General features: G+C 46.5%; 1 protein-coding gene across 7 annotated transcripts; it reads left to right on the top strand.

The window, feature by feature from the left end:
- Window positions 1–18,078: 18,078 nt before the first annotated feature.
- Window positions 18,079–41,254, top strand: VEGFA (vascular endothelial growth factor A). 7 transcript variants are annotated; one of them, XM_088052429.1, is made up of 10 exons: window positions 18,079–19,113; window positions 24,858–24,909; window positions 29,954–30,150; window positions 31,864–31,940; window positions 32,357–32,389; window positions 34,332–34,413; window positions 34,504–34,601; window positions 34,897–35,211; window positions 36,351–36,482; window positions 38,728–41,254. In XM_088052429.1, the coding sequence occupies exons 1-10, from the start codon at window positions 19,048–19,050 to the stop codon at window positions 38,747–38,749; spliced, it is 1,074 nt and encodes a 357-aa protein (XP_087908555.1). In that variant the 5' UTR covers window positions 18,079–19,047; the 3' UTR covers window positions 38,750–41,254. The 7 variants fall into 7 exon arrangements, with proteins under 7 accessions (XP_087908555.1, XP_087908554.1, XP_014114850.1 ...); XM_088052428.1 differs by lacking the exon at window positions 36,351–36,482 and having other exon boundaries at window positions 18,282–19,113; XM_014259375.2 differs by lacking the exons at window positions 34,332–34,413; window positions 34,504–34,601 and adding an exon at window positions 32,550–32,696 and having other exon boundaries at window positions 18,282–19,113; window positions 35,140–35,211.
- Window positions 41,255–70,924: the final 29,670 nt, after the last annotated feature.

Below are 70,924 nucleotides of genomic sequence, written 5' to 3'. Positions count from 1 at the left end.
ACATTCTTAAAATACGATGTGATCTTAAAATACAAATTATATGATATATAATTCAGAAATTTAGCAGAAGAATGGCATTTCAAAGCAATCAGAGATTTTGAGCAATTGTTTTTCCTTGGTTTTGATTATTTTTTCTTTTCTTTTTTCTTCATATCCTTTCTGCTCTGGTTTGTGATTCCTAGTGGAGGTCAGACATTGGAGGCATCCAATTCTGATTGATTTCCGTGGAAATAGCGATGAGGCAAAAATGACAGCAGTGACATCATGGGAGAAACAGATGGTGAGAGTTGATGAACTTCTAAGAAACAAAGACACTATCTGCCAATGAGTGTTCCTAGAGAACAAGAAAAACAAAACTGAGAAAAACAATCCTAGTTCATAACACAAAGAGAGAGTGCAGGGAAATTACTGCTTAGCAGTAGACTATCTGAAAGGCAGGAGAACTAGAACTGCGGATAGCTTTTTGAACTCCAGTAGGCCTTTGACACAAATTAAATTAAATCAGTGTCAAATACTTGAAGCACAGATCATTCAGGGTGTAAAATCTCCCTGACGCTTACGCATTATTAGGAAGGTTGGTTGGAGCATGAAACCCACTAAAACCTTACTCTTTGCTCAGGCATTTTTGGAAAATTTGCTTTTGGGCAACAAGACTCCCCACAACAAACCAGGCTTTGCAGTTATGAAGCGATATTTGTGTCTTTGATAGTCTTGTTGGGATGCTGAATAGCGTGAATGTAGCTAAAATTAGAAAGGAATATGGATAAAGCGACAGTCGTCCCTGCTAATAAAGAAAGGAAAAAGCAGTGCTTGTCTGTTTTCTCATATGAAGAACATGAAGTTTTGATTGGTTTGAAATTTGATGAAGGTTAATTTGGAGAGTAGGGTGTCAAGGCTTTTGAGCTTCATGCTACTACCTATCATAATGTTTGCACTACAATCACTCTGGTATCTAAATATGAGAGTATTTTGTGATTACAAGGTTGATTAAAAGCCTCCTATCTGGAGTTTCTGGTGTGCATCATCAGTTCAGGTAGTAATTGCAATGTCTACTCTTGGGGGAGTCTGAGTGTGGCCTCCTCTCATGAGATAGATAAAGTGAGGTCTCACTGGTGATAAGGTGCATGCTGTACTAATGAAGGCAACTGAGTTGATACACCTTTTGATATAAATTTAGAGACAATGAAGTATTTTGCCTCACATTATTTTGGGGACATATGAGCTGGCATCATGGAAGACTGCATCTGCTCAGTGACGCCAGACAAGCAGCTCTTCCCTTGCATGAAGTTTGTTGTAAAGTCATTCTTCCTCTTGCTGAGACAAGGCAATTTGGTTCCACTGATGGCAGCAGAAATACTCAAACTGAAGTTCCTGATTTTGAGGCTGAAGCTTAAGCCTGGCTGTCTCTTCAGGAATGTGAGCAGATAGCTCAAAAAGGACTAAAGAGTCATGATTCCTTCACAGAAATACTCTTCCTTCTTTGCTGCTGCTATTTGATCACATAATGGAAAACACATAGATATTTCTTCACACACTACAAAGGCCCAAAGCCCAGTGACTACTGGCACTTTGAGGATCATACACTTTCATCTCCCTTAACTTTTGATGTTAATGTTTGAGCTTCTGCTCCAGGCAATCTTTATAGCCAATGGAGAGAGATAGGCACTTCCAGGACTTGGTTCATCTGAGCGCTTTTCAACATCTACCTTAAAATGAGATTACCCATGTCCCAGAATGCCTGTTTCTCTCTGCTGACTGTTAAAGTATGTCTAGACGTCTAGCTCTGATGTAAATGCCAACATCTGGACAGGTTTATCCCACAAGCAAAACGTCCCCTGGTAAAATCCAGAGCAATTACTATGTTTTCTTGAAAGGACAAACACACAAATGAGGGGAGAGTGCAGAAAGGAGTGAATCTGAAGAGAAATGCAGGAAGAAAATGACAAAGTGATCAAATTTCCACACCACTTCAAGACCACTAAGGATCAGAATGGATGTGGATAAGGATCCCCTTATCTATGGATTTGATGGGAAGAATTTATAGATTTCAGAGGGAGGAGCCAGGAGGAACTGAGTATTTTGATACGGTTTGTAGGAATGAGCTAATAAGTACTGTCCCACTTTGTAAATGGAGTTACATAGTCCTATTAGCCTAAACTCTGTATGAAAAGGGTCTAAATATTTTGGGTGAAAAAACAAAGAGAGGAAAGAAAAGAAAAAAGTCTGAAAAGGAAAAAAATTAAAATAAAATATAATGCTTCGATGTTTAAGAGGAACACAGAGCCACTATGGCTTAGATCATTCAGGGACAACTGTATTGTTTTTTCACAATAGGAGCAAAAAAGCAATCTTAGGTGGAGTGTCACCAAAGAAGACAGCTTTTTTTATCAGATCCCCCAGAACAAAGGACCCTACAGATAGCTGTTTTCTCACATACTTGAGAATACTTGACAATTTTTAAATTTATTTCTTTTCTACCCCTACTCTTCCATAAAACCAATAGATACTGAATTATATCTCTTTAAAATTGGTCCCTTAGCTACTGCAGCTTTAAAGTTGCTGAACTTGACCAAGACACCACAACACATTAATTTGTGTTCACTCATATTCATAGGTGCATTTTTCTTTTTCTTCTCTTAAAATTTCCTTCTTGGAAATTTAAGATGCATCTGTTCCTGTTGCTGCTTGTAAAGGCAATTACTATTTTGTGTGAGCAACGCCCTTTGTGTGACCACAGTATATATTTATTACTGAGTTTTCTGCTGTAATAGAGTCAGTTAAAATTCATTTAGTGCAAGGAGTAAAATACCAGTGTGACGGGTGGAAAATAAACCAGCAACAAATGTCCTACATAGGTGTATTCATACATGACTTGTTATAAAATACAGCATAAAATATTAGAGGAAGAATGTTGCTATAATTAAAAACAAAGGACTGGAAGCAAGAATATCTGGTTTCTGCTTTTGGCTGTGTCACAGACGCTCTGTGTGGCTATGGAAGGATCACTTCTTTCTCCTGTGGGTTTCCCCATCTGGAAAATGGTCTGATGATACCTTCCAAAAAGGTGCTTGAGAAGCATGACTCATTAATATTTGTAAATATCCAGGGATCAAAGGGTCTGTAGATATACAATGTAACATATTATTATGGCAGTGTTCTTAGCCAATTTCCCTTCTCTGTAAGGATGAGCTCTTTGAATTTATTGCTTTTGACCCAGGAAAATGGCCCCACGGGACTCTGTGTTTTTATTGACTCCAGATGAAGTTTTCTCGTGTTTACAAATTAAGTGATAACTTACTGACCTCCAATGCCCACCATGCAAGCCCTCCCTTGGATCTGGTTCCCAGTTCTCCCTGGTGCATGGCAATAAGCAAAATGCCACATTTCCAGTGAGCAGAACCGGTTTTGTCTCTCATAGATAGATGGCTCCTGTGGGGATTGCACAGAGGGAAATGCTCTGGGTGGGAGTTTTGAGAGTAAGAAGCATAAAGCCAGCACAGGCAGCTCAGCTGTGACATAAGGAGTGGTCACAGCTACAGATATTTTGCAGACCATGACACAGTGCTGTTCTAGTAACAATTGGTCCTGTTTTCCCTGCTCTGGGATGCAGAGAGTTTACAGGTCTTCTTAGTAGGAAAATCACTTCTGCAGCTGCTCTGTTGAACCAGAAGAGCCAGCAAGCAGCACTTGCAAATTATTTTCTCTAACTGAAGAGAATATATTACCAAATTAAAAAGGTCTTGGAAATGCTTGAATATAGTTATAAACTTCCAGCTATTGGAGTTTGAGAGAGAGTCTGAAAGTGCTGGAATCCACTGGTAGATAACATTTCCAGAGGGTGATTCTGAATATTTGCAGTCAAAGTGTTTCATCAGCCCTTAAAAAACAGAATTTACTTCAAAATTCATTTATTGTTATTTTGTTCTTCAGGAACATCTGAAAAACCTTTCACTCTGGTAAGATGAATGGGTAGCTTTAACTTCCTGAATACTTACGTCTTTTGGAGGTAGATAGAAACTGTGTTTTGCTTAAAATAAAATGTGTGAGCATTTCAGCTATAGCTGCATTTCTCCAAATGCCCTGTGTGACCCACTAGAGAAGAAAAAAGTCTGATGGCCTAAAGCCAACATTGGTTAAATTAGGGACAGAAGTTTTATCCAGAGGAAAACTGCTTTAGTTTTGGATATATTTTTTTAAACATTATTATTCAAAAATGTTAGCTTCATGAGAACAAGAGGTTGCAGGAAAAGCAAGGGCTGGCCACTTTGAGCAGGAAATTATTAACGATTCTTATCTTCTGGAATTTGAGAAGATTTGGTTGGTGATCTTTATAGAACAATATTTATCTTTCCCTGGTGGACTTTCTCTTTGTCTCTACCAGCTATCACAATTATAACCTGGCGTTCTGCATGAGTGATCTTGCAACTGTGAGCCAAGGCACCCAGGAGTAAGGACAATAGAATTACAGTTATAGTCGGGAAATTGTGAAGACTTTTTGTTTAAAGGCTGGATGGCAATTACAGGAGATTGGGGTTTGTGATTACTAATGGACCTTCAGTCCCCTTTTCCAAGTGAGTCTTTGCCTGTACAGAGCTGCAAATAATTGCATGGAGTAAGGTTTTTTGGGTTTTTTTTTAATATGTTATAACATGAACTAAGATTTTAGCATGTTTTTGTTTTTTTTTTTCTTTCCCCTGTTCACTGTTTATGAGGGAGAGGAGAAATACTAATATTCTTTGGAGATCATCTGATGTTCAAAACTTTCTCATTCAGATTCATGTCTTTCTCAAGTTCTCAACTGCCTTGGGCAAAATTTCTCATTTTCTTTCCTTCCTACACCACCTTATCTGTCCTTCCTCAGTCATAAATACTGTAGAATCTGTATGTTTGTATGATTATTTTTTTCTTACTCTATCTTGAGTTATTCCTGCTGCATATGCAATAATAAACAAAAACACAAACTGCTGGTGTTTATTGCTCTTCATATATAGATGTTCCTAGTCCCAGTTTTTGGGAAAAGTTGCTCTTTACTTCCCTGCTTGAAAACTGGTAGTGTTTTATGGGTTAACAGTATGAGAAATGTCCTACCACAGAGGAAATCAGTGCTGGATTCCTTACCAGATAGGCCAGAGATATACTAAAAGTTTAACCTGTTGGTGGTGGGGCTGTTCTGTTCCTTTACAAGGGACAAGGTCTGTGCTCCCTTATTGCTTTATTCAGAGTGTTTTTGTGGTGATGTGCAGCCCACAGGCCTGCTGTGTTGGTAGGCATATCACGGTCCTTTTGTGCAAAAACCTGAGATGCATTTTTCCTCATGAACCAAATTCTGAAAGAGAGACTAGGTTGGGGTAGAGGGGGAACTTCAGCAAGAGTTACAGTCCTATTTTGGCAAAAGGAGATTGCCTGAGAGATGGGGTTATCCCATGGGTTTCTTGAGCCTCAGCTTTCTCCAGCTGGAGTAATAATCCTGTTTTTCATCTTTGGAGTTCAGCAGCCTTGCCACAAAGTTCTCCACACATAAAGAAAATGCTCAGAGTAGCTTCAGTGTGCTCAGAGTCAGGCTTTCTAATGGCCTGACTGGATCTGGGGACCACAAGAAATATGAGGTGCCATATGTGGCATGCCACATGAAGGCCAGTTGCATTTCACTCTGGAATTTTTCTATCTTCTCACAACTGGAATACATTCCCTGGAAAGCCCAACTAACATGCCCCTCCATTAGCTGCATGTTACTTATTACCAGCTATCTCAGAAATGGAAATCTTGACTAATTTTTCTTCTTAATCCCTATCTTCAGCAGAAAAGTCCTGTCTTCAGAGGATGGCTGTCAGGAGGGGACATGCTATTTCTTTGAGTCCTCTATCTGGCTTCTTAGGAATAACAACAACAACAACATGAATAAGTTAGTTTTTAGCGATCTCTTTCTGCTGGTGTTATGGCCATCCTGTTAGAGGGCACAGGTAATGGGATTTCACTTCCACTTCTAGCTATGAGTCATACAAGGCGTTAATGATATTCCTGTTCACACACCTGCCCAATGACCCTCCTTTGGTGCTGTTGAATCTTTCCTACGGTGGCATTTGCAGGCAGAGACTTCCTTGGCTCAGGTGCCTGTGTTTTCGCGGGCATTTTAAATTTGTAGCATCAGCTGAAAATAGGCACTCCTCATTGTTCCCCTCATCCAGGCTGAAACTCATGGCCCATCGAAACACAGGGATATTTAATCCCACATACCTCCAAGGCAATGGAATAGATGTCACTGTGACCTTTTACCATCAGAGCCAGGTAGAAAGCGGATGGAGTCGGAGATGGGACAGGCTGCTGAGAGAGCCCAGCCCGCTGTGACCAGCAGGGGGGAGTGTGGTCAGCACGAAAAGCCAGGCGCTTCGCTCCTCGGGGAAAAACTGGCCGGGCCACTAAAAACGCTGCAAGGCGTGAACGCCGGTGCAGGACACGGGAGTCTGCCCTGGGTCCCTTCCCCGCTCTCCCATAACCCTGGAATATGACGTGGGCAAGTTGACAGTCACAGGAGTTGCTTTACCTGCTCAAAAGTCGCCTTTAGCCGCCCCCAAATTGCCCGTGACTCAAGTCTGAGGCAGTTACACAGCTGCTCGCTGTAGCTGAAGAGAGGGACAAGGGCATCTTCCCAGGCGTCTGGAGGGTCTTTCTTCCAGACACATCTCTTGGGATTGAACAGTAGGAGTAGGGTTGGAGCAATGTGGAGACTTGGGGTCACCAGGACAGGAATGGAGTGGTGAGGAGCCAGGAGTGGCCTGTGAGAGTTTGAACCTTGTGGAAAGTAAAAGGGAAGGCAATGAAGCAGACTGCTGCTTCTGGCTACAGCAGTGAAGGAGGGAAAGAGGCTGTCAGGAAGGGAATTGCAACTGGATGCAGAGAAACAGCACTGACTGACCAGCAGGTAAATGTGAATCCCTACTGCAATCAGAGCAAGCAACAAGCAAGCAACAGCCACAGAATACAACTTCTATAATAGATCAAGAAGCATAGGTCAGAAGGGACTGTGGTGACCATCTCATCTGATTTGTATAACACCTGACAAAGAAACTTCCTGAGTTTGTCCCTGTTTCACTCGAGGAGAAATATGCTTTTTTCTAGAAAGCTGTCTCGAAAGATTTCCAGTTTGCAGAAAATTCACCAGAGCTTCTTGTAATTTTCCTCAGTTGTATTTTTGTCTCATTTCTAATCTCCTAGATTCTCTTGCATAGTCTCCTCCCATTGGCTCTTTCAATATTTGTAACTGCTAAACCAAGGAGAACCTTGTTGTTTCTTTCCTGTCTCCAGTATAAGGCTCTTACATGCCGTTACCAAATCACACATGACCTCTTTCATCCAAAACCAGGCTACATCATGGCAACCCTTCTCCTAACATATTTTTCAGTGCTGCAGTCTTCCTTTGGCTCTTGTCAGCACTCTCCTGACTCATCCCTACCCATGCAGTGATCCCAGCAGCAGTTATCTTGGTGCTAAAGCCTGGCATAATGCAACCTCCTTTATTTCCCACTAAATAGTTCCTGTTTTGCAGCCCAGGATCTTGTTACTCTTGACACTGTATTTCACTCTGGCAGATACTTCCATGACCTCCAAGTCCTCTCCAGATTTCTGGCTTGCTTGGGTAGAAGTCCCTTTCTGGTAAGAGGACTCCTCCTTTCTGCTATAGCTGAGTCATACATTTCTGCATTAAAATACATTGTGTTTGCATGAGCCCATGCAGTTTGTATTGATCTGCATGAAAGACATCCTCTTCACCACTTAATAATTCCATCTTTACACTATCTTCAGACTTCAATAGGAATAATTTTGTACACCTTTTTGAGTTAGATTTGAATGAGCTGGGCCAAAAGCACCGACTATCAATGACTCTTCACTTACAATATCACTTCCCAAGACCTACTAGTTATCCAGTTTTTAATCCTTTTAATAATAAGATCCGTGCACATTTTCTATCATTCTATGGTGTGAACTAAAATGGCCTGAAGAAGTTAAGTAAATTACATCAACCCCTTTACCTCTGTCAACCTGTAATCTTGCTGATAAAATACCAAGTTGGTCCATTTTCTATATATCTAGACTCACTGATGCAAATTATACTATCCTCTGGAATTAGTTCTTTCTAATTGAAAAGCTCAGGAATGGAGGCTTCACCAGCTCACTGGGTATCTTGCTACAGTGCTTCCCAACATTCCTGTGTTACTCATGGTGATAATGGTACAGTGCCACCTTATTTCTTGGCATATGAAATCTGTTTTCCCAAACTTATCAAAGCCCCTCAGAATCCTTTCTTAACACACTTTTTAGCACTTTATGGATTGGAGTTTTTGTGTGTATTCGATCTAAATCACTGCCTTCAGGTTTCTTTTGCTTCTGTTACATTTGTAAAAAACTCCATTGTCTCTTTTGGGAAGAAAATATGTGTCATCACTGTCCAAACTCTACAACAGTCATATTTGTTGGCTACAGCTGTTCCCTGTATCACTATAAGATAATTATTTCACCAGTAGTACCACAAAGTAATTGTCTAGAACTAGCTTTTGATATCCTTTGGCTTTAATCTGCATAAAAAAGCTGTCTTACTGCCCTTAAATCTCCTGTTCACTGATGTCTTCATGTGCTTTTCCTCCTCATGTCAATTTTATACAGTCGCAATCAATTAAATGACATTAATTATTGCTACTGGTTTCTCTCTTCCTCCCACATACACAAATCCATACAGTGACCAACATCTAGATATTTAATTATTGCTTTATTTTCCCTCCAAACCATCTTTCTTTCTCAATTATGATATTTCAGCACCAATAAAAATATTCACTTTCCTAACTATTCCATATTTTCTTTTTGTATTTCTCTCCCATCTCATTTAGCTAAAAGCTGAACTGTTTTCCACTTTGAAAACTAGCCTTTTTAAACCTTCAGGTTTGTATAGGAGCAGTTTGGACTTTATTCTGTTTGTCTGAAACAAATCACATTGAGTCACACTTGTTTCACTTCTAATCAATAATTAATTTTCAGTGGTGTAGTTACTTGTCTTGCTCTAGTGTAGAATACTAATAGGGAATGAATTTCCTCCAGAGGAAAGTGTTTTGGAAGGTCCATCCTCACCCTTTCTGCCCCACTCTGTCTCCGTTCTGCCAGCAGAGATGTGTACAGCTCTTGTGGGGTCACCTTCTATGTTAGCCTAGGCATGACCAGTGGTGGTCAGAGTAAAATATACACCAGTCTTCTGTGACGCTGCTGACTGTTTTGGTCTTGATCCTGCAGTGCTTTGGAATTGGACATGCTTTGGTGCCTTCAGGACAGAAGCAGCCAACAATGAACTACCCTGGGTAGTTTTTGCCAGCAGGTCTACAGTGACAGAGCACAAACATCTTTTGAAAGAAGGCACAAAGGCTCTGTGCTGGCTGGCTTGGCTTGGGTGTCTCCATCTAACTGTTGTCCATCAGTGTGCAGGGACATCCATGTGGCCCATATCCTGATTCTTGTCTGGTTTCTGCTACCTAGCCATGTCTGGGGAGGAGATTACTCCTGTATTGGGAGCCTGCCTTAGTGATAATCCCATCAGAGGCCTTCAATCTCCCACAAGTCCAGATACAGAGGTGGGACACCAGGAGAGCAGTACCAGCGTGATCCTCTCGATCCTCCTCTTGCCAGAATGAGTCCTGGACAAGGGAGAACAGGTAGCTGACCCAATAGTTGCTCCCTGAAGCACATATGCACATTATTGGAGAAAAATGCAGCCAGCTCAGGCAACCTCAGCAGCTGCTTAATGAATTTTGAGCTGTACTAATTTGCCAAACTTTTGACTGGATGAAATTGGCACTGGCTGATGCAGTTTTTTCATTTACACTGCTCAGTCTGGAACAAAATGAAAGGCAAGCGCTTTTGACTGAAACCTGGCATGAGCCCCCAGTCACCAGCATCAGCTCTCTGTCACACAGGATGCTGTCCAGCACTGAGGCCAGTCTGCACATGGCTTGCACCTGGGTCAAGAATGCATGTTATTAAAGAAGCCAACTCCCTTGGCAACCACTTCAGTCTTCAAGGTGGTATCCCTTGGGCTGCTCAGTGCCTCTTATTTCATCAAAGGCATGTTACATAGTGAACTGAAAGGTTGTCCTTTTCCTGTGGAATTCTTCAGGCACCATCCCTTGGGTGAAGAGCTACAGACCTTCTACCAGCACCTCCTCTAGCAGGCTCTGCATCATCTTCCCATCATGCACTCTGCCCAGCCCAGTCTTGTGTGCTCAGACCTCTCTTCAGCCCCAGAAAGGGCAGGAACAAGGGTACATGCACAGTGGGTATGCTCAACAGTGAAAAAACTGAAGTACAGAACAAATAAGTTATTTCTCTTCTAGAATTCACCTCTTCCCTCAAAGGACTTTAAAGCCACCTTCCTTTCAAGCAGGAAAGGCCAGCTAAATCACAGGCCCAAATGGTGCTTCAGCAGAGATTTGCAGCTGGAGCCATTCACCGTTGCAGGGTCCTTCTGCTGAGAGCCATGAAAGATCAAACTCCCCAAATTAAATGCAGTGAAATGTGTAAGTGCTCCAAGAGGAGAGTGAGCAGACTGGTCAGAGACAGGACTGATAGTCTTCAGAAAAAGGACTGCTAGTCTCCAGAGCCAGGCTAGCTAGCTAGGCATGGCACTTCATGAAACACACTCTTGCATTGAGTTTCCTGCATGGCTTCGTTTGCTTAATGATTTGTTTTCACAGATAGCACTGGTTTGTGCAATCATTTTCTTTGAAAACTGAATTCAGCTCATGTTATTTCATTTAACTGGGCTGTTGTTGAGTAAAGCAAAAGTTGTTTTGCTGACAGCCCTGGTCCCCAGCCAGTGACTGTACCTGGGATGTTGCCTCAGAGAACAGTTGTGCCAGTGTCAGGTGTGTCCTGTCCACTGTGCATGGCTCTGGGAGACGTAAAAATGAACCTCCTCAAAAGTAGTGGCACACAGCTCCAGCTGTGGCATAAAGACATTTTGGATGGGCAAGGACAGCTTTTTGCCATCCAAGCTTCAGGGTCATGAGCATTAAAATGTAAAGCGATTTAAATATTTATTGAGTTCAGGGTAGAGAGGGTGTTTTGGGGCTTTTGCAACTTTTGAGTGTGTAAATGAGAAGGGAAGATGGAAAGAAATGGGACTCTGCTGTTTCTAATGGGTGAGGGAAACTTTATTCTAACTGGCCAGCTTCTCTTGTATAGAAAAGCTGATTGGCTTGGGACATGGGCTCTCCACATATAAATGTATTCCTGTAAAAGCTGGTTTATGAGTCACTTTCAATGAAGACAAACTGTTGGGTACTTCATAGCCAATGGTTTTGGAGCAAGAGCTATGGATTTTCCTTTGCTAGGGAAGTGGCTTGCTCTTTTATGACTGCTGCTGCTTCACATTGAAATGACAAGAGAGCACTGCCCAGTGCAGGTTTGGAGCACTGTCCTGATGGTCCTGTGCTGTCCTGCAATACAAGTACAGATGAATGCTTGTCCAGCCACAACTCAACTCTTGTGAAATGTCTAGAAAGGGGAAGGGGTAAACCTGCACTGTGTTTTCACCTTCCAGGATAGAGACAATATTTTAGATTCACTCATGATCTACAAACTCACATCCCTTCCTCTGTCCATTGGCCTTTAAATGAATTAATATTGTATATTTTGGGAATACAGATAATACTGAAAAACAACTTCTCTATCAAACTATAGATGTCAAAAGCTATGCTCTTTGACCTATAGCTTAGTAACAGAAATACCACTTCTTTTCAGATGAGCAGAAAATAAGCTGGAAATTACAAAACTGATTATGTGTTTGAACTTAATTTTGTTGATGGATGGCATTTTTACTAGTAGCTGTCTCTATGGTTTTTGTTTTAAATCATTTTGGCTTTTAATATTGACATTTCTGTGAATTGGTGACATCAGAAAACCTATTACCCAATTCAGATTTTGCCAATCTTCTTCAAAAGTAGTTTTATTTATGAATATTGTATTTGTAAGGAGGGAGCCTTTCTGACATCTCAGGCATTCTAAGCCTTGGCTACATTTTGTCCTACTGGTGTAAGTGAAGTTTTCCCAGAACTGACACTACTGAACTGTTGTCTCAAGTTAAAGCTGTTTTGGACCAAAGTTCTTTTCTCCAAGATTTGGCCTCAGAACTCAGTTTTGAAATGCTAAGAGGAAAAAAGAATTTGGGAAATTATAGTAGAAATATAGTTAGAAAGGAGGAGGCTGATGAGTTTGCCCAAGGATGAGGAAGGTTCACTCTCAGCTTCTTTTCTCTAGAAATGCTGTACACCCTGCATTTCAGTTCTAGAGCTGAGAAGTGCTCCCCCAGGAGACTGAGAGCTGGAGAATTTAGGAGCCTTCTAACAGACTATTTGCCCTTATTTTGATCTTTAATTAGTTGGGGTATTGCCCAACCCTTTCTGAGGTGTGAAGGTGTGGTTCTGGGCAGACAGCCATCAAGGTGTGTGGGCATCTGTAGATTCTAAAGACAGAAGAAATTTAAGAAAACTCCCCTGCTTTGACCAACCCAACATGCATTCATGAAATTGCTCACTGAACTGTATTCAATATGCTGTACTTAAGATCCTCACAAAACTGAAATACAATCTTGTGTAAACTGCAATTGAAGAGTTATAAAATTTCACTTTATCCAAAACAATTTGTCAGGTCTATTATTTTAAAAAAAATTGCATGTTTTTAGAGTGTAGAGTCAGACACTAATATACCCCTGAGATGGAAGCCTTGCAATTGTGTATATGGTTTGTGGTTTATACATAGATAATCGGGCATAAGTATGAAAATATTTAACTGGCATCCAGCTGCAGATTTTATTGGAGCATCCTTTGGTTGGGGTTTATAGCCTGAACAATTGAGTGGGCAGGATTTCCTGAAGAGATCAGGTCCCAAGTCATTTGTGGAGGTGAAACTGGTATGATCATGAGTTACTTGTGTGAAAGGGGGTGGGAGGAGGAAATGGTGCAAGGAGGTCTACAGTTACCTGTGGGGAAGTGGTATTTGGGAATGGAGAGATTCTCTACCTGTGACCCTAATTACTGGGGAAGAGGCACAGGTATTATTTTGGTACATAAACATTTCGTGTCCCTCTGGTACCCTGCGATGGGGAACCACAAATAGCCAGTAGCTGCTCTCTGGCTTTTTGCTCTAGGGAAGTTATATACCTCCCACACCCACACACCCCCCATCTTTCATTGTAGAGGGGCTTTTGGGTCTCATCAAGCAGATGAGAGGAGGTTGGGTCAGCAGTTGTTGGCACCATGCCTGTGTGGCAGGCGTTCTGTGGCTTCTTTCTTCTAGGGGAGCACTGGTGAGTGGGCAGAGAAAAGACGTGACCTGTGGCAAGGTGTGCTTGTGATCCTGTCCCTGTGTCCCCAGAATTTATTCTGACTGTCAGATCTGTGGGCAGGAGGGAGTTCTTTCTGGATCAGATAGACACCACTGGTTGGTGTTTGCTACTTTTTCTTTGGCGCTAATTGTGGTGACAGTTCTGTGGGGCACTGGTGCAAACCACAGCCTGCCACTGCCACGACTTTGGAGAGAGCCCTCTTCCCTTTCTGTGGTGAGTTATGTTTGTGGTATTTGGCCTTTGCTACAGCTCTGAAGTGTGGTGAGAGGTGCTGGGGTGACTTTGAGGCCCATGGAATGCAGAATAGGTGCTTTGTGGGTTCCTTTGGACTGAAGTCCTGTTTGCTTGTCTTTGCAGAGGACTGTCAAACTTCTGTGTCTCTGTTATTGTATTCATTTAGGTCCCCCACTCAAGTTGTTCTGATTTGATTGTTGAATAGATTTATTTATTGTTCAAGTCAATATTGCTAAATGCCACTTGATTTTCAGGGGAGGGATAGGCATACTTCAGTTTAGTTTTATTTTTGTTTGGTAGTTACCAAAATGTCAAAATCCGAGATCAAGCCATATCTCCTTCAGCAAGCAACATGTGTTTAGCACCTGGGACAAACATCAAGTGATCAACCTCAGACAATAGAACAGTTTTCCTGAAATTAGCATTTGCTTCTTAGACCCATAGCCATGAATAACACCCACTCCTTATGCTCAGAATGTAAAATATGAGCTCCAGGACAAATGATAATAAATGAGCCCAAATGAATTCTCCCCTCCAGGAAATGATTTAATAAGTAAGGCTCCCCCATCAGATACTTCTTCAGGGAATGTGATGTAAGTGTAAGGTGAAGTACTATCACAAAAACCGTGTGTGTATATTCCTACCAGATCTATTAGCCAGGGAAATATAAGTCAGGGTCAAGATGACTGTACCCTTAAACTGACATTACATATCATTTTGGCAGGAGGAGCTGTTTTGAGTTTCTTGATCTCTCTGTAGATGTTAAAACAATCCTGCTGACTGTTGAGGACCAGTCCTGTTACCTCCACTCACTTGTCACTGCCTCTGCTTCTTGCTCCAAAAGGATGATACAAAGATCCAGTCAATCATAGGAAAACATACAAAGAGTAAGGAAAGGGATGCAATTCCTCATAACATGATGTGATTATTGACTATGGGAAAGTGTTCAGGGTACAAAAACAACCCAGAAGGACAGAATGAGTGATGGTGCTGTGCATTCATGAGCACTTTTCTCTTTCCAGAAGCAGACGATCTTTGGGAAACTCCTGAGTGACAGAGGTAAGTGAAACTGCCAGTGGGTGGTGCATGGGCATCTCTAATGCTTGCAGATCCGAGCTGAGCGCTGCCTTTACCCATCACATGTATTCTATTTACATCACAGCAGAGGGAGCGTCAGCAAAGCATCTCAGAGGAGCAACCTTTTGTTATACCTACAGCTGTTCCTTTCCCTGTTAGTGCAACCAACACAAAAATAATGACAATAATAAGGCTCATGCAGTTAATTGATTCACCATTTTGTGACCATTGCAGCCAGCTTGGCCATAGCTTGGCTACTGCAGCTTGTGTTCCCGTGATTTCTTACAGGGAAAGAAACACCTGAAATACCTCAGGATGTTTAGGATCCATTCACCTGGCTGCTTCTCTCAACAGTTCACTTCATTCTGGCCTTTTTTCCCTATCTGCTAGAAGGCCATACCAAGATGTTGATTTTTCTAGTGCTGTCCTCCGTGCTCTGCACTGAGGGACTGTATTTGAAATCAGTGAGTGAGTTGTGTGTTAGGAAATAGCTCTGGCACTAAAATGCTTAAAATTGCTCTTTGTTTCTCTGACTTCTCTCCTAATTTGGATTATCCCCCCAGACTTGCCCACAAGATGGAATACTAAGAAAATATTGTTTTGTTTAATTTGTTTTCTGATGTCCACATTTCTCATGTTTCCTGTTCCAAATTCAAAGTGAGCCTGAGTTCCTCCACTAACATTGCTCTGGCTGTTATTTTGAGGATCTGAGAGAGGGGATTAAAAATAAATGAAGTGTGGGTAATGTGTTTTTTGCCACAGGTTCTCTTAGGCAAGTCAGTAAAAAGTTATTCACATTTGTCTCTTTTTAGGTTAAATAGATAGATTAGATGAAGGGTATTACTAACACACGTCAAGGTATTAAAACATGGATGCCTAAATTTGGGCTCCTAATTTTGTATTTTGAGCCTCTAAATAAGGCTTGATCTTATGTCCTTTGAAGTCAATGCCAAAGCATTGACTGAGTTCAATCTGCAAGATGAAGTCCTAAATTATTCTTAAAAGTCCTCAGCGCCTCACAGCTCCAAATAAGTCATCACCCTGCCTCTTTGCAAATCACGCGTCTTTCCTTAAGTTCCTAAACATGGGGCTCATGCTTTTAGGTATTCCATATTTAAAATCCTGCCTGTTAATGATTTCTGTCTCAGGGGCCATGGACATGGGAACCTAACAAGGCTAATAAAGAAGCATAGCTGGGACACAGATAGATTTGCTTTCTTGATGAGCAGTTCTTAGCACGAACACTGCAGATTCTATAGCAATGTCAGTATTTATTATGGTGTACAGTTAACATGGAAGGCACATGAATGTCCTTGCTGGTGCCAGAATTCAGCAAGTACATGACCATTTGCACAAACTTCACACACACTGCTCTCCTGGTAACAGGATGTTGGCAGGTGGGAAGATCACAGGATCCAGATGAAACATAAAACGAGATGAGCAATCCCGTAGTGGTAATTTTAGAAGCTGGGTTCTGTACATTATTTACAGTACATTGTAGCTTTACGGGGATAAGGCTGCCCCTTGCCACTCATGGATTTAATGTTTTCTGTGGGGTTTCTGTAGGGGACTTTCCTCAAAGCAGCAGCTGGAGGGATTTTGTCCATCCAGAGAAGTGTTATAATTGGAAATTATTTGCAGTAATTCATAGAATGCTTATCTATCATGAGGGGAAAAGGCACCTAAGACCTTCCACCAGATAAAAGGATTGAGTGAGTTAATCTGCTTGCTGCTGGTCTGAAGTGCAGAGGCCTGGCATAAAGACAGACCTGTTCACAGTGAACAGGGACAGAGTTGGACAGGGTTTCTGCCTCCGGGAATTTTAAATTGGCTTTACCTTCAGTTAATGAAATATCCCCTCTTTTTCCTGGGGGAGGTTGAATTCTCCCTGTCTCTTGGAAGGCATTTTTGGCAATTGCATCCTGAACATGGGGAACTCCAGTTATTTTGGATGGGTATTTGTTTCTTCAGAAACCCTCTGCAGAAAAAGCAAAGGAAAAGGGATTATTTTGCAATGTTTGAACAACACCCACCACACCACAATAGGAATGTGAACCTTGAGGAGAAAGGGTTTATATTCTCCTTCAGGCTTTCACCTGGGCTGGATTTCTACCCTTGCCCAGATGGAAGGCTGTGGGTACAAGGGGTGTGGGGTGTGACCTGCAGCTGGGGCAGTGGAGGGGCCAGATGGGAGCTGCTCCTTGTTCAGGCAGACCTGTCACTCATCTCCCAGCCTTCCTCAGGATCAGTGTGACCAGGGCAACATCCCCACATACTGCACCAAGGGTTGACACAACATCTTTTAAAATTAAACAAAGGGACAAACAGGTCTAAGATCTACCAAAACCAAAGATTTCTTCTATTTTTTTTTTTTTTTTGGGGGGGGGAGGTGGGAGATGGGGGTGGGGTTTTTTCATGTGTTTCTCTCAGCCAGCAGGTGCCTCTATAGAGCCAATGCTTTGCCTGTATGAGTCTGTGGCACAGCATTGGAATACCTGCTTTTAAATGACAATATAGCATTTTCTTTCTTCAGTGTCTTTTCCCCCTACCCCTTCCACCAGTCCATGGTGAGCCCTGGGATCTGCCAGCCTGGAAATCTTCCACTCCATCTGCCACATAAGGTCCTTGGAGGATGAAAGCAGGAGAAAGATGTATGCTGTCGCTCGCATATTGTTACTATGTATGCAGTATGAACAAATTTTCTGTGCGAAGGGAACCAGGTAGCTCAGTTGGGGAATGCCCGCATCAAACTCAGTGAGACAAAGCTGCCTCTTTGCACTTCCAATACCTTCTCAGAAAGCAGGGTGGGGTTTGTCTGGCAAAACCTTCACCCCTTCCACACGACACCCTTCTGCACACCCGGGCATCACTCAGCCAGTACAGGCAGGCCCGAGCCACCAGAGAATAGCACTGGGTTAAGAAAAATAAAACCCACCTGAGGATAACGCTCCTTTAGCCCTTTAACACATAGGTGCTAAGAAATCACTGTATCTGAAAAGCCAAGTCCTGTGGGGGGTGGTCAGATGATGGTTGTGATTACAATTTGTCCCCCGCCGCCCCTCTCCCCAAATGGCTCTGCTGGACTTTGGAACAATTCCCACGGGCAAAGTGAATTTTGACCCGAACATGTATCCATCGGCACGGCAGAAAGCGTGGCGAGAAAGCTGAGAAGGGAGCTGGGTTTGAAATGCGCGAGCCGCGGGGCTACAGCTCCAGCGTACGGAACCGCGGGGCTACAGCCTCCGCGGCCAGCTTGGAGGGCGGGGAGAAGGCCGGGCCATCGCCGAGGAGGTGGGACTTGCCGGAGCGTCTCTCCCCGTGGCCGCTGTGATCAGTTGCAGAGTGCTGACGAGCGGCGGGTGGTGGGGCGGGCGCTGCGCGGGGAGCGGGCGCTACGCGGAGGCGCCGCTGGAGTGCGCGGAGCGGGGCTGCCGCCGCGCCGGGGGCGAGGAGCGCACGCCGTGCCGGCGGGGGACAGCGCGCCGCGGGAGCAGCCTTCCCCGGGCACCGGGACCTGCTGTTAGCTTGTCGCCTTGCTTTATCCTCTCATTTAATTTATTTTTTCCCTACCTATACTTTGATCCGCTGGGATTTTTTTTTTCCTCCCTTTCCTACAGAGCCTTCCCACGCCCCAGTTCCCTCCCTCTCTATCCAGCTTGGATTTTTTTCTTTTTTTTTTTTCCTCCATATATTACTATTCTGATTTTTTTTTTTTAAAGCGGTGGACAGAGAGAGGAAAAGACAGTAACAGAGAAGACAGGAGGAAAACGCTCTGTTCGTCCTTTCCGCCACCACCACCCCGATTTGCGGAGAGGGGTCGAGCCAAGCGGCGGCGGAATCAGCCCCTTTTCCCTGGGGAGGCGACCCCGGCTCGGGGAGCCGCCGGTGGCAGCCGCCGCGAAGAGGGGGCGCAGGAAAAGAGATGCATTGAAAGTTTCCGCGCAAACTTTGCCGTGAGTGCGCGAAACCGAGCGAGCGCAGCGCGGGTGCCTGCCTGCCCCGACGCGGGGAGAGCGCCGCGGACGGGCGCCGCTGTGGAGCTCGGACTGCCTGGCGGCGGGGGCCGGGCGGCGGCAGGGCGGCCGCGGAGCCTGCGCTCGGCCCGGCGGAGCGCACAAGGAAAGAAGCAGCGGGGACCGGCGGAGAGCCGGGCTTATGGAGGGGTGAAACCGGAGACCCTGAAGAGGAACTCCCCTTCCCCCGGAACCCTTCGCAGCGCCCGGCCGGCGGCACCCCAGGAGGCAGCGGCGGGCACGGAGGAGGCGCGGGCGAGAGCGCGGCGGGGCGGCGGCGGCGGGGCGGCGACGGCGAGGCGGAGCACGGCGGGCCCCGCTTCGCGGCGTGCGCCGGCAACCATGAACTTTCTGCTCACTTGGATCCACTGGGGGTTGGCGGCGCTGCTCTATCTGCAGAGCGCGGAGGTAAGCGGCGGGACGAGGGCTTTTGTGCCCCGCGTAGCGGAGGGGGAGGGAAGGGAGACGGCCGAAATTACTTTTCCCCCTTGTTTTTGGTTTCTCTCCCCCCCTTCCCCCCCCCCCCCCCCACCCTTTGCCTCCCACCTGCTCGGTGCGGTGCGGCCGAGCCGCTGGCGCCGGGTGCGAGTGGGTGCCCACAGCACCGACACGTGTGCGTGCGGTGCTGCGGCGGGGGGCCAGCGCTGGCCGGAGCTCCGCGGGGCCCCGGGGCAGCGGCAGCGCCGTGCGGAGTGCCCGCGCACATGAACGCGACGCGGCCGTGAGGGTCCCGCCGGGGCCGGGGCGCTGCGGTCGGCGGGGCTTGGGGCAGGGAGGCAGCGCGCTGCCTTCTTGCATCAGCCTCGGGTCTCCTGACATTGCAAAAGGCTGTTTCGGCGGTATTTGCCTTGGGTCCCAGCTCGGGTTCGTGCCGCCGAGTGGAGTTCAAAATGCCTAGCTGGAAAAACAAATAAGAGATCAAAGGGGACAAAATGGATCCAGAATTTCTTGTAGATTGGAAAAAAAAATTAATCAAAATATATTTCCTGCACCGCGATTACAAAACCAAAGATTTTTCTCTTCCTCTTCAGTCACTTTTACCTCATTGTCATTCTTGAGGAATTAGAAACCAACTCTTCCTCCTTTCCTATTTTAAAGAAAAAAGAAGGGCAGCTTTCTTTGCAAACCTGTCCTATAAATCTGTTTTCTAAAGAGTCAAGAGGGCTGTGTTGCCAAGAGATATTAAGGGGTTTAGACAGAGTGCCCACGTGAAAGTGGCTGTTCACGAGGCAGGCATGGATTACGTTTTAAAGGTTATAACAGGTTAGTTCTCTCCTGCCATTTCTTCTCCACAGTTGGAGAGAGCGCAGGCCAGATCATCTCCCACAATTGTGAAAATAAACGTCGCTTGCAAACTAATCAGTTATTCACATTGTTTGTTCAGCACCGATGCTGGAAGGCAACTCCCCAATTAGGAGCCATTTCAGCTGTAACTGAAGTCATGCAAGCACTGCACGCTTTGTTTCTAGCCTGTTATATCTCTACTTTATCCAGTGACAGCCGCACATTAGGCTGTGCTCGGCCATGCTCGATGGGAACTGAGGCGCACTGTCACTTGAGTGTGGCACAGAGCAACTCCCTGCTGCCTTCCTGCCAGATTTGGCTGGTGGGACAATTGTTTCTGCTCTCCAGGAGTTTTTCCACTGTCACCCAGAACAGGGGTTTCTTTGCCTCCCAGCTCCTCAGTAAACTCGTACAGTAGCATCTGTTCCCCACCTATAGTATAGACAATTCTGTATCAGTGTCCTGTGACAACACCCTTTAACCCTCCCCTTGTTCCTTTCCCCTCCCCTTCCTCTTCCCCAGAAGAGGAAACAGCGGATCAGGTAGAGTTGACATCTGTCTGTCCTCAAGAGTTCCATAAAAGTCTCATGCTGCTTTTTCTCCTAGGCCAGAGGATGGTGCAGATGAGGAAACAGTATAATGTGGAAAAAATGGTAGGGGAGAATTACAGGAGTTTGGGGGGAAATGTTGCAGAGGGATGGCTAGGGCTTCAGGTACCTGGGTGATGTGGGCTATATAAGTGCTTAGGCAGATTGACGGTGAGATCTGTCCTTCGATTCTGTCCTTATTTGTCCGTTGGTTGTCTGGGCACCACGGTGATAGGAACATTAGAAATACCAGCAGATCTCATGTAGGCAGCTTGATGATGACTGAGCATGGCAGAAGGCATGACTCTTCACATGGGACTAGGGTTTGTGCTTTGATGATAATATTTATCTGGCTCTCAGACTGATCTATCTAGCTAGCCAGGCACATTAGAGAGCATTAAATAAAAGCCCTGACAGAGTCTGAGTTGGGGAAGCAGGATCCAGCGCAGCTTTCCTGGAAGTGAAGGAGAAGGGATGAAGGAATCACGGTGCTCCTCTGGTGAAGGTTCAGGGGGATGACTCCTTACTGAGGTTAAGGTTGCTCCTGCAGCAAGACATGGATGGTGGGAAATTGTTTCATGGTTGGGTCTGGGCAGCACTGATGCCACAGGTGTCTGCCTACATTGGTGGCAATAGCCTTTCCATGCAGGCAAGGGAGGGAAGGGCACTTTTGCCACCCTCCCAGCTGACTGATTGTGTTGAGCGGCGTGCAGTCCTCACACACTACGGGATTAGAGAGGTTGCACTGTTGTCCTCTTCCAGTCCTCCCTTTCCTAGAGAACAGGGGGCAGCTACTTATTGCCCATCTTCATTCATCTGTGGGTCTTGCTGCCAGCCTGATGACAGGTCACTCCTGATGATGGTCTGGGAGCTCTTCCCCTCCTGCCCTGAACCAGCAGAGGGACCTGGATATAGCAGCTGTATTGCCATAGGAAGAGGCAGTGATCAGACACTGAGGGAGGGAGAACAAGCCTGTGACTAGACTGTTAATGATCGCAGACCCACCAGGCTGCCTGCTTTTGCTGTGCCTCTGTACCACGCTACGATGGGGAACCACCAAAACCTGCTTCCACAGCCCTTAGGCAGCTGGGACACAGCAGGTCACCTTCCCCAGAGCTGTTCCTGTGCTCTGAGGACAGGCTGGAAAGAGAAGCACTCCTCTGGGAGCAGGGAAGAGAGATGTCTGAGGGGCTCACTGATTCCTGAGCAACCCCAAAATCATTCTCCTGCCTGTTCTGTCAGAGGTTCCTTGGCTATACTGGCAGCTTGCAGGATTGCTGACCTCTGTATGCATGTACAATGGAGGAGTGTAGTGAGTCCCATTACCCCCCTCTCCTAAGCAGAAAACGCTGAGAATTTCTAGTGCCTAAGATGAGAAGTGCCTTAACTCCTGTCCCAGAGTCCCTCTCAAAGTGGATGGATTGTTTGTTCCAGTCCTAAACAGTTACAAAGCTCTTTTAATGAGGCTGCACAGATTAGGGGGAGGGGAAAGGAGAGAAAGAGTGCTGGTGGTGGTGGTGAGGGGGGGTGATGGTTAGAGAGGAATGACTTGATTAACCTTTTCTCTCCCTTCAGAGAAAAGCTTGCTTTGGACAGGGACTGGGGGAGAAGGAGGATGGGGAAGGTACAGATGCATGGATGGTGTGAAGTGAGTTTTTTTGTTAGGGAAGGTTTTACCCCACAGAGGGAGGGGTGTGCATTTGCTACAACCTGAAAAGAGCACAAGAAAGGAGCTTCCTCTGTCAGCCCCATTCCTGTGCTCGTTTTTCCTACTGTCAAGGCCGGGCCAGGGGTTGCTTCCACACTACTGTGAAATGTTGAAAATCTATTGGGAGGAAATTGTGTTACAGAACTGTTGGGTAATGCCAAAAGCCAGCAGAGGCGAGCATGACCTTCAGGCTCCTACTGAAGGGCACAGTTGGCCTGCTTGTCCTGAGGAATGTTTTTGGTTCCCCATGTCTGATACGTAGCAGACTGTTTTGAAGTGAAGCACAAGGCCCTGCCTCACCTGCTGTTCTAGTGGACATGCTTTGAGGGCACTAGGCACAGGTGAAAAGCGCTGCTGAAAGGGCAGGAAAGTTTCTTGGAATAGTGAGCAGAGTGTGTTACTGATAGTTCTGGGAAACCTTTCTCGTTTCTGCTGAGAGCTCCCCTGGGAAGGCTCAGAAGCTCTTTGCCCACTTTGCACCGATCTTGTTTCCCATCTTTGGGGTCAGATCACATCCCATGTCCAGGTGAGCACTGGCTCCTTTTCCACTACATCAGGGGCAGGGCAAGGTGCTGGCTAGGCGCATGTGAGTAGCGAAAGCGTGTGGCTTGCTTCTGCTTCTCATCACTTGTGCAGCCTGTGTGCTTGCATGTGAGGAGGCAGTGGGCTTGGCAGCTGGCTGGGTAGTTTTGCATAGAGAATGGATAAAAATGCCCCTCAAAGTGTCTCCAAGCTAATTTTGCTCAGTCTGTCATGTCATTTTGTGTGTGAACCAGAAATCCCTCCGTGAAAAGTCTTGGGGACGTTGTGAGTTGAATAAACTGACTTGCCTCATGATCCTCTTCCTGTGCCATGGAAGATTGAGGCTTTTCTGCCCTTGAAGTGGTTCTCTTTTTACCCATAGATTGTCAGGCACTGAGTGGCTTTGGAAGGCCGCTGCAGTCTCTGCCGCTTCCATTTTGTTTGTGCTGTTGCAGTGACCTTCACACTTCAGGAATGAAACTGTTTCTAGGAACATGCTTTTTAAAGTGTTGTCAGAGTACTGAGACTGAGCACACAGCCCCCTCATCCCCAGAGAGGAAATAGATCCACTCATGGGGCAGCTCAGATCTGGGTTGGTAAGTTATGCCCAGGTATAGAAAGACTGTGGTTGAAATGAGAAAGAAGTTCGGTCAGGGGGACCTTAGACAAAGGAAACTATGCACAGACACAAAGGAATGTCTGGGAGAGGGGCTTCTAGCTGGCTCTCTTGTCCCCTTCTTTTAAAAGCTGACACTTTCAGCTGCTTGGATGGTGGTGCTGCCCTGTGCACAGGACTGCTTAGAAGACCATAGGTGGCAGATTCCTCTTGTGAGCTTGGGGTGGACTTGGCCTTAATTCAGTTCTGCCTTCAGCTAGAAGATCAGAGGGCCTTTTTCTAAGCCTGAACATAGCATATTGCTGACAAAGCAGTATTTTGTACAGATCCCCATGCTTCTTATGGGCATCTGCTGAAAGGCAGCAAGTTCTGGGGTGCATAGCATCACACAGGTGCAAACATACCTCGGGGAAGTGAAGTAAAGTTGGGCCTTTTCCATTTTGGTTCAGAACAGAACAGCAGGGGGAAGCCTGACCTGGCTGGAAAGTTACGTCAGAGCTAAAGCCCTCACGAAGAGTAGGAGGAGTGGTGTTCCTGTTTCACCTGGAATTAAAAAGACTTTCTTAGTAAAGTGGTGTAATATTTCTTCATACCATTTTGGGGGTGGGTTACCTGTCACCACTCCTGCCTGCATCAGTGCTTTGGAAATGGCCCCAGTCCCAAAAGGCATCAGGAGTCACTGCAGAGCTTGCAGCCTTTTCATTTTTGGCCCAGGGGAAGCTGTGGAGCGCAGGAACGGGATCCATGCAGGGGCTGGGGACTGGGACCACTAGGTGAGGGCGCGCGTCGCCCTCCCTTCCATCAGAGAGGAAGAAAACCCGGGCGGTTTGGCGGCGTCAGTCGGCAAAGTGGTGCTGTCACAGTTAATCGCCCTGACACCCGGCCAGATGCCGACACCTCCGTGGCCACCACTGCTGGGTGACAGACATCTGTGACATTGAGAGGGGACCGATGCCCTTCTGTGCCTGGCTGCCCTTCTCCCCTTTCTGCCCTCCCGGGCCAGATTCACCTTCACGGGTAGAAGTGGCGCCCGGGCCCGCCGGTCGTGTTGGCGGCAGCAGCAGGTCACCCCGTTACTTTCTCCACCGGGCTCGCATTTGCTCCCGGCGTTTGCCCGAGGTCACTGACAGCAGTTCCCCGGGGACGCGTTTCTCCCTTCAGGGCCTCTCTCGGGCCCGCCACATCGCTTTGCCAGCCCCGTCCCTCAGCCCGGGCTGCCCGTGCCCCTCTCGGCTCCCCCGGGGACGGCGGAACAAAAGGTTCCTCTGTCCGCCGGGGGGAGCGGCTCCGCCTCAGGGGCGCCCCCTCCCGCCGGGGCTCCCTCCGCCCCTTGCCCGGCGGGACCGGGAGCCCCGGGGCCCCTGCCCGGGAACTCCTGCGCCCCGGGACCTCGTCACGGTTCCGTGTTGTGACTGATTCTCTGTTGTCTTTGCAGTTGTCGAAGGCTGCGCCCGCTCTGGGGGATGGGGAGCGGAAACCCAATGAAGGTAAGCGCTGGGTGGCTTCCCGGCGGGTGGGGACGACCCGGGGTTGGGGGGAAGGAGCCCCCGGAGCCACCGGCGGCCAACACCGCCACCTTCCGGGCAGCGGGACCGGGGGCTGCCGGCGGGAGGTGCCGCCGCCATCAACCCCTTCGTGGCGGCCTCAGCGTCCCCGCCCCACGCCGCGGGCCCGGGCCGGGCCGGGGGTGGCCGTGGGGACGGGCTCCGGGGCGGCCGCGGTGCCAGGGCGGGTAGCAGGGCTGGCCCAGCCCGCCCCTGGCTTACCACAACTCTGAGGGAAACTGCGTGCGTGCGCTGGTGCACATACGCACGCTCATTTATATATATATATATATATATATATATATATATCTTATCTGCGCACACACGGGGGCACACAAAGAGCTGAGTAGCGGTGAGTAGTTTGCTCAGGATTCGCCACAGTGCTATAGGAAGGGATTTGTCAAATTTTGCTGCCCACCTCTCTCCCGGTGGTGCTGGTGATGCCCAGCTGGGTGGCCAGGGCTGATCCCCGAACAAAGGCCAGAGCAGCCCCCAGACGGCAGGTCTCTGAGTAAGAGAAGGAGAAAGGGACAATCTAGGATGGTTTTCTAGGCTCATGCCTCCCAGCAATGTCAGATACCCCTGCAGTCAGGAAATTGTAAAGAGCCAGGCTTGAAAAATACACCTTTTTATTCTGGTTTGGGCTAGCAGACTTTGCCGATTCAGGAAACAGCACTGTGATCTGATAGGTTCTACTGATTTGTTCCTGGTGGTCCAGTATGGACAGGACCATTGCCTGGCGGGGAAACAAGGTGGTGCCTTTCCAGGTGCTGTGATCTTGTGTCTTTCTGGTTGCCCAAAGGCCAGGTTGTGACGGTGTCCCCTGCCTCATTGGTTCATGGAAGTAAATGTAGACCAGAAGGACAGTCAGCCCGTGGCTTAGTCAGAGACGCCTCCTGTGAGCTCCCTGTCTAGTGAAGCCCTGTGTGTCAGGAGGTCGGCTTCTCTCCACACACCTCAGTTCAGCAGTGGGATAAAAGGGCTGTGAACTTCGGAACCTTCAGGCTGAGGTGATCATCACCTGTTTTAAGACCATCCTAACCGTATTTTCCCCTTAACTGCATAGCAGAGCAGATCGCTTGTTGCATGGCAGGGTCTGGCAGACGTCTTGCAGGGTCCCCATGGGCTGTGACCTTCAGCGTTATTCCAGCTGGAGGTCAGCAGAGGGCTCCAGCAGTGTGGGCCGAGATTGGCTTTTTTTTTCTTTTTTTTTTTTTTTTTTTTTTCCCCGTAGCTGTCAGTTTCAATTTCTGTAACTTTATTGGTGTGACAGACTCCATGTGTGTCGCCAGAGGCTTGTGGCAAACTGTGCTTGGTATAGGTGTCCATTTTGCACAGCCAAAATTTCTGGTTTGCTGGTGGGCTGCTGTCTGTTGTTCTTGACCCTTGCTCCTGCTGAAGTCAACAGAAGAAGGTTCAGTGACTCTAGCGGGATCAAGATGGAGCCTGCTGTGAGGCTTATTTTGGTAACCAGTCCTCTGCTGTTGGTAGAAAAGAGCTAGTACTCATCTGTGCCATTTGTTGTGTCCAACAAATCCCTCCTGTGGAGGGAAAGAATAAAGCAGAATTAACTTCTGTCACAAGAAGTCTGATGGGATTGCAGTAGAAGCTGGTGTGGCAATATAAGTGGTGAGACTTTGGTGTTGTTGTCTTGCTGCTATTTCAGGTTCTGTGATGTAGATACATCTGTGAAATAGAAATCAGGACTCCTGGCACTTCCTGGCTCTGCTTCTGTGGTTTGACCTTAGAGGTCCTCTCTGTGTAGCTCAGTTTCTCATCTGTGAAGAGATGATGATGAGCTTCTGTTAACCAAGGACAGTCCCTTCCACTGAAGCTCTTAGGGCTTGGGGTGAAGGGTGGGTTTGTGTCTTTGGCCATTTTATGCTTTCTCTGACCCATCAAGCTGTGACAGGTTTTTATTTGGGGTGGACTTAATTCTATTTGGAGACTGTTATTTTAGCTTCAGCCTCTACCCTTTTGTGCTCAGGAGAGGTTTCCACATGTTTTGGGGCACAGGAAGTTGTAGAGGAGTCAGACAAACACTCTTTGTTTCACAGGAGAAGATTTTTCTGGTATAAATAAAGGAAACCACCACCACTTGTGGCTGCACTTTTATTTTTAAAATAGTAGTGTGTCTATATTGCTGCTAAGCCGTTGATGGGGAGGGAGACAAAATGATCACAGACTTTCTCCTTTTTCTAGTCCAGCATGTTATCACTTGACTGCTTGAACTTAAACTCTGTGTTGAAGAGTTAATGTGGGTCCTGTCTTGGTTTTAACCTTACTTCCCCTCCATTCACGACAAAGAACCTGACTCAAATCTCGTGGTGCTTTGCAGGGTAGGAGTGTGAGTTAATTGTGGGATTAACTTCTAATGTGGTCTGAAACTCAGACTACAGGATAGGAGCAGACCTAGCAGTTAGTCCTTTGGTGACCTTCCTGTGTTCCCCATGAAAGAGACTTTCTTCCATTCATGACACAACCAGTGGAAAGAAAGCACAGGCAGAATCAGCCCAGCAAAGTGTGGAATCTAAGTCCCAGTAGACAGGAGTAAGTGTAAGTATATGATAAAAGGGGCAGGGCTTTGCTGTGAGGTTGACTGTACCTCAGTCATGTGCTCCAGTTTGGTTTGGGTGGTAACTGTGCAAATGAACCAGTGTTGCACAGCCTCCATGTGAATGTTCTGTGTCCAGCAGAGTAAGGCAAGATGCCTTTTGTGGTAAGATTTTCTGACTGGCAGCTAGGGAAAGATTCCCTGGTTCCTTTTCAAAGGCTGATTCAGACTTTGGAAAACCATCACATGTTAAAGTAAAGGTAGAAACTCCCAGATTGTTCATGGGAAGGCTTAAGTCCTGTCAAATCTCCCAGTTCTAAAGTATAGTTGTCAGGGTGCAGCTGTGAAAGTAAAGGCCCTACGAAAGAAGTTGAATGTGCTGTTCTGGGGCCAATCTGTTATTCTGGATTCTCTGGTGTAATCCAAATGCTTGGATAGTGCAAACATTTAGAAAAGCGTGGCAGACGTTGGTCAGTTTCACTTTACTTTTCTACTCTGTTTCGGTTTCTGCCTCCTTTATGCCCCAGACTGGTGTGGTGAGCAGCATTTGATCCGCACAGGTAACTGCTGCTTTCCCTCCCTCTTACTTTCTGTCTCTCCCCTTGATGTAGGTCTGTAAGCATTTTTATCCTGAACTATGCCTTTACTGCCAGAGTTCTCAGATCCTGTGTCTGGCATAGTGTGAATAATCAACAGTGCAGTTCAGCGATTATCTTTGTGCCTGCAGAATTTCCCACATATTAAATTGTTCAACTTGTTGGAACATAGGCGGTGACTAAAGTCACTCCAAAGGAGAACAGGAAAAAGGAGGAGAACGAGGTAGTCACAGACAAGATAGGAGAGCAGACAGGAGACATACGGCAGTTAGGGGAGGAGGGAAGAGTAAGGAACAAGGAATAGAAACATGTTGTCTTCTAGACAAGGAATACCAACAAAGCAGTCCATGCCTGCCAGGCTACATTTCCCTTTCACAAGCCACTTTCTCTTTTAATAGCTGCTCACTCTCTCTGACACTTCAAACTCCTTGGATGGAAGTTCCTCCCCTCTTGTACCCGCTCTCAGCACTATGGCACTGTCAGCCCTGTATGACCTAGAATTAACTTTCAACAATTAACTGCGGGCTGTGAGCTCCAAGCCCTGCAGCTTTTGCATTTTTGTGGCAGAGTAACCTTTATGCCAGTTTGTCACAAGTTCAGGGCACTTCAGAAACGCTTACTGGAGACCATGATTTTCCATGATGCAAGCAGTTTGCTCTTATCACTCTGAGTTATCAACCTTGGTGCTAGAGGACTCTGCATACTGTACAGGTGTATCATTACAGCATGGGGCAGGTACTCTCTCCTTGTGCATACTCTTACCCTCTGATCATGTGAGACATCCTCAGTTGCCAGTGTGGTGCTACAGCTAGGAGGCCTGGAGGACTCCAGGTACTCATTGTTTGCAGTACTGTACTAGCGCCCAGGGTTTGTATGTGTGTGTACTTATCTATACTATCTTTCATCTCTTTAAACCTCTCCAACCCTTGACCAAGCAGCAGAGTGAAGCTTTGGCAAGAGACTGGGAAACATTGAGAAATACTTGTGAAATCAGTGCAGATCGCAAGCAGTTAGTGTTTGCTCCATTTGTAGGGAAGGCATGGGATAATGGCAGATCCACCCTGTTCCCCCTCCTACACTGTCTCATTGTGGTTCAGTAGCCAAATATATAGTCTGGTTAATCCTGGGGGTGCTGTGAGCCTACTTTGAATCTTTCAGTGGGTGGCTTGGTTCTTCAATGTGGGATGGTGGTCAGTGTGGAGACTTGGAGGCTGTCACTTTGTAGTGGATGCTGTCATGGTTCCGTGATGACCTGCTGAGGTGGATGTTCTGCATGGCCAAAAGACATAGATGACAGGAAGGGTAAAGATGCATAGCTCCATGGTTCAGAGCCTCTGCTTGCTCTTAGAAGTGTTTGTGTGCTGAGGTCTGTACAAAGGATGCTTCTGACTTTAAAACCCACTGGGGCATCCACTGGCTGTTTTGAAAGGGAGTAAAGGGCAAACCAGTGAAGGGCCTTAATCCAGAGTGCAGATTATCTCCTGCAGCTTTTTGGCTGATCTGATATTCTTAGTGGCAGCATGCCACTATATGGGGAATAGCAGAGAAGAGGTTTGGGGAATAGTCACCTGTGGCATGCATCATGGTACCAGGGAGGCAAACAGTGAGGCTCTTTTGTCCATCTTGCCTTTGCCCTGAAGCAGCCGTAGATGATTTTTTCCCTTCCCACTTGATGTGTGTGTATGTAGAGCACAGACAAAGGATTTAGGCCTGCAAGACTGTTAGTGAAGAGCATAGGGTAGCTCTGTTGCAACTGTCTGGCTCACTTTAAGGGGTGAAGCACTAGACATTCTTGGGCTAAGTTTGCATTAACTTATTCCCTCCATTCCTCTTTTAGTTATCAAATTCCTGGAAGTCTACGAGCGCAGCTTCTGCAGGACTATTGAGACCCTGGTGGACATTTTCCAGGAGTACCCTGATGAGGTGGAGTACATATTCAAGCCATCCTGTGTGCCTCTGATGAGATGTGCGGGTTGCTGCGGCGATGAGGGCCTAGAATGTGTCCCTGTGGATGTGTACAACGTCACAATGGAGGTGAGGGTCCAGCTTGCAATCTGCCATGCACGGTTGGAAGGAAGCAAGTCAGCCATCACAGCCACCCCAACTCCCAGCTAATTCAGAGGAAATGCAACCTACCCCAGGGAACTTGTCTTCTGACTCTGGTGCTCTGTGTTAAACCACACAGGGTTAAAAGATGAGTCGCCCATGTCTCTTTAAAGCTAAGAGGAAAGTCTGTTTTTTGGCTCTTGCCCAAATACAGTAGGTAGGAGCATGCAAAGGAGTGTTTCTGCAAACGAGCGCTTCGTGCTTAGAGAATGCAAAGGAGCATTTCTGGTGGTGTTACCTCCCAAGTTCTCAAAGAACATATTCCTTGGTTCTTGCTCCACCTTAATTCTACACACAGCTGCTGTTCTGACCCAGCTGAGTAGGGCAAAAGGGGAGAACCTGTTGGTACTCTCTCCTGAAGGGCATGTGAGGTCAGCCTGTACCAACAGAGCAGGGAATTTGGGTCATTAGCTACCCTGGCACTGTAGGGGTTAAAGGGGCTCTAAGAAACAATCTGCTTCTGTGTCACCTGGAAAAGCCTTTCTGCCTCTGGGCATCTTCTTTTGTTTGGAGGCTGCTGAATTCATTTCTTGGAAGAGACAGAGGTGGACATGATAGCAAAGGCTGGGCCAATGGGGAAGATGTAGATTGCTTTAGAGAGCTTTGTTACTGCCCTTGTCTGTGAGGCTGGATCCCAGCTCATGTCCAAAATCATGCTGGTGCCCCTTACCTGTAACCCATGGCTCCCTCACCTACTTTTGTCCCTTAGCCTCTTAAATGGCCACTGTAAATATTGCTGTCACTTTTTAATATTGATGAGAGATGTGCAGTACTAAGTGATTTACCAGCAGGTCCTTTTACTTGAAATTTGGGCTGTGTTGGAACTCTGTTGAAGAACCTGCCTATGCCCTCTCATGGTTCCCTATACTACTTCTCCACTTGAAGGCTCCAGCCTGGGCCAGACCATACTAGCTTGATGTAGCTAGGGATGGTTTTCTTCCTACCATTCCTTGCTGAATTATAGTTCTTGACTGGTATGCCTGCATGCCTGTAAAGAGTCAGAGGCACTTAAGCAGATCTCTAGAGCTAGTCTTCCGTCTGTGTTCTGGGTTAAGAGAATGTGACAATACTCCATAGCTTCTCAATAACTTCCCTGGAGGTACCTGGGGCTTGGGTGTGGGTGATGTCTAGCTTTCCAGGACTCTTTAAAACACAGATCTCCAGATTTCTTTTGTGTGTCAAGTTACTGAGAAAGTGAGATGTCAGCTGGGAAGGAATGGTGGCATAAGGAAGAGGACCTGGATTTGGAATTTTCAACTGGGACCTTTGCGTGCGACTGAGCATGGCTTGTGCACGATCAGGCTGGATGTTCAGCTACTGTTTGTCCAGCATCAGCCAGGGAGGGCTCATTGAGAACCTTGCTATGGTGGTATACCCTCTCCCATGCCTGTCTCCAAGGCAGTCCACCAGAGCTGGCACCAGACATGCATGAGCAAACAGAGCTTTGGCACAAGTCTGGTGTTGCTGCTCGCATGTGATCAAAGGCCTTTTCTGACTGGGAGTACAGGGCCTCAGAGCTAGCTCGAACTCTGCCCTGCTCTTCCCAGGAGCACCTGGGGTGTTAGTGCTTTGCTGTACAACAGCCTGATTTGAAGATGAAGAGTGAACAGGCAGTGACCCTCTCTGTTTCTTTCATTCCAGATCATGAGAATTAAACCCCATCAGAGTCAGCACATATCACACATGAGCTTCTTACAGCACAGTAAATGTGACTGCAGGTGAGAATGGAGCAACACTGGTTCCTCTTGCAATAAACTTACTCTGAGCCTTTCCTTTTTTCTGCCATTGGGTTGGGACTCTTGTTCAGACACTTCTGCAGCCTACTTGGTTGGTTTGCAGTGGGATGGTTGAGCCTGGGAAAAAAAGCCCTCTGCTGTCAGGGCTCTTCCATCTCTAGCTATCACAGGTGGACAGTGCTGACTTACATCCTGGGATCTTTTGGCACTAGCCACCAGCATGGGTCAACAGGAGAGCAAAAGCACTTTGAGACGGACCACTTCACCTGTGCCATGGGCATCCTGCAATGCTGCCTGTACATGTCCTTCCCTGGACTTGATGGGAACTGGGGATGATATCAGAAGTATATGTGATAAACTCTCTTCTAATGAGGCCTTTGTTCTGTCTTTCCCCACAGACCAAAGAAAGATGTCAAAAACAAACAAGAAAAGTAAGTGACAAGCCTTTCCTCCTTTCTCTTTTGGTGGTTGGTTGGCATTTCCTCTCCCCACTTCCCCATGCCCTTTCCTTTGGTTGGATATACTCACTTTAAGGTGTTTTTGGAAATGGCATATGGTACTGCATGGGGCGATGCTCTGAATCCATTCCAGGTGGTCACAGAAACTCAGATCTGATGGTCATTCCTTCATACTCCAGACATGGACCTTGCATGACCCATGGCCATGGCAGTCATTCCTAATGCTTTTTCCCAAGTCAGGGAAGTCCCATCGTGTTTGTCCTGCTGGAATGGATTCAAGGTGCAGCCCCCATTGTCCCCTTCCCTCTTCCTGGGGTGTTTCTGGTTACTGCAAATTGCTGCCTTCCTTTATTAGTAATTTTTTTCTTGCTGCTTGAGTGAGTACTTGCTGGCTTCTTTCACAGCAGCTTTGGTAGGAACTCCGCTGGCTACAGGGAGAGGTGGAAGTAGAGGCCTGGTGGAGGCAGGACTGATGCCATGCAGGATGTGACGCTGGTTTTGGTTGGGTGGGGACCTGGGAGGGTGTAAAGGGAGGTGGATGTCCTAGCTGGGTCTCAGTGAAAGCTTTCATGAAGCATTTTTTGAATATGATAGATTTGCTTTGGTGGCCTGAAGAAGGTTAAGTCACAACCTTCCATTTACTTCTCCCCACAGTAAAAAGGTTGTGGAAAGTAGAAAAGTAAGTCTAATCCTGCAGTAGTTGCAGGGACGCGCATAAAATATGAAACAACATTAAAAAGAAAGAATGATCTCTCTGAGTGAGAGGATCAGCTGGACTGTGCATGACTGGGAAAGCAACTGCCGTTTAGAGGTGTGGAGTTGGAGAGGAAGGAGTGAATATTTGGAGATGCGACTGAATCTGAGACAGAGGGAGCAAACAGGAGAGAGAGAGAGAGCTTCTTTCACCCCTCTCCTGGTGGTTGTATGTTTCTAGCTGCCTTCCAGCCTCTCCTCCTCCCCCTGGAAATCTGCTCCTGGCTGCATGAGACTGCGTGCAGCCAACAGTCCTCTCTGCACAGGGCCGGTCGGGGCCGGTCGGTCTGTGTGGCTCTGTAGTTTGAAGGTGTGTGAGAGTTTGGTCTGTGTGAGCTCTGGTGAGGATGGGGTGTGGGTGTAGCAGCCAGCTCGGATTGTGTTGCATTCACTTTCCTTTTCTAACAGCACCTTGCCTGCTCTTTGCTGGTTCTGCACTCGCCAGGGAAGGAAGGGAAGGGAAGGGATTGGAGAGACTGGTGTGCTTTGATTTGTGCTGGATTGAAAGCCTTGTTATATTGGTACCCCTCTCCTCCCTTCAGGTTGATTTTCTTCCCCTCACCGTCTCCCTGTGACTCCTGCCTGACATGTAGGGCAGAACTGGGACTGAGCTGATGCTCTGACACTTGTTCCAGTGAGACAACTTGAACAGGGCCTAGGAGACACCTATGGTGCTTTCTCTTCTGTCTCCCCAATTCCCTTTGACAGCTCTCTCCGAGGTGGGCTGCACCAGAGAATGAGGGAGCCTTTGCTGAACCGCCTCAGAGATGGGACTCATTTGCCTGACAAGCCCTGGTGGTTTGCCTAGGGCCTTTTCCTTGCATGTCTCTCCCTTGCTTCTGTGCTAATGTGGCTCAAGGAGAAGTACAGGCTCCAGCCTCCCTCACTCCCTGTGCTCTCAAATGGCCCATAGGGATCCATGGTTAGTGTCCATAACTACATGTCCTAGCTCCTGCCTGCTCAGCTCCTGCCCAAGAATGAGTCAACTGGTGAATTTTTCAGAATGGAGTCAGTACCTTGGCTCCATCTGCTTGTTTGTATGGCAGATCCACGTGGAAGGTGACAGGAGGGGAAGGAGGGAAGAACTGAAAGCTGCCTGCTGGTTTTCTCCTGGGTAAAATAACTAGGTCAGGCCTTCCTCTTCCCCCTCTTTACTCTTCAGTACTCAGAATGGAGGCTGCCAGAGGAGATGTTACAGACATCCAAGTAAGGTCTCCTGGAGTCCTCTGAACCACAGGCAGGAGGTGAGGTGAATGAGCAAAGCCTTCAGGTTGGATAACCCTCTCCCACACAGCAGTGCTGTGTAGATCAAATCTCTTCCCTTGTCTGCGTAGTGCTCCCATCTCAGGGCAGGATTGGCACCCGCCCTGCAGCAGAGCTGTTGGAGCTCAGCTGCCCCTTCAGCTAGGCCCAGTGCTGTGCAGTCCATCAGGTCAGAGTTGTTTCCTCTAACCTGAGGAGAGTCCTTTCACTCTGGTTGCCTTTTGTCAGTTGTTGTGCGCCTGTGCTTGTCGCCTGGAATGGTTGTCTGCACTCACTGCGGTGGTGTGATGCTTTCACAAAGCTTTCTGTTCCTTCTCCCTCTCACCCCCTGCCCCTTTCCCACTACCCCTCTCTGGAGGGGGAAGGTGCCCCTCTGAGGCTCCAGCAGATCCACCTCTGCTCGCAGCAGCCTTGCAGGACACAGTCTCTTCTGAGTTCCCTGGTGTTTGCTTGGCTGTGGGCAGGCTGTTTGCGGAGCTGACAGGAGCGCCGGAGCCGGTGAATGTGTGTGCGAGGTGGAGATCTGTGCTTCGGCCCTGGGATTTACTCTCCAGTCCTGCCTCATGTGCTTCTCCCCTCCCAGCAAGGCACATGGCTGTATTTTTTTCCTCTTCTTCCTTGCGTTTTCTTCCGTTTTCTCTCTCTCTCCCTTTCTTTCCCCCTCTCTCTCTTTCTCTTTTTTTTTTTTTTTTTTGTTTTTCTTCCAGAAAATCAAAGCGAGGAAGGGGGAAGGGTCAAAAGAGAAAGCGCAAGAAAGGCCGGTACAAACCACTCAGCTTGTACGTTTGTGTCCTCTGCTTGTAGACTCTCTTCCCTCCCTCTCCCCAAACCAGTCTGCCTGCTTGCTGCTTGCTCAAATCTCACCCTCCCCTCCCAGTCACTGGTGGGCTGCAGATCCTGCAGGGGCAGCACTGGTGGTGGCACTGCTCTGGCACTAAGGCTATCTCAGGGAAGCTGCCTTTAGCTTGCTTGGCTCTCTAATCATCAGTGGTGACCATTGTCCCAAGGCACAAGAGTGTGGTGGGTGGACGAGTACCCTGCACTTCTTCACGCCTTTCAGTTGCAGCTCTGTCTTCTGCTTTCCACCACTTGTCTCATGCCCTCACTGCTATGATGACTGGTGACAGGCAGGCTGACATCTACCATGCATGTGTGTATGTGTGTGTGCGCGTGCGTGTGCACATGTGCGTGCGTGTCTGGTGGAGTCACAGGTGGAAAGGAGAAGGGGGACAGCGGGAAGCCAGAGAGGGGGTGCTGGGGAGCCAGGGGGGATCTCTGTCTGTTTTTTTTTTTTTTCTCTCTTTCTGCTGGATTTGGTGGCTTGTCTCCCTGTCTCTTCTGCTCTGCCTCTCTCATGGTGGTTCACAAAATTCTGCATTGTAAATTCATGGCCCCTCCATAGGAGACGCTTAGGTGGCAAAGTTGGGATGGGGCTTACAGAAAGGAGGGCAGTGCCAGCTGCAGAGATTAGCATATGATGCTGGAGCCCAGCTGCTTTCCAGGGAAGGATAGACCCTGTGTATTTAAACTTGTTTAGCCGCTGGCCTCTTTCTACTCAAATAGTCCCCTTCAGAGAACTTCTTTCATTGATGTGTCAATAGCTGGCTGGGACCTCTCACCTTCCCATCCTTGCTTTCCCCTTCTTACTCCCTCTGGCCTGAGCCAATGGATCCAATGCAGCATTTGTGAATACTGTGCAGAAGGCCTGTTTTCTTTCTCTATGCTAATGCAAGGGGTTGCTGTCCTGGGGCTGTTGAGGTGCTGCTGGAAAATCCATCAGCCCGTGGCACTCCAGTGGGCAGCATGGGGGCTGCGGGAGGGGGCAAGGGGATTGCTTTGATGTTCAGGGTGTTGCATGTGTATTTTCTTTCTGCTGAAGCGCTGTAGCTTAGACATCTTTCCTTTTGCCTTTTTGCAGTCACTGTGAGCCTTGCTCAGAGAGGAGAAAGCACTTGTTTGTACAAGATCCCCAGACCTGTAAATGTTCCTGCAAATTCACAGACTCACGTTGCAAGTCGAGGCAGCTTGAGTTAAACGAGCGCACTTGCAGGTTTGTGTCCTGAAGGATGAAACACACAAAGAGAAAGAGAGAGAAAGAGAAAGATGGGGGGAGCTTGCTTCCTGCTGACTTCTGGCACCAGTGCTATTTGATTACTTTTCTCTGTCCTACGTGGGCCCGGCAAGCAGAGGGGCTAACTGGGATGAGGACTGTTTCCTTGTGTCAGAGGCCAGCTGTGCGTTTCAGGTGTGCTCTCAGGACTTGAATGGGAATGGCTCCCAGAGACAGGCCCTTCGTATCCCAGGTATTCTTTACCATACAATAGGATAATGGAGTTCATGTTGCTGAGGTAGGCAGGGGGAGGGTCTGTACCCCTCTGTACCTTACCTGTACACAACTCTGAGCATACCGTTGGACAAAGACAAATCCTCAACTGACTAGGATTTGACCACCCCTGTCTTCCAAGCCCTTTTTCTGTGGCTTGTAGATGCTCTAGTTTGTGCAGAATGAAGAAAGCCAGTAGGAGCCTCCCTCAAGGCTGAGCCTACATTCTCCTTTGCCTCTTTGTTCTTCTAAAAGCCAGGGAGAGCACCCTGTCGTCTTGTACTGTGGTCACAGTTCCCTGTCCATGTCCTGTCCAGAGTTGTGGTTTCAGAGGCTGCACTCAGGACTGTGAATGGAATACAGCAGATTTAAGTCTGACTCTGGGTGAAGGCAGAGGTGTGTATTTCAGGTGTGAGGTGGGAGACATAAAGGCACTGTGGGGTTAGTGTTAGTTTGGAGATCTATGCTGTGCATGTGTCATCTGAGTGCTGTCACACACCATCTGTGGCGCAGACACATAAGAAAACCGATTCCCAGTTCTCACCTGAGCACTTTGGTGAGTGCATTGGGGTGTCTTGATTCGAACAAGCTATGTGTGCACCTCGGGTGTGAGATCATCCTACCTGTGTAGACGGAGATATATAAATAGGGTTGCTAATGAGCACTTGGCTGTGACTCTGAACTCGGATCCCTTTCACAGAGGTCTAGGAGATTGTTCCTGTTTCTGCAGTATTGCAGTGGCAGCAGCTCAATAGGAGAATACAAGGGAGAGCGATCCAGAGTCCTCTGTGGCTGTATCCCGAAAAGAGGAGATATCCATTGGCTAGGTGGCTAAGGCTGATACAAGTAGCAAGTGCTTCCTTTGGGTGTGAAAATGTTTTGAGTCCAAGCCAGAGAGGCATTGGCACTGTTAGTATGATGGAAGTTGCTCTGTATACAGAGAATTTTTCTGGGGTGCTCTAATTTCAGTGGGAAAGTAATTGATGGAGGCGCCAGAGTAGAGCAACTTCCAGAGTTAAACTTCTCCTAGCGAGCAAAACCCCTGAAGTCTGAGACCAGACTTAATGTTGGCCTTTTCCTCCTTCTTCTTTTCCAAAGTCCAGAGAAACTGATAATTACTCCACAGAGTTTGGAGGGTGAGAAACAGTAACAAATACAATGAAAAGCCAAACAATACTCTGAAAAAGTCATGATGATAGAAGGGGTTTGCTAGTTTTCTCTTACTAGTCCCTCTCTGTGATGGGATAATGGGCACTAAGAGAGGTTTCCAGAGGTGATATGTTGGCCAGAAAAATGGGAAGGAGTCATAGGAGTGGTTAGCTTATCAGTTTCCAGATAAAAAGCTGGTTAAACTGAAGTCCATCTTGCTCTTTCTTGTAGAATTAGAACTGGGACCTACAGGGGAGGGTAAATTCTCATTTCTGCTGCTGCTTCTTCAGGGCACAGCTGTTCAGTGGTGCTAACCCCCACTCACAGCAGCTAGTGGAATGAAAAGCACTTACTTTTCACCTTCTTGCCTGCATGAGGTCTTGTTGTCTGCACTGCTTCCAAACAAGAGGCTAGATGGAGAGCTGAGGGCGTGTCTCTGCATGTATTGCTTAGCCTTGTTTTTCTATGTTTGTGTGTATTTGTGTGTGTGGTGTGCAAAGATACAAACAAGACACTCAGATTTTTTGTGAGGATGCCACTGATTCTGCTCCTAAATTTACCTGTTTGAGTATTCCCCCTGCTCTGTCTAGGTGAGCCTGGTGGAATAGAATTCATTGACCCATTTGTGGGGTAGAGATTCTCAGCTGATTTGCCCATCTGCACAGCACTTCACCCCACCAGTGACGGTCATGTCATGTCTTAACACCATGTGCTCTTAAACACATTAGCCACCACCCTTACTTCCCTTCCCTGCCCTAGTTGCACTCCCATTACAAACATTAACCCCTGTGCTCTTTTTTTCCTTCCTTCTTCTCTTTGACAGATGTGAAAAACCTAGACGGTGAGCAGCGGAAAAGAAGGGGAAACAGCCCTGTTTCTGGAGCCTGATTTCTCACCTGGACAGAATAAAACAAAACAAAACACTAATCCAAATGAACCCTAAAAATGAAGGATCGGTAGAGCACAGCACTTTCAGTACGGACGATGGACTCCGGAAGGAACATTCCCCAAGGCACCCGCCGCACAGAATTCACCTTTGGGTTTTGAACTGTTTTATTTTATTTTTCTTTTTATGCTGCTAAATAACAGAGCCAGGAAGACTTATAGGGGTGTATTTGATGGGTTTTCCCATGCATACATATATATGTGTGTATACATGCATATACATATATATATATGTATATATATTTTAACCACATCTATATATACATATATGTATATCTTAACCACACACACACACACACATATATTATATATATATATATATATGTATATATATATATATACATACTGATTATTTTTTTTAACATTGCTAATGTTATTGGTGTCTTCACTGGATAATACTCAACTGCTGTGGACACAAGCGGGCTACTTGGGGCATAAGATACAAGCTAAGAATGGACTTGAGTAGAAGCGCTGGGTGTAAACTTCTTAACTCTAACTGACTTGTGTGGCCTCCGCTGTTTCTCTGTAGAGTGTGCTGTACCACAAACCACCTTCTCCTTGCCTGGGACAGGGAGGAGAGGTGATGGAGAGGATGGGCAGGGAGTTCCAAAGAGTGGCATTCTAGGGTGCGATGGGTCAAAGGCCAAGGAAATGGCCATCTCCGTGATCAAGGATTCCTCCTCCCCTCTGTTCCCCCAGCCTTCGCCCTTACTCGTCTCATAACCTGCCTGCCTTGCTGGGACATGGAATGTCAGTGTACATTTTGTGTTGACTTTATTTGCTGTAGAACCTTTGCCAGAGAGACATGCTGGCTTCTCTTAAGGATGGTGGGCAGCTGACGCGCACTGACTTTCTGTTCAAGGAATAATCACAGGAGTCTAGATTTCCCGCCCTTGGTGGCTGCAGAAGGACACAAGGTCTACAGTGTGCTGAAGCAAGAACGGGGACCGGTGCATAGCCACACAGTTGTTCAGCACTGTCTGCTTTCTTCATGCACAGAGCTGCCACTCAAGAGCATCCAAGATGCTTATGGAACATTTCTGGAAAGGGATATTAATCAAAAGTATATACACAGTAGTGGGTGTGTGTGTATGTATGTGAATGTATGAATTTGTGTGTATGTATATATGTATGTATGTGTTTTTATCTCTTTTTTATATATATATATTTATTTTTATACATATATATATATAAAAAATAATATATATGTATGCCAAGATTGAAGGGGGAAAAAAAGAAAGCAACTTTTGCTGCCTTCAGTTTGTGTGCCCAGTGTGAATGACCCTTAAGAACGTCAAGATTTTTTTTAATGACGTACTGTAAATATCAGGCTCCTTTTCCATGTCTTGGGCTGGGGAATCAAATGTGAAGGCAGCTGGAGTCCCTTAGCTGTGTCCTGAGGTTCTTGGCTATGTGTGTATCTGCAGTGTAGGCTGTGATGTACATGAAACCCACCTTACACACGCCTGCACACACACGCGCCCCTGAAAGTATGTTTGTACGTCTATGTGGAAATATATAATCTAGTTCTGTGATTAAAATTATTATTAATAATAATAATAATCAAAAAGGTACTCAGTCTGTGTCAGAATGCTGACAAACATCATCTGCAATTGAATTTTCAACGCCTGACAATGTACAACACAGAAAGCTTCCAAAAAGACAAGACAGTCTAAAAACAGACTCACAACAAATGACTACTAACCACTAGGATCTCCCCATCCAACTGATGGCTTTCAGAAGGAGAGAAAACACACGGGTGGGTGCTTGCATCTGCAATGTAGAATACTCATGCTGCATCGTGTGCAAGACAGAGGCTTCTGATCGGGGGAGGGAAGAAAAAGTGTTTTATATACTTATTTAATATCCCTTTTTAAATTAGAAATTAAACAGATAATTTAATTAAAGAGTAGGGATTTTTCAGTATTCTTTGTTAATATTTAATTTCAACTATTTATAAGCCGTACTTTTTTTTTTTTTTTTTTTTTTTTTTTTTTTTTTTTTGTACTGGTTGTGTATAAATTTAACCTTCCTGTTGTCCCATCCCGTCTCTCCCCAATTGTTGGCAGAGTCAGTAGCATGTTATGGGCAGTTATTTAATTAATTTCTCTAACACCTACCCCTACACATTCCTATTGAGACAACGGTTAGATATACATCTACATACTATATATATATATATTTGGCTATGTGTTTGTATATATATATATGTTTATGTATATGTGTGATTCGGATTAAATAGACACTACGATTTTTTTATATATGTAAAAAGAAGAAACAGGAAAAAATAGAAAGTTCTACATCTTGAATCTCTTTCCTTTTTAATTTTAATATTTGTTATCGTTTTATTTATTGGTGCTACTGTTTATCTGTAATAATTGCGGGGAAAAAAGATATTAACACTACATATTGTGTCTAGTGAATTTTTTCAAGATATTCCTTAGTACATATTTATTTTTAAACAAAGAAATTACAGATATATCTTAAAACAACGACGACAACGACAAACAAACTTTTTTTTGTATTAAAGAATTTAATTCTGACATTGATTTCCTTTGCCTTCTCCTTCTGCCTTGCATCCTGGTTTTCTTCCATTGTGTGACATTTTCTCCAGCATTGCCTCTGGAGGCTACAGGGCATCAGCAACCTACCAATTGGACTCTCAGATTTGGGCCCAGAGCCTCCAAAAGCATCTAGGTATCTAAAACCTGTTGAAATGAATGGGAAGTAGGCACCAGAATCCTTGCATGGAGCTCAGCTCAAGTTCCCTGCTTGGTGAGAAGAGGGTGGTGTGATGGGCAGGACCAAGGGGGCAGGACTCCTGGGTTCCTTCCCATCCTGATGCTGAGCAGTGTGGTGATGGTCCCAGCCCTGCTTCTTTCTTGTCAGGAGCCAAGTCCCATGAGCTGGATAGTGTACAGGCATGAGTAGATGCAATCCTGGTGGAATTTACAATCCAAGGTGAAAGTAATGCTGTGAGCCTGCCCTTTCTGGTAATGGACTTGGTGTGTATGTAACTCATTGTCAGGGATGGCTCAGCCAGACCTTGCCATTCTGGATAACGTTGAACAAAAAACTGTTTAGTTCTGACAGTGCTTATGACTTCATGAGGGATCTTGATACCATTGCATCTTTATGTCCTTTGGGGTCTAGGAGAAAAAACTTTGGCAGTGGTGTAATTTCCTCGTCATCCATGGAGATGAATGTGTCATGCATCAGTCATCTGTCCACACTGGAAAGGAGCATGCAGGATGTTTCCTGGGCGTCTGGGAGGCGTCTCACTTAGGGTAATACAGACCACTAAATTCATGGCTGCATCATTCCTGCTCTTGCAAAGGTAAAGAATCTGGCTTCTATCTAGCATGGACTCCGGTAGCTCAACAGGTGGACCTGCAGTCACTCCCTCAGAGGAGTGTGGAGCGAAGGAAAGAGGATGAGTACCTGAGGACACTTTGGTTGACTGTGTTCAGTAACGTCTTGTGGACTGGAGCAGTGAGGTGAGAATGTGAGCCACCTGGATGTTTCTGCATGAAGAACCCAAGAAGTTGCTTCCCTTGTATATTCATCACTGGCTTTTGTTCTGTGTGGATCTGTGGGCTCTTTTGCTTGTGGCTGTGCAAGGTGATGAAGACAGCAAGCCTATCCTCAGGAGACCTGCACCGCCTGTTTGTGACCTGGGAAATGTTTACAAGTCATCAAATTGGAAAAATTGAAACCAGCAGGTACGTGCTTCTCTCCTGGGCTAAGCTGGATGTGAAATCTCAGCATGGAGTGACCCAGGTCTCCTGGATGGATGAATCAGCATGTTCCTGTCAGTCACAACACATCAAACCCTCATCAACCCATCAAACCCTGTCCCACCAATGGCAAGCTGGGCTGGCTATTCCTGGTGCTCCTCTCTTTTCCTACCTCCAAGGGCTCATGAGAGGTAGGATATCTGCAGATCAAGGTCACCTGATAGCCACTTCTTCATGAGACAGTGGCTGGATAGCATATTTCAGATGGGACAACTCAGAATTTGTTTGTGTGGATGCTGGATGTTTGAGGTAGCTTGCTCAAACTGCAGCAAGGCCCTGCCCAAGCCAGCTCTGATGGGGTTTACCTGGGGCCCTGGAAGCAGTCCAACTCTTCCTTATTCTCCAGGGTGGGTATAACTGGGCTGTCATCTCTTGTGAGTAAGGTGATCATAGCTTGGTGTTGGAAGTGAGCTCAGGCTGGTTGGAGAGGCTGTACGTGATTGAGAACCCTTTGGAGAGGCTGGGACATAGGAGAGCAGTTGCCCCTCACCCTACCCAGAGTTTGCACCTGGCTTGCCTGTGCCCTGGCCCAAGGTGAGGTGAGGACACATGGAGGGAGGCCAGGTTTTCACGCTGGCACTCTGATCTCGTCATACAGGCTTTCACCCTGTGCACGAGAACTTTCCCTGAAAGGCTTCTGGTCACGTCCACGTTTTGGTTGCTGGCTAACTAAAATGCTATCTTCAGGCAGCCAGCTGATGCTTTCCTCGTGCCTGCTGCATTTACTGTGTGATTCAGAGAGTGGAGACACCGTGAAAGGCAGTAAAGGGTGCCCTGGGGAGACAACAGAAAATCCACTAGCAATGGAATAAAGAGTGCTTTTGGTTGGAAACCCTGTCTGTCTCTCCCTTTTGGCACCTGCTAGCTGGTTTAACCCCTTGTTGTTGATGTCTTGCACTGCTTATCAGGTCTGTATGTCAGCCAGGCTCTGCTTGGGCTCCATCACCACCTACAGTGCCTGTGTTAGAAGTCCCTATAAATCTCCTGTCCTTCAGGATGGTCCCACAGAGGACCTTAGAAGCCCAAATGAAATTCATTTCACAGGCCATGTCCTCCTCTGTCTGCTCATGGGACCTTTGGTAGTGAGAGATAGGTATTTTTATAGTAGTCCATGTGATGAGTGTGCAGGCAGTCTCTCTGTGCTTGGGATGGCTGAAATTCATGAATAATCCAGATCATCCAGCACAAGGTCTGCAGTCCTGGTCTGGGCAAGCACCGTGCTTGCTCCCAGCTCCCTATTTGGGGCCAGGCCAAGGTGGCCCTGGTGGCACTGTGCCACCCCACAAGCAGCTGCTGGCCCTTGCTGTGCCCCACAGCACCTGACACCCTTCACGATGGGGTGGCTGAGCTGCTGGCCATCCCAGAGCAGCCAAGTGCTCCAGATCTCGTAAGAGGTGGCAAGCTGTGGATAAGAGCAGGGAGGTGATATCCCCTGCACAGGAGTGAAGGAGGGTGCAAAAGGAATGCAGAGAATGCCTGACCACAGCTGTGGGGAAGGCTTGCCCTTTGGTGTGGGGAGTTGGGAGGATCCCAAGGGCTTTGAATCATGAAGGGGAGAAGGGTCAGGTTCCCCTTCAAATGTCAGAGGTTTGCTGGCTGCCTACCTTAGGATAGTATCTCCAGAGGTGCAACTCGCTGTCTGTGTGAGGTGATTACAGAGTTACAAAAGGGAAGTGGGCTTGTTGGGCAAGTGCCACCTGTTTACCTGCCGAAGGCTGGCTTCCCAAGGCCAAAAAAGGCCTTTTGATAAGGATTTCTTTAAACTTGCTGCCTGAGCTGCCTCCATACATCCAGGCGAGCAGTGCTATTCTGCCCACAGCTGAGAGATGCAGTTCTGGGCTATACCTGTACATTGTGACATGGGGCTAATCTTGCTGGTTTGTGCTCTATATTTTTACCTCACTTTTTCAGATGCCCCAGACACTTCATTGGGAATGAAAAAAAAAAAAAAGCCCCATCTTTCCCTGGCCTGCCCAAGCATCTCTTCAGGCATTAGGGCTGCCCACTGCAGCCAGCTGCTGTAGGATTCTCTGTGTGTTTAGCACTCAGGTGCCTCTGCTGCCCAGCCCACCACATTGCCCATCTCCTGGCCAAGCCTGGTGTCTGCAGCAGGGGGAAGGCATCCTGCAAGCCTGATGCCAGCACAGGAGGGCTTTACTTCAGGGTTTGCTTTGACACCTCCTTTGCCAGCTATTCTGAGTTGTTGGTGCACTCCATGCTTGGAGAGTTTTGGGACCCAGGCTAGGGAGGGCGTCTGGCTCTGCTCAGACCCCTGCTAGGACTGGTGATGAATGTCAGTTCCTGCTGAACATTCCCCAGGGAGGCTCACATAATCCCAAAACAATCTGGGATGCAAGTCAGGATGCCTTGCTCCCAACCTGTGTTGTACCTGCTGTGTGGTAGCTTCAAGGTGAAAAGCTTTGGCCGCAGATGGCATTACCTCTGAATCTTGGTCAAACGGGTCTATAGTGGAGGAAGGGTATGACTGATGCAAACCCTTGTGCCTTTGCAACCCTTTTCAGTGGGAGCATTATCTAAGGGGAGATAAAAAGGGCGAGACCTCACCCCTTAGGTGCAAACCCTACTGACAGCTCACAAGAGGCAGCACAAGATGAGCAAAATGGTCAGCTTATGCAAGTAATTCATTTCCATCACCTCTTCAGATATTTTAAGGCCTGAGCAATTCACCTTCATTTGCCCATAACTCCTTTCTGAGCCACAGTGTAGACTTTGGAAAGGTGGCCAAGCTGCCATTTCACTATGTGGCCTTCCTGTCCCTCTCACCTACAGAGAACCTGCTGGCACTGGATCCAGCCTGTGCCACAAACATAAGGATACCAGGGAGTATATGTTTGTGTCATTGGTCTCTTCTCCAGAAGCAAGACTCCCACCAGCATCCCTCCCTGCTCTTCCTTCTGTCCTCAACTCTGATACTGAGTTCAGAAGCAAAACCCCCAGTAGAGATTTATGATGGACTCATTCCTTTTGAAGAGACCCCTCACCTGGTTGCTCAGATGCCTGTGCAGATACTAACTTCTGGAAATGCAACTTCCTGTTGATCATCTCTACTTCTTTTCTTCACAGCTTCAACTTGCCCATTCCCCCTCCAAGTCCCCTTCCTTATGTTGGGCAGCTTGCCGGGAGGTTAAAGTCCTCTTTTTTGCACTCCAAGGACCTCACATCTGGGAGAAGCAGCCTGAAGACTCCTGAGCAGATTATGTTTGCTCAAAGGTGTTATTTCTCCTGGGGATAAGAAGCTAACTCCTACTTTGATTTATCTCACTACTGGTAGTGTGGTGAATGGGGGTCAACGGCACAGGATATGATTGTTTCCAGTCTTCATAGGCATAATAAATTATGAGTCATAGGATCATCCTGAGTTATTCAGTGACTAATCTGAGGCTGGTCTTGAGGCTGCGGGCCAATTTTTTGTTGCAGCATTGGCTTCCCAGAGCTCTGTATTGTGGATGTACAGTGCAGACCTAGTCAATGCACAGCACCTGGAAGAACTGGCTGAGCTGCTGGAGGAGGTGCTGATGAGTCAGGGAGTGGCACTGCCCTGTGCACCAGTACCCCACTTGGGTGGCTGGATGTTCAGTGCAAGTGGCTGTGACTTTTGTGAGTCACTTTGTGGGACTGAGTGTGATCCACACCCTTGCTGAATTGTTGGGACCAGTCACAGACTCAGAGACATCCCAAGAGGAACTACTTGTGGGTTTAGGTTGTCTTGTTAATCACGTGCTGCTGTCCTGAACAGCCTAACCTGTTGCACTGCCTGGACTCTATCGTTATCTTTACCTTCTCTTTTCTGACTTAATTTCACCCTTAAGTTTGCAAGTGTGTCAGTAGGTGTGTTCCCTTTCTCTCTGACGTAGACCCTCATATGATTATGGAGTCTGATTACGTTTCCTCTGGAGTAATTTCTTGGCCAGTAACATAAAATGGACCTTTAAATCCCATAGTGTCAGCTCACCAAGCTCTGGTCTCTATAATTTCTCTTTCTTGTATCCCAACACCTTTCATATATAAAAATAATACTCCTTTTCCCTTAAAAGTTGTCTACTGCTGAACATGCTCAAAGGTGAATCATTCCAAAAACATAGAAGAGGCAGCTGACTCTGAACATATCTCCTAATGTCTCTCTGTAGATGCATCTCTCTATGGTTTTTCTTTCTCAACCTCTTCTGGCAGCTCTGCTTTCCAGGGTGTCCCCTCCCACAGCAAAGCAGCTTTGCCCCAAATACATTAGCTTATCTTTTCCCAGGTTAAATCTCATTTTGTTTCCTGCTTATTTCTAATCTCTCTAAATCCTTTTGGAGGATTTCTCAGTTTGCTCTGGAATTTGCAATCACTTCTGCTGGAGGTGCCAGCTGGGGGAGTTCATAGGAGAACCTTCTCCTTGGTCCTGCTGAGTCAGGAGGGTGCTGTGGCTGCCAGTGCTGGGATAGTGGTGGTGGTGCCCACGGAGTGGATGCAGTGCGGTCCTGCACGTAGCTATGCTCAATCATCTGGTGAGCTGTGTTTCTGCCTCACCATCAGATAGGGATTGCCTAGTACAGCTGAAGGAACCGTGGGAGTCAGCGAGTCCTGGTCTGTAGAACAGAGTGGAGGTGTGGGAAGAGAGGGAGCTGAGTTCAGTTCCCAACTGGATCACTGATACCTTGCTTTCCCTCCCTTGCCTTGATTCCTCCATGCATAAGAAAAATCCCATCCTTCTTTTTGGGACCCTTGACAGACACCAAGTGCCATTTACTAATTCTTATTTTATTTCCAGTTAGTAGAAGGCTTCCCATCTTGGTGAAATGGTTAGGGTTCTCTGTATGCCTTCTCCCAAAGCAGGTAAGTCACTGGCCCCTCATCACTCAGTCCCAGGGGCAGTCACATTTCCATGCTCCTCTCCATTATTAGAAAGAGAACATCAACAGGTATTTGGGTACCAACAGCATCTCCTTCCATCTGGTATTTAAGGAGATGAGAGCAAACAGAATAGGGGGATGAGGGGGAGGAGGAACAAGACACAGCTCAGGAGGGGCTTTGTTGGCTGGGAGAGGTAGGACATAATGCAAAGGTGATGAGGATGGAAGGTAAGTGATGCCCTTGTGAGGTGAGGTGGGAGGATGAGGAGGAGTAGACTGGATGTGTCTCAGGAGTGGGGTGGGGCAGGTCTGAGATTATCTGGCAGCCTCAGGAGCAGGGAACCCTCCCAGTTATGAAACCTCCTGCACTCCCATGGACACATTTCTCACTGGTGTGAATTGCTTTGAGTGCTGGAAAACTCACAGTGAGGGTTTGCAGAAGGTCCCGAACTTCCATCCTCCCCAGCACCTGATGCACCTTCCCTGGGCAACCCCTTGGCCTCCCCCTGCCACAGAGAGCCCTGCTCTAGACAAGGGAGTCATGAGATCCTGTGGCTATTGACTATGCAGATGAAGAGGCACCTGCTAGAGCCCAAGATGGCCAATGGTGAGAATCTTGTGCTAGCAAATGACCAGTGGGGTGTGAAAAAGTAACTGCTTTTAGCAAAAAAAAAAAAAAGTTGGTCTTTCATGCCCCTGAAGATATGAAATCCAGTATGACCCAAGTATACTTAAAAGCTCAGAAGGCAAACATTCCCAGATTGCATTAGTTTTCAAAGTGCTGTGAGGTTCAGCTGGGCAAGTGGTTTGGCAGCAATGACTTTCCTTCCTAGCCTTGAATCCTGCCAGTGAGTCCCCTCAGGCATGCTTCAAACTCTGCTCTTCAGGCTCTTGCCATATCCCTTTACATCCAGGTTCCACCCTATTTTTAATTCACTCCCCATCTTCTGGTGCTGTCAATCTCAGACCTTTCCTATACCTGGAAGGGAGTTGTAAATACATCCTTGTCTTGCAGTGGATATTTTAGTTTCTCACCTAGTTTTAAGTCATTTGAGGTCTATTTGCCTCTTGGGCTGTAAATACACACAAACCCCAGACATCCAATCAGGAGTATCCAAAGCAACTGCTAAGTATTTTTTTTCCAGAGGGGACCTTCAAGAAACGTGTTGAAGAGGTGAAGTTCCAGATGTTCTGTGCCAGGGTACTAACCTTCTGCCTATCTAGGGGCCATTTCAGAGGGCTGTTACACTGCTTCACACCCAAGTATCTTTACATCCCCTTCAGGCACCCCAGACATCCCAGCACCATGAGCCAAACCCATTAACTCCTCATCCCCAGTGTCCTGGGATCACTCAGAACCGACCAGAGTGCTGGCACCCTGCAGCTTCCTCACTGGAGGTTCTGCTCTGAACAGCAAATTTTCACTTTTTCTTTAATCACATCACCAAGTTTTAATGCCCAGCAAGAACTTTGACCCTTATCCAGGGATTAGTTGTTATCCTTAAGAGCTTTCTGCAGCCAGCCTTATAAAAGAACTCCAGCTTGGAGAATGTAGGCAAATCATGTCCACTGGGTTAATTTTCTTTATGAGCTGACTACCTCGTTTTTCCATCCACAGCTCTCAGATATTGTCTCCTTGCTCCAGGAGAAGGGCTGTTCCCATCAGTTCACAGGAATTTCACTGCTGAGATTCTTGCTAGCACCATGCCACCCTTAGCAAGAAGGGGAAATCTTTGCTTTGGTGAAATTGAGGGAAAAATGTTATGTTCCCTCATCGGGCTGTTTCACATCCCACCCCAGCACAATTAGGCAGTGATGGAGGGCTGCCAGACAGATCCTGTAAAGAGGCAAAATGTTTTAAATAGGGCTGTAGAGGCAGCTGAGGTTAAGCAGAAGTAGAAAAATTAATTTGGCTGGTTAGCAAGTTTCTTCATGAAAAGAAATGTGGGCATCCGTGTGTCTTTTCTTGTATCTCTACTATAGCCTATTTCAAATGTAATCCTGCTTACTGAGCAGGGTTTCAGTAAGGCATAAAGGGGAAATTCTATTCAGGTTATTGGCTGTTATTTTTCATGTGTATGCAAGGTACACAGATGAGGGAAAACTGGGAGCAGAGTGTGTTTTGCTCTAAATAATTAGAGGCAGGATTCACAGGTATATTCTGGCTGCTTTCAGCCTTTCCCATGACAGAAAGCAGCTGCACACCCAGCATTAGCCAATCTGCTAATAGGCTGTGTCACAAGACACAGCATCACCATGTCTCACAAAGCAACTGCATTGTCCTCCCTAAGCTTATTGTGTGAAATATCACGGGAACACCACCAAATCGTGTTCCACAGACCGTTCCAGACTAAACATCCATGGGCCAGCTCCCTGACCCAGACTGAGGGTCCTTGAGGGAGGAGAGAAGGCACCTTGCTTTTGCTGTGCTGAGAGCATAAGAGGTCTGTGCCCTTGATCAGCATCTCCACGCAGACCTGCCTGTGTGAACAGATGCGAATGATCCAGAGACTCCTAATTTTCTCGTTCAGATGATAAGTCTGTGAACATTCTAGCGACACAAATATTTTCTGTGGATACCTCTGAATTAGATCCTTGGCTCTTTCAGTTCAAGCAGCCTGGGAGACACCAGGAAACAGTGAATCCTTTGAGTCTGGGGTGCTGGCTAGCACTGGATGACTGATCTTTAACTCATTGAGGATGAGAGGGTATGAATAAAGATGGAAGGCAATGTAGGATGGGAAACCTGCTTGGAGGATATTACAGAGAATAAAAGGAGTTTTGGATAGGATATTGTAGCAAAGACAAACCAAAGCTTCAGCATCCATGGAAGATTCTTTTTATCAAACCCTTTGTTTTGTCTTAGCGTAAAAGAAGCTCACTAAAAGTTATGGTGTTGTACATTACAGGTATTTCTGTACCTTGATATTCTGCCAGAGCTGGGAGTCTTGGGTTGTCTTCCCAGCTCCGTCCCTTGTTTCCTAATAAGTGTGGTGTCAATCACTACTCTGGTCTGTGCCTCAGCTGTTAGTGGTGATAAAAGTACAGTGATGATAACAGTACTGAGCTGCCCTGGGGCATGATCTGTAAGTGAATTAATAGGAGGAGTTAAAGAAGAATTAATTGGTTGCCTCTATTCAGTGCTCAGAGATTCCTCGATAGCAGGCAGTGAGTGGAAAGCAGAAGTTTTGTGTGCTGTGCAATGCACAACTTCCACTTACATCACAGCCTGTCCCTGAGCCTTTGCTCCTCACTGCCTGACTCCAAAGGAAACTCACGCTTTGATTAGGACAAGCACTCATCAGTCACGTAATGTTATTTCCAGGTGTGCTGCGGGCTGTGTGGGCAGGGTGGAAAAGCTTCCCAGCTGCAACTCATCTTCCTTTGAAGAAATATGTAATGAGATAATCCAGGGCCAACATTCTCTGGGAGACCCCTGCATGTTGCCTGTGATGACAAAGAGAATGGGAAAAAATTAGAAGAAACAGAGTGAAGTGGGATGTTGCTTGCAGCACACTCATGGTATAGTGTTTTAACCATAAACTGGTAAAACCAAGGAAGAGCTCTTCAGGAGAGAAACCTGGAGAGTGGGAAGAAACACATAAAGTCTGCTGGGACAGTAAGATCAAAAACTGGAAAGAAATGTCTGCTGAAAAGTGAATTTGGCCTCCAGCTCCAGAGTATGAACTGTGAGTCTGGGGAATGACAACAGCTTATTAGGTTTCAAGTTTTTTCAGTCTCTGAACCCCTGCCCCTCTTTCAAGGCTGTTTCAGAGATTTTCAGGGAAGTTGGGTATGTAGATCTTTGCAGAACACCCAGCCAAGTGTCCTACTTCATCAATTCTTCTGGATCACTAAGATGTAGTCATGAAATCTGTGGAGATCTCCAGAATGGAAGCAGTAGATCACCATTGGTGAATCATTTCTCCTCTCTACACTTCAATTGTCCTTTCCTGTGAAACAAGGATATTAAAAACCAATGTTTTAGCTTGGTGCCTAGAGCCTGGCAAGGACTATGGGGCAGGAGCCAGGGGCAGGGACAGAGCAGGGGGGCCACATGTAGGTCTGAGAGAGGCCCTAGGACACCAAGACTCTTCACAGGTAGGGAATGGTGTCTCAAGGGCAGCTGTGCATAGGTGTCAGGAAGAAGGTGGGTGCTCAGTGCTGGTGTCTGCTCTGCACCCATTTGCACAAACTGCACTGGCTGTTACAGCAGTCACTCTGGAATGCTGGGGTCCCCCAGTCCTTGGGGGCTGTCCTGTGTCGCAGGCCAGGATGTTAGACCTGTAACCTGCTCCTTTGCATTCACAGCAGGTCCTCGAGGCAGCTAGGCCCCCTCTCCCCATGGGTTCTGCCTCCAGAGATGGAGCCTCTCCTCCCCTGCGAACGGAGCAATGTGGCAATGCTCTCAGACCTTGGCTTGTAACAGCAGTAACCTCCAAGCTGCTGACTGTTGCTCAGCAATAAACACCGCTCATGCTATTAATAAACTCTATCTGTCAGCCTTGGTATTTTTAATGCTGGGACACTGTGCCCTGGAATGTGGAGCCACTCAGAGACGGAAGGCCGGATTCAGAGATGAACCTAAACTGCAGCAAGGTTCTCCATTGTGCAGCCCTGCAGCTCATGCCTGTTGCAGGGTGGAAGGTCTCTGTTCTCCTTGGCGTGTTAGACAGGATCCAAGTTCCTCCCACAAGGGATTCCCCTTCTTGTCCTTTGCAATTCCAGAACACTGACACTCACAGACAGGCTCTACCCACTGTCATAGGCTGGGATAGATCTAACAGGATCTCTGGACCTGTGTGAGTCAGTGAAAATACTTCAGCTTTTTCCATGTGATAATGTGCCAGTACATTCAGCTGAATCAGCAAGGGAATGCTGTCTACTCACACTGTGTCTTTGGACTCACAGTCCTGCTGTAGGTTTCACACATCAGGCCTTGAGAAGTGCTCCCCAGTGCACAGAGGTTGTCAAGAGAGCCCTGATGAGATTGGTGCCTCTGAATGATGCACATGGATACCGCCTGCCACATGAGACCACTCCACCAGTAGCCTGGAAGAAAAATAGAAAGGAAAAGGAAAATTAAGTGTTTATGGGGGTTGATCACGTTGTGCTGAAGCTGCTGGCTGCTTCCAGCTGGCTGCAGCATGAGCCATCCCTGCATCAAGCCGGTGTGTTCTCTGCTGGGGTTAGTCTGTTCCCACGCTGTGCTGGAGGGCATTGGTGTCAAGCTACGGCGGGCCTGCACGGCTGGGCTGGTTTCACCTTCAGCTTCAGTGTTTGCCCTGAGAGCGGAGCCGGGGTGGTGGGTGTGAGGCAGAGCTCAGGGGCAGGGAGGGGTGCAAGTGATCCCGGAGGGCAGCGGGGCGTCCTCGGCACTGCTGCTGCTGCTGCTGCTCGTGTGGCCCCGAGCTCTGGGGCTGGCTGCGGCTGCACTCCCGGGCTGCTTCGTCCTTTGCCACCGCAAGAGCAGCCGTGGAGGGTTTTGGAGGGGCGGTCGGAGAGGAGTAGCCGAGCAAACAGTGAGCTGGCCGAGCAAACAGCGGCCAACGTGAAACAATCGGGTCCCGTTCTGCTAAAGCTCAGCAAATACTGCGTAAGACCTGCTGCTGGCAGTGGTGCTTGCCCCAGTCATCAGGTAGAGTGCTATCAGTGGGCAGATACAGAACAACCTGGGGAGGCAGGGAGAAGTTGTGCAAGAGAAAGCTCTGGCCGGCATGACTCAACACTCATTAGGAGCGGCACACCTGCGAGAAACCCATTAAAACGGAAGGGAAGAAACTCGAGTACCGTATTTCTTCCCTTTGTTGTAAATAATCTCTTTTATCACACGCACATCTCGGTGTCTGCAGAGTCGGCACCAGACAGAGCAGCACCGTGCATTGTAATCCCCTCCCGGCTCTGCCCGGGCCCATCTCTCCTGCCCTACGGCCCCTATCAGCCCAGCTCCGGGACTCACCGAGCTGCCCCAGACTGACTTGCCAGTGGAGTGATCCAAAGCCTATTTCTCACCCACTGCCGCGGACTCTACCTTCTTTAGAGCCATCCACCCTAATGTCTGCAGCCTCTTACGAAGGCCAAAGCAGCCGCAGAACAGCACTGCCCTAGCACTGTCAACCATCCTGCACTGGGCCGGTAGTGCAAGTGTAGATCCGCACCTGGGAGATGCGGGGTGCTTTTGGGTTCAAGCTGGGCTCTCTGAACACCATCCATCTGCCACCTTGCCCTTGCCTCCTGGCTGGTTTCTTGGACATACTGTTGGAGAAAGCATCGAACTAGGGAGGGAGGAGACTTCTATATTGTCTAGGTATAAATACTCTGACCTGGGGGATGTGTGCAGAGTGGAGACAGGAGAAGAAACTATATCTGCAGTACACCTGACAGTGGTGTCCCATGCTGATACATCACTGGGAAAATGGCTTCGTTTTTCTGCTCCTATTAAAGTCAACGAAACATAGGTTTATGTGCTTTGAAGTGCTTAGTACAGAGCTGTAGGGCTGGCTGTGGAGCAAAACTCCCTTAAGTCACTTCTCCATTAGTATTTTACAGGGTGATAGCTAAACCCAGCCTTCCCTTGCATATGTCTGCATTGCATTCCAGTAGGGGAATTGCACTTTGGTAAACACCCTGATGAGCTTGGGTTTTAATCTGAGTTTTAACCTAGTTTTCTGCCTCACAGCGTGGATCCCAGTAGTGGCATGTCACTGAGATGTCTGGACTGCACACCCCTCTTAGACCAAGCTTGGCTGTCTGCTGCTGCCCATACTCTCCCATTAGTCTCCATCTAGTTTAAAGATAAAGGAATGTCTTCTCAAGCCATTCCTGTGATATTGAACTGCTCTTTTGTCACTTTATGTCACTGTCAAACTCTCACTGCATCCTCTATTCCAAATCCACCCCAAGTGTTCCCCTTCTGACCTGCAGCTCTCAATATGTCTAAGCTTTTGGGCTAGCTGTTCTGGATGAAGGTGGGCAGCCCTCTTGAAGTTTTGAAGAAGAGATCCCACTGCAAAGGCAGAGGCTCTGGGGGTGTGCTGTGTGCTGCAGTGGGGACAGATGGTCCCAGCCCTCTGAGCTGAGAGTGGCTTTGCTATTCTAGACCGTTAGCTGCTGCAAAGGAGATAGTTCATTCTGTCCCATCCTTCCACTCCAGTGTCCCTTTCCAATTCTCACAGTACCCACAGCAAGTCTTTTGGAGGGGTCTTCTTTCTCAGAAATACCATCTTAGGCCCACTGTCTTTTTCTGATTCAGATTAAGCTTCTTTCTGCTTTTCTCTTTCTGCTGTTGACACACAGAAGAGTGATACCCCCAGAGGGGAGGGTCAGGATGTGCTCCAAATGATGTCAGCTTTGATTTATTATTGTTTAATATCATATTGCTTACTGTTGCCATTTCATGTAGTTAGCTCAGTTTGGGAAAGACTGATATTCTTTGGACAGGACAGATGGTCTGAAAATTAATTTTTTCCCTTGCCTAACTAAATATCCAAGGCAGGCTGTTCTGTCATCAGAGCTTTGCTTAGGCAAGACCTTTTCTTGGCAGAAGTGGTGGGGGAGAAAGGGGGGGTAAGGGAAAGAGAAAGAGGGTGATGTGTGTGCTCTACCACAGTTGAGGTTTCTCAGTTTGTCTCCTTGTCTGCCCTCCACAGAGTGGAGTGCCCAATGAGTGCCCTCATTCCACTCTTGCCAGTTTCCCGGTGGTTTAATTCTGAGTTACATCTGGGATGGGGCCAGTGCCAGACATTGCAGGTAAAAGGGGCATGAAATGCAGCTGCAGGTAATTACAAAACAACCTGCTCAGCTACGTCATTTTGTCACTGTCAGTCAGGACTGTCTTGTATTTTGGAGGAAGAGGGCTTAGATCTCTTACATTTTTATTCTATCTCATGTTGCTCTGGATGTTCTTTTTTATCCATTGAAACATCTGATCCTTTCGTGCTTCCTGCAAAGCTCTTGGCCTCCCTGATGACAATGATTTCCATCTGTGCTCTCACTCAGATCATTTCCAGGCTCCTTTTGGTGAGCATGTGGATTCACAGGGATCTGGGCGCCCGTTTTGTGAATGAGCTCAAGGGAAGACTGCTTGAATTCTTGCTGCCTCTCAAACTCCACAAAGCTTGGCTCCCTCTCCTGCAATCAGCCTGGTCAGTGTAGGTGGATCCCCATCAGAGTAGCTGGGTTCTGTTGCGTTTCTTGCCAGGGTGACGAGCAAAACTGGTGAAGTGTTCACAGAGAGGAGAAGGAGACGAAGGCTGCCAGAACCATATGCTCAAGCCAGTCCTAGTTTCCACCTTAGCCAAAACCCTACCTGACACACACTTTACCAGTGTGCATCAGGAAGAGGAAGAACACCGCATTTGTTGCCACTACCATTTTTAGTATCCAGCTCTCAAGCACATAGACTGCCTTATATAATCTCAAAATGTTTGCTTATTTTGTTTGGCATGAATTCTAGAGGACATAATTGTGGGTTTCTGAATATTTAAGGCAAATGTGTTATTTATAAGTCATGTCGGAAACATCCTGAGCATATGGATTATAGTGAGGAGAGTCTGGGTTTGGTATGTCCACACACCTCAGGTTTGCCTTTCTGCAATGCTGTCTGTGGTGATTGCATTTGAGGTTAGCAATGTCTGTAGGGGTGCTAGACTCATGACATTCTCTTCTCAATATCTTCAATCTGCTGGCAAACAACAATGAAATTATAAGGTAGTGACAGACTAAGACCCTGCTTTTGAATCCCTTGCAGTGCCCCTGTCTAAACTCCCAGCAGCCAACATAACCCTGCTCCCTACTCTCCCTTGGCCCTCAACAGAGCCCTCACCATTTTAGTCTGAGATGGTGACCACCATCCTTGGCATAACGCCCCAACTTGGAACTACAGCCCCAAGGAGGAGCAGAAGGCAGAGAACGGAGCCCGTTCCTTTGTGTATTCCTCTGTCCACCCATCCCTCATGATGCTTACACAAGGCTCATCTCCATGCTGGCTGCCACAGCATCCATCTTCAGCAGCCTTTCCTCCAGGATACAGAATCCCTGTGCACAACTGCCTGACAATTAGCCAAGAGCCAGAGCAGCTTCTGTGGCCCACATTTTCCTTCTGCAGGAGCAATTAGGCTGCTTGAGACTGTCTTCAGTAGGCTGATGTTATCTCCACTGTGACGAAGGCGAGCAGCCCTAAGCCCTTGTGGTAACTATGCCAGGGTCACAGAATCACAGAATATGCTGAGTTGGAAGGGACCCACAAGGATCATCAAGTCCTACTTCTGGCCCTGTACAGGAGTATTAAATGTCTCCCCTTTGCCTGTGTTCCTCTACCTGCAAGATAAGCTAAGCTTCAGAAGTCTTTCAGCTGTCTCCAGCCAGTGGGCAAAGATTTTCCTTTAGCAGCACAAAGATCAAGAAAGCCTTTCTTTGTGCTTGAGTAAAGCCTGCAAGGCTTTTTGGATATGTATCCTGCACTGTCTGCAAAAGCCATGCTTTTCCTGGCATGTTGAGAGTAGGGAGCCACTCTGGCTGGTTCTGTAGGAGAGACCCTTCACTTTCCAACCAAACCACAAAAGGTCTCACATTTTGCTGCCTGCTAATTGAGACAAGATAAGTTTGCATTAGGGATGCCTGTTCCTGCTGACACTGTCATATCCAGAGGGTCTGCTCTGCTAGGGTGTTAATTGTGTCTAGGAGTACTTCCAGCCACTCTGTGTCACTGCCCAGGGAGAAACAATCTCTACCCTGGAAAGCTTTTACCTAATTAGACAAGACAGATAGGCAGGGAGACAGAAGAAGGAAGTGGCAAAAGCCTTGCCCAGGGCCACGTGTTGGGTGAGTCGTGGCAGCAGGATGTGCAGCCAGGTCTCGTGACATTTGCACTATGCATACACATTACATCCACCACAGGGATCAGGCACTGTGTGGTATCAGAGCTATCCCAGGGTCCACCTTCCAGCCCACCTTCCCCTGCACCCACGGTCTGCATAAGGGTAACTTCCCTCTCCTGGCACAAACCCCAGCTTGGCAGGGAAACCCCTGGCTTGGCTGGGAGCGTGGGTGGAAGGACACCGGGGTAATCCCTGGCCAGCCAGCAGCCCTCAAGAGCAGATGGAGGGTTTGGAGCATTATCTGCAGTGGGTGGTGACATCTGGGCAGGTGAAAGATATGTGGTCCTGGAGCCCAGGGCTTGAAGGTAGTGTGGCTGATGCTGGTGATAAACATGCAGCCACAGGAGTGATGTGGTGAGCCTTTTCCGTGTGCTGGTGGTAGGTCCCTTTCCCAGAGCAATCACAGCACTAATCACTGAGGTCACCTCTCTGACACTGCGGTGTCTAATGCTGCATCAGTCACCAGAGAGAGAAGACCAGGGTCAGGCTCCACATATGACACTGGTTTCATTGTACTCTCTCCCCGCCTAATGTGGAATTTGTCATGGGTGACAGAGGCTGGATTGACACCAAAACTGTTCCTTTGATACCTGCCTTGCCTTGAATGGCTCCAAAGTAAAATTAGCTAGACTACCAATGCTTCTCTGTATGCTATGGGACACATTCTCATAGGTCAGCAAGACACCCGCAGTCCTGTCCTGATTTTACACTCGCCCAGGCTCTGACGCATATAGTCCAGTTTTGCTGCAGAGTTGGGATGTTTGAGTGACAGGACATGGAAAGAGACCAGTCCAGGTTAGGGCCCTTCTTGATGAGATTTTACCCTTCTACCCATGATTATTTGGAGTACACCAAGATCTTTAGTTTAACATCCTGGAGGAACAGTTTATAGCTTACGGTGACTGCAAGTTCTTTAAACAGCAAACCAAGGTCTTGCTAAGGAGGAGAAGGGCAGGAATGAGAGAAAATGACCCTGATCTGTGAGACACTGAATGGAAAAAAGATGCTTATTTCAACTGTTTCAGCAGAGCTTCTTCTAGATACCAATAATCATTTGAGAGCTGCTTGCTGCTGCCCAGAAGCCAGAGAATGGGAGAGGAGGTAAGTTAGGAACAATGTATTTCCAGCAGGCTGGGAGGATCGTGGCTACCGGGCTTCAGATTCAGCCTGATTTGCAAGCCATTTCAGTGTATGCATGCTCACACATTATTGCCCACAGGACTCCTAGTGTGACTCTTTTTGCCCTGTTCAGCAATTTCTGATGTTTGGGATCACCCGGTATTTGGCTCACGGGCTTTGTTCATTTAGGAAAGTCAGCTGGGGCAAGAAACAAGGGATTTCACCTTTCTCCCTGATTAGATGAACCAGTCCAATGCAATTAAGCAGCTTAGCTTAAGGCAACAGAAGCCATTATTGCTGGGCTCCTCTGCTCTGCTTGAACTCTGTTATCCACACCAAAAATGTCAGGGGAAAAAAAATTTTCCTTCAGTGCCTGGCGTCTCTCTGGCGCTGGCTGAGTGACAGGTGTATATCTGTGATACCTTTATGTGCATCTATCTGATCACCTTCCCTCTCTACTTCAGGTTGTCTCATTTTAGGTGGGGTAGGAGTTGGCCTCATAAGAGAGCAACACCTGGCCAGGTGTGACTCTCAGCCCTCTTTATGGAAATCCTTGTTTTGGCAACCTTCCACACTGTCAGGGAGAGAGCTCATCTTTGCTGCTGAATGCACCATGCACAAGTCTCCACCTGCCCCTTAGGAAACAGCAAGGGTTGAAAAGAATTGATGAGAACTCCTTTAAATTCTTTGTGCTTCTTCAACCTTCTCCACTAGGCCTGCACCAGAGCAGAGGGGATGCCTGGGGAAGGCATGTAAAACACTCCACTTTTGGGATAATCCTGTGACTTTTTATCTGAGCCTGATCTTGACATGTACTGCAGGGCTGGGAGGGGTTATACATACTGGCATAAATATTTCATGGACTGCTCTCTTCTTATAAATATCCATGCTGCAGTCTCACTCTCCCTTATTTCAGCAAAAAGTGTGTAATATTCAAGAAAGAGAGACACATACAGATGCATACATGCACATGCATTCATACACACCTGTGCAATTCACAGAACTGATCCGTATACCCATCCCCAAATGCAACTGGAGCTTGAGGGCAGGGTGTATTCACTCCTGTCCAAAACCACAGACCATCTCTTCCTTCACAGCTGGTCCCATTTGATTTCCTGTTTATCCAGATGTCACTAAGCACCGTTCTACTACTCAAACAGGTTTCCCAGTAATAAATCATTGAGGGTTTTTACATTCAGGTGCTGTTATCACCCATTCATGTATTAATAAAGACAACTAAAGGCCTGTGTTTAGAAATAAATCTCTTTCCAGTGAAAATGCCTCTAACTCATCTTGCTGGTTAGAAGGTCCTCAGTGTCCATTTGGCACAGCACAAGTTATGGTGTGGTAGTTACTTCCAGCTAAATAGCCTAAGAAGGTGCCCCAAGCTCTCTGAAAGGGATGTGGGCACTTCCATAGCACTTCAAACACCACTTTTGCTACTGGCTGGGAAGTGTCCCTGCAGGAGATGTTGGCATATATCACAGCAGCTGCAATGTGATGCTTAGGAGAACAGAACAACAGAGCTTGAGAGACAGAGTACAGAGGGCAGAGTCTGAGCCAGGAGAGGGTGCAAAGATCAGTGGAGGCAAATACGCACCAACACAGACTCATGTGGACATAACAGAAACTGCAATTATGGAGATACCTCTTTATTTCTTCTAGTAGATACAAGATTCGCACTGCATCCGAGGAGACCAGAATGGACTGGTTTGGCTTCAAGGTGAGCCTCTGTAGAGGATTAGGTAGAAATATGAGCTTATTCTCATGACAGACCTCTGACTAGAATTGAAGATCTCATCCCTTTCCTTAAAGAGATTGCATGAGTTTTAAGAGCAAAACTGCAGCAATGAGCAGCAGAATTTGCTGCCAAATAGGTAGAGCTCCTCTGGGCTTCCAGGAGAGCTGTCTGGTGGGCTAGATAACTGTCTGCAGGAGCAGAAGAGCATCACAAGCCTTCCCATCTTCTGTCTCACACATGAGGGCACTTCAAAGCTGCTTTCTCTGCCTGTGATACTTGGTGAGCAAAATAAAATGTGTTACATTCATGCTGTGTTACATTCATACATACATGCCTGTGGGAGAGGAATGAGGAAAGGCAGATATTAGTCAGACTGCCTCAGGTGATACCAGAAGGTCTTCAGATACCACCACCATAGTTTTTTTAAGGAAGGGAGCAACTCCATGGTTGCGTTACTGTGGAATGGGGGTCATGGCTGCTGGTGTGGAGTCAGACATTTGGGAAAGAGTCATCAAAGCATCTTTGAGAAGTGGAGAAATGTTTGGTCCTATAAAAATGATACATGATGGGGAAGAAAAAGGAGGGCCTCTTTTTGTGAAATGGTGTCAGGAGAGGGCTTATTTTTTTCACTTTAGCAGGTAGCACATTATCCTGGGAAGGACAATAATGTTTTCATTTGTGAAGCTGCTTGTCCATGTATTCCTGCAGACACAAATATTCTCCCCGATGCTTTTACAAAACAGAGAGGAAAGTGACTTCATGGCATTCCTTTTCTGACTGTTTCTCTGACATGTGCTTTCTAAACATAGATCTAAAAATCAGAAAACATTGGGAGAATTACAGGTTTCTATACCCTATTGTGCATTATAATAATTATAATTATTGTAAATACGGCCCAGACACTGTAATTTTCTGCTCTCCATTGGGCCTTCCTTTTTCATTTTGTTCTTCTTTTTATGACTGTTTTCTAAGAAAGTTTTCATATGTCACCTTATAGATGGGAAATGGCACAGTCAGCTCTTAAAATAAAAGGAGTGGCTTGAGGGGGGGATGGAGAAAATTATGAGAAGCGAGGAGAGGGAAATGTCATATAGTCTGTGGTGAGGGCACCAGTGGAGACAATCAGGAGACCTAGTGCTGTACCTAACCTATTGCCAACTTGCTGTGTGATTATAGACTCCATCTCTGTACATATTTTTGGTTGTGGAAGCCTTCTCTTATCTCTTATCTTATTACCTGGCTCAGCAACTATTTGATTGTAAGTTTAGAGGTGCTGAGCACTTCTCACGTGCAATGTCTGGTTTAAGTTACTGTAAGAAGTTATGGTAAAGATATTTGAATAGGTGGAGCATTGTTCAGTCCGAACACAATCAGGAAAACCTGGTTTACATTTTGGGTAGAGGGGTACACTACAGTACAGTCTCTGGTTCCATGCCCTGTGACTCTCCAGAGCAGAGAGGTGGTTTAGATGTGTCTTCTTGCACGGCAAGTTGCAAGGCAACTTGATCCTCTTCCTGTGGACATTAAGGCACAGCATAGAAACACGGAGACTGAGAATCAAGAATATCCAGTATTTGTCCCACCAGGCAATCAGAATGTGGCCAGGGTATGGACTTAGATGTGTAAGGCAGAAAATGCTCCTACACCTCAGAGAACAGACACAAGTAATGCCACCTACAGTCAAGTGAGCAATGAGGAAAGAAAAGATGCAGCAACCAGTGTCAGAAGAAACAAAATATTCAGACACCCTAGAGTCGGGAAAGAGAGTTTACACTGAATTCAGACTGAACTTGAAGAAATATTTAGAAAGAAAATGGAAAAAGGCAGAATAAGATGGATAATACCTGGGGGATATATGCAACCGACAGTAGGAAAACAGCAAAAATATCTATGTGATGTAGAGAATAGGAAAGAGGAAGGCAGGCAAAGGAGAAATCACCTGGAATGAGAATCAGTGTTTTGAAATAATGAGCTGAGTTGAAATATCACCACCAAAACACAGCAGAGATTCAGATTGAACTGCAATGATTTATCCAAGTTTTGCCTGAACAGGAGCAGAGTAGTTTTGAGAAGTCTCTTACTAAGAACTGGACTTCTTCCTCTCCTCAAGAATCTTCACTGAAAACTTCCAAAGGAAACTAAAGAGCAGAAAAACGCACTCTGTCACAGAACCAGGGGAACTTTGCTTTTACATAATTGTAAAGAAAGTAAATGAGTCTTTCTGGGGGACCTTCTACCAAGAGTGTAAGCTTTAGAGTGTGGGCTAGGGGTGCGATAGATGTAGGTATTACTCTGCCAATGAAAAGGGAAGACTGCAGCCAGTGCAATCAGGATTTTGGCTTCTAATTCAAGACTGTAGAAGTGATTGACTGTAGCCTGAATGTGGGTTAGTAGAGTTTAATTTCTGCCTTTTCCACTGTCCTGCAGTAACCTACTGAATCACTCTCTTATTACAGCAACTGCAATCAGTTGCCTCACAGAGGGTTTCCTTGATGCTGAATTTGCTGTTTGCAAATGCCCAGAAATCTGCTGCTGAAAGGAGGAACATTATCCCTTTGCTGTATGGCTCAAGAAGTTCTTACAAGAAGGTCTGTGTATTTGCCTCTGGCTGTCCATAAATACAGTGCTACTTCAGGCAGTGCAGTAGCCTGAGCACAGCCCTGTGCATTAAGAGGAACATTTGCCTTAGTTTTTGGAAATGAGTCAAATCATCTGCCATCTGCATTTCTTACAAATACCACAGATTCCTTACATTTGTGCCTCCACCATTCCAAGCTGTTGCTTTGACTTGCTAATAGGTTCCTGTTGTAAAAAAAAACCCCATGGGTGTTTTTTTTTGTTTGTTTTTTGTTTTTTTTAATGGAGCTAACACTCAGATGTTACTTTCTGCCCAGAGAGACAGCAAGGACATGGAGTATGCTGGATTCCAGGAGAAAAGGTCTGCAGGGCTCCTGGAGGGAAAATTACCAGGCAGGTATTTATGAGAAAAGGTGATCTGGTTGAATTCAAGACTGTATTACAAACTATATGCTTATCTGGTGTCAGTTGTCAGTTTCCTTGAATTAATTGGAGCAATGCTGATTTATAACTGAGGCTTTAGACAATTCTACATAAACAGCTCTAATGATGCCCCTTTCAAGGCACCAAGAGTCTGTACCAAGAGATAAATCTTGAAGAGCTGTAAGTCCTTGCCAATTGACTTCCAAACTGTTCTTCCTTGTCACTGTAGAGAATGTATGGAGCTTTCCTGATCCAGGTTCAGCCAAATCACTTTCCATTGCTCTCAGCTTTACTGATGCACCTCCTCCAGCCTGTGCTCAGTCACTGATCACAATTAAAAACCAGCTGCAATCATAAAGAGATGGATATTCCCACAAGCAGCTGCATCAGGTGAGAGATGGTGTATGGAGCTAGGGTCATGTGCCAAATTCTAGTTTGATCCATGGAGAAATACACACCAATGGAATGGGATCACTGAGCCTTGTGCTCTCAACTTGGGACTGGCTGTCTTTTTAAGAGATAGGTGTTCATCCCAAGGCAAGGTGTTACCTTGTTCAGGAATCACCAAGGCTTGCAGAAGAGAGGACTGAAAGAAAAGTTCTGGCTAGTATTGAGCAGGTGTTAAGAAGAAAGCTGGATGAAAAGTGCCTGAGGAGTCTTGTGGGCATGCAGAGGTAAGTATTTAGCCCCTCAGACAGTAGCCATTCTTTGTGGGCTCACATCACTTTCTCTGCAGTCCTGTCTGTGGTGTAGCAGCAGCACTCAGCAGTGGGTGGAGGATGGTGGGTATGTTACCCACCACACAAGACTTGTGAGAGGGCTGTGTGGCATCTGCTGCTCCTGCCTGGGCCCTGGGTATTGGTGTTGCTGAGAGCACTCAAAAAGAGGAAGGCGTGAGGATCTCCAGAATAGGCAGCTGGCAGCTTAATTTCAGCAGGGGTAGGTACAAGGTAATGCAACATGAAAAATCAATTTAAGCTACTTATGTAACATGACAGGTCCTAAATTATTTATTTCTTACTCAGGAAAACATCAATGACCTTTTCAGGCTCCTTAAGTGGTAGAAATCACAATAGCTAGCACTGAAAATACTGTATTATGATACCTTCCTATGAATCGAAATTATATCTACATTAGAAATTATGTACTCAGATTTTGTCACTTTTCTGAAGGATATATCAGAAATAGAAGATGTCTAAAGATAGTTGATATAGATTATTAGAAGACCTAAAAGGATTTAATGAAGAAAGGTTTACGACTATTAATTTAGCGAGAGAGATGTGACATGGGAATGAAAAGAATATTGGCAAGGAGAAGGCACATAAAATCCCAGCATTTATTCTTTATTAAAATACCAGAATGAGAAAGAAAACGATCATGACTTAAAATACTGTACCTGAAATACTAATAAAGGAACACACTGCATTACACAGTATGTAACCTGTGGAATTTGCTGTGTGAAAGCACAACTGGGGCCAAGAGCTTGGGAAGACATTACTCTCACATTTTCCATACAGAAGCAATAAAAATATCATCCACCCCTACACCAGCTGGGCTAAAAACCTACATGGGATATAAATCTTCATTTTGCATGACAATAATTGCTGTGAGCTAGACGAGGAAGCTTATTGCATAACTGTCCACTACAAGGGTTTTACTACCTCCCATGAAGCATGTGGTGCTGGCTGCTGGTGGAGATGTGCTGCTGGCAGGGATGCTGCCGCTTTCCCTTGCCGTCCCTCCTGTTACCCTACAGCTTTTTCTCTGGAGCAGGTCCTTTAGCTGTGATTGGGATCTCTGCATCAGTGGGATAGACCACCTTCTTCAGTGCCCACAGCAGTGAGGGCTGTATTTGGTGTGTGTGGTGTTGCTCTCATGAGTTGGCTGAAATGAGACATGCCTCTCACCTTGGGAGATGGGAAAGCTGGGAGTCATTCCTCTGGTTCCTTGCAGCAGCAAGCTCCATGGGTAGGAGTCATCTGCAGAGAAGATGCCCATCTGCTGCAGACATCGGTATTCCCTTGAGACAGAAAGTTCTGGGGTGAATCACTGCTGCTGTGAGCGGCCACCACCAGATAGCATGAAACAGTTCCTGTAGACAGCCAGCACCCAGATTGCAAGTTGGTCTGGAGAGAAGAGCTGGAAGTCTGGCTTTGGCCCAAAATTTGGTACAGAACTAGTGCAGAGAACCAAAGCTTCTGATATTTGAAGCTGGTGCCTGACCTGGAGTTAGGGGCAATAAATTTGTGGGAAGTCATCTCTGGAAAGGCTGATTCAAAATGTGGGTGCAACAGGAAAGAAGTGCTGTCTCTTTGCCAAAAGATGCTTTATTACTCTTCATCTGCAGTATGATCAGGTGCCAGTCAAGAATGGGACTGCTGCTCAAGGCAATGTTCACACAGAGCAGCAGATACGAATCTAACAGATGTGGCTATTTCAGTGACTAGAAGTGGAGACAGGGGAACACCGAGGCTGTGGGTTGTCCTAATATTTCAAAAAATTAATGATTTTCTTCTTAGCCCCTTGTCTGCTGATTTTCAGGGTAAGACCCTCAACTTTTTCATGTGAAGAGTAATTCTGAAAGATATTTGCATATCAAATAATTTTTTTTTAATTATTACTTTCTTACAAAATTGATTCTCATAGTGTTTCCAGTTTGGGGATTTGGGGATTTACATTTTGTATTTCATTTACATCTTGGAATTTCAAAGCATCAGTTAAAAGTCCTAATTCATGTCCTTTTTGTGTTTTACAATGCTTGCTACTTGTTTTAGGACAAAGTTTTAATGCATGATATGACAAGGTTTGAAGCCTTCCATTCTTCTATTTTTAAGCACAATTCAGGGCAGCTGTTATACAGTACTAATTAAAAAAAAATCTTATCTTTCTCTACAGATCAAAGTGACTTTTGTTTGTAATGAAACAGTCTGACAAAAAGAAAGTGTCACACTGCTTCATTACAAAACAAACAGGAGACACTTTGATCTGTGAAAAAAAGATAAGGTGTTTTAATTGGTACTAAATAGCAGCTGTCCATCATGATTTAAGAAAGGAAATAAACCAGCAATATTTCAAGTCTTTCATATGGTGCTGTGCATGCTGGGGTTCTCATTAAGTTAAAAAGCATTACAATGAGAACTGCAATAAAATTTAGATTTTTTTTAAAATTTATGAATATGTATTTCTCAACAATAAAGAAGATGCCCATATTGACATATTTTGCAAGGGGAATTTCCACCGATATTCGTATCTGTTTATTAAAAACAATGCATTTAATATAAAAATCTTTTAGGGCAAAAAGCTGTGTTTAAAAACATTTCAGCCTGCTCTGTCTGCAGACACTGGTTTCAGGTGTAGCCATGCTGGGTGGGGTATGGAGTTAAATAACACAATGCAGAAGCAGCTTCACCACCATGCTGCTGGCCCATCTGTAGACAGGTGCAGCACAGCACTCCAAGCACATATCACCTGGTCAAGTCACTCTGGCCTTGCAGCTTGGCTCTTGGCACCTTCTTCCCTGCACCATGAAGCCACATGCATTCCTGGAGGTGTTGGGGGAAGGCAGATGAGCTGAGGTCTCACAGAGAGTGCTGGCTGTTAGGAAGCAGTAACTAATACCAGTCTTGTCTTCAAGGAACTAGACACCGTCTTAGTGCAATCCTGCTGAGCTTTTTCATGTTCCTGGTCCAGGGCAAGTGTTTTGAAGCTGGCTATGTCAAATGTTGCCAAAAGCAATGCAAGTCTGCTCCTAGAAAAACAGTGGTTATTTATCTGTATTTCCACTGATTCTCCTCAGCTCTGTGTGTTGTGCAAACCTGGTGAAGGGAAACTCCTGTCCCAGGGAGCTGTACTAGCAGAGGGAGCATAAACTGCAGGAGGACCCCATTGCTGCTAGTGAGGTCTGTCTGATGGATGACCAGGCAGTGGGTGAGCATGTCAAAGGGTCAGTCAATGGTCTGAGCTATGGAGTTCATTTTGTTCTTCTCTTTCACTTTGCTTTTAAGAGGTAATGAATTTCCTACAGGAACCCCATGGAAAAGGTCCTCAAAACAACATCCTGTGATCTCAGGGGCAAGCAAACAGAAGTCTCAGTCCAATTCTTGAACGTCAACTCTGCCCCTTGTTCCCGGATCATTGAGAGCTGCTGGGCTCTTGTTTATCTCACCTTTGGTCCTGCTCTGTGTTTACAGTTAAGCTGTTCATTCAAGTGCCATATAAGTTTGTTAGGATTTGCTGAGGGAGCAAAGGTCTTCAAGCAGAAGATGAGAACAGAGGAAAAACAGCCTCTGGCTACCACACTTCTCCAGGGCTTGCTTCAGAGATGTTACTCAAGATGGGTGGCAGCTAATAAGTAAGGAAAAAAAAGGAGCAGTAGCAGTAAATTGGCAAAATTTGGAGGCCTCCAAGACTCCCCTTTGTGGTTGTTTGTGGTTGTCTTCTCAGTGCCTTTATCATGGTGATGATGCATTCATTGCTGATTTTCCTTCTAGTATTTTATCAGGAATGGTTTTTATGGTTGCACTAAATTCTGAAATACAGATGGGGTGACTGCTTCTGCTGCCTCACCCCAGCCCTTCACGTTTACAGTCTTCCATATTTGTGTTATATCTGTAGTAGATAATTTAAATAAATAAAGTGTCATGGGGAGAAAGTATATCTTTTGCTTGCACCAAAACACACAATTAGGAAAAAATACTAGCTTTAAGGCACGTAAGGGCAGGTTTTCCCTCACTTGCCCATATTCTACAGTAATGTAAGACATCCAAATTTAGCTTTTTAGTTCTTCAAGGAAGAAATTATTGTCAGGCTGGGCCTTTTTGATAGCATCCTTGATATCTCTGTGAGGAAGTCACAGGCCTCCAATGCTGTAAGAATCCCTCAGTCATTGCTGTGACTGAAATACAGTGAAATTATTTGGGATGCAAGAAATTCAGGGCTGTGGCTAAAAGGCACATGTTTCTTATGAGGTAAACAGAAGTGAGAGCCACTGGAGAGGAATGTTAACTCGGGCAGGGACTAAAAAAACCCATCTGCATAATGAAGGACTGTAAAAATATTGTGTGAAAATGGAAAACTGGTGATTGTACAATTTCAAAGGCACCCTTGAAATAATATTTATGAAGGGTCAGGAGAGGAAAATTCATCTGTTTATCCAGGAAGCCATGCTGAATAAAACTGGAAATAGTAACAACACCAGAGGTCAAGACCAGGTGTGGATGTCAGGTTTAAACCACTTCCTTCAGGCTGGCAGTAGTGTGAGGGAAGGGGGCCATGCAGGTGGCTTGGGCCTCGGGGTGTGACTCCAATGGTGAGAGAAAGCCTAAAGAAGCAATCTCCTGGATAGGCCAAGAGTTAGTCCCCCTGGTAGGCAGTGTGATGTAAACACAAAGGATTAGAGCTAAGAGAGTAGGGTGAGGAAGTGGCTGGAGGAACTGAAGGAATAAACATGCTGGAGGTGGAATTTCATGTTTTGCTGTATTTTCCAACTCGTGAGTCTGAGGAATCACAGCTGGGTTTGTAGGACTGATCCAAGTGGAAGCTGCCCATAAAGTTATGGAATTCCTGTCCATAAAGCCCACCTCCATACCACATATGCCCCAGTGACTGTTTTCTGCACGTCATTTTAGGGACTCAAGGATTCCTTATTTCCCATAGCCAATATAAATATGTTCCCAAATCACAGTGCCTTTCTCTACTACCCACCCCTTCTCCAGGTTCATAAGGGAAGGACAATCACCCCTCTAGGCATTAATCAGCTTCCTTTGCAGCCTTCCCCAGGTGGGAGGACCCAGTATCCTTGTGCAGCCCACATGCTCTGTGGCCACGCCAGCCACAGAGCAGCACCTCCTGAGGCTGTCCCGGAGCTGCCCCTTTGGTGGCAAGCTGCGTGACATTTCCACTAAGGCCCTTCTTTGCTCTTCCCCTCAAGACAGTCCCAAAGATCAAATAATCCTGCACACACAACACCATGTTGTGGTGGAGTAAGTGCTGCTGGGGTTGCAGAGAGGGGATGGGATTGCTCTCACAAGAGTCTCTTCAGCCAGTTTTCTTACCTGCTTATTATGGGTACCCTTCCTTTTCCAAGCAGGCATCAAGAGGTGGGCCAGGTCTGGTGACCCAGCCATCATCAGTGTATGTGAGGGGTCTGTGGCATCATGCCATGGAATTCAGGTTGGCAGTATACATATGTGCAAGCCCTGCCCTCAAATCCCAAGGAACCCCTTTGGCCTTATGTTCCAGAAATAGCACAGCACCAGGCATGCCCTATGCCTTATGCCATTTCTCCAGGATGATAAACTGACTGTCCCTGTCAGGCCATGTTTCTGGAGACGCCTCACACTCCATGCTGCAGTGAAGGCCTGAGGAGACGACAGTCATCTCTGCTCTGATCTCAGCCTGGGTTTGTGACTTGTGACCTTGTACACATTTATCCCATGACCACAGAGGGCCTTGGCCTGGTGCTGTGTTCAACACAGAAAGCAGCATCCCATGTTGCTCTTTTATACCTCTGGTTGGGGACCTGCTCATGTTCTGGTAACTGGGTCTCCAGATGGCTGCATCATTCCTCAGTGGGAGAGTGGCACAAGTTTTCAGGGGTCATGACCTCCTCCAGGGTACACCAGGAAATTTGTGGACAGGACATCACAAACCCTTTTCTTTTTTAACAAAAGTCATCTCTAGACGAGATTATGATCTTTTGGCCTGCATGGAACTTCCCACCTACTGGTTCCACAACTTAACTGAGAATTAGTTTTCAGCCACTTCCTCTCAGCAGCCACTGTGAGAAGCTCTGGTCCATGAAAACAAAGCACTTGCCTTGGCCTTATGCTAGAGCTGAACATGCCAAGCAGATGGCCAGTCGGCCGTTTCTTCCCATCTCTTCAGTGGGGGTTTGCAGGATGCTTTGATCGTGTCCTCTGAGTGAGGACAGCTGGGCTGTAAATCAGGGTCCCTGCTGCTCTGAATTCTTTCGTCCGCCCAGCCACCATAGAGAGGAGACATGTTTTTCCTTTCTGTGCAGGGGTGAAGCAGGGTGAAACCTAGACCTGACAGCTGGGCCAATAGCCCTTTCTGTGCCATTCACTTCTTGCTTTTGCAGGAATTTTCCACCTTAAAACCCAATCTAGCTTCACTTCTTCCATGCAAATAACATAGGCAAGAGGTTAACTTCTTCCTTGTGTAAAGAACAACCAATTACACTTAGATGACAAGCTGAAAAAGTGCCAAATTTCTTTTTATAGCTTCTTTATTGCTCCCTGTCTGTGTGTATAGAATGAGGAGATCTGTGACTTATATGGCAACTTTAAGGCTGATCTGTGGAGACTGGGAATAGACCAAGATAATTTTAAGGCAAATGGGTCATAAAAAAATAAATAAACACTGGGTAGCTACTGAAGCATGCATGCTGCCTTTTCCATCTTAAAAGGCATGAAGGTGATGCATGTGAGGGCATGATGGCAAATTTGGAGGGAAATTCAAAGGAAGCTCAATATTTTTGACATTCTCCAACCTCTAGCCAAAGCTCCACTTCTGCAATCACTTTTTCAATGAGGCTCGTAAGCTCTGCTAAACATGCCATAACCCTGGAGGGGTTGTGTTCAGTAACTGGGCTCTGAAACAGACCTCCAAGTAAATACCAAGCCACTTTTAAGATGGAATTCAATACATTCCTGAAATGTAGTGC

This window comes from Pseudopodoces humilis, chromosome 3 (assembly GCF_049639895.1).
Source record: "Pseudopodoces humilis isolate 2021_Gansu_Grassland_sample_001 chromosome 3, ASM4963989v1, whole genome shotgun sequence".
In the NCBI taxonomy this organism is placed as follows: Eukaryota; Metazoa; Chordata; class Aves; order Passeriformes; family Paridae; genus Pseudopodoces; species Pseudopodoces humilis.
The sequence above is the reverse complement of the archived record's forward strand: the minus strand, read 5'-3'. Positions and strand labels throughout refer to the sequence as shown.

Coding starts and splice junctions, on each gene's coding strand:
- VEGFA (XM_088052429.1), top strand. CDS start 19,048: ATGAACTTTCTGCTCACTTGGATCCACTGGGGGTTGGCGGCGCTGCTC. Junction 34,602..34,896: donor AGTGCTGTGCAGTCCATCAG/GTCAGAGTTGTT, acceptor GGCTGTGGGCAG/GCTGTTTGCGGAGCTGACAG. Junction 35,212..36,350: donor CGGTACAAACCACTCAGCTT/GTACGTTTGTGT, acceptor GCCTTTTTGCAG/TCACTGTGAGCCTTGCTCAG.